Raw genomic sequence first — 72,089 nt, forward strand, 5'->3', positions numbered from 1 at the left:
GTCAAAGTATGTAGACTAAGCTAAACTAGACAAAAGGGTGTCCGATCACCGCTGCTGGGAGGAAGGATGGGGAAGCAGAGTGAGCAGCAACTACATACAAAAATCTACGTAGAGAATCCTGCACATGTGCAGAAACAGGTCGGAGAATAGTCTGATCTGCAGCCACAAGAAAGAAAAACAGGTTGGAGAATAGTCTGATCTGCAGCCACAAGAAGAAAAAACAGGTCAGAGAATAGTCTGATCTGCAGCCACACCGAATAAAATATTACTTGTTAAACAAAATCTATTTTTTAGCATACAACACAGCTCAGTATTTGTATTATTTATTTGATACAGTCTTTTTTGGTCATCGTCATCAAGGTTGCCAATCATTTTGGAGGTGACTGCATTTCTAAGCAGTAGGCAAGACAAGTTTCAGACACATAAGCTTTTTATTAATTGTGCTGTCAATGTTCACTTGAACCACGTGTAAAGGATGTCTGCTGAAACATATTACCCAGTCATGCCACCCAAAAGCTAGCATAAGTGGAGACACTAAAAGATCCTCATCTGCTACATTCACCCCCCCAAACTCACGGCACTGTGACCCCCTAGATAGCTCTCACACCACTGTGACCCCCTAGATAGCTCTTACACCACTGTGACCCCCTAGATATCTCTCACACCACTGTGACCTCCTAGATAGCTCTCACGCCACTGTGACCTCCTAGATAGCTCTCACGCCACTGTGCCCCCCTGGATAGCTCGCACGCCACTGTGACCCCCTAGATAGCTCTCACACCACTGTGACCCCCTAGATAGCTCTCACACCACTGTGACCACCTAGATAGCTCTCACACCACTGTGACCTCCTAGATAGCTCTCACGTCACTGTGACCCCCTAGATAGCTCTCACGTCACTGTGACCCCCTAGATAGCTCTCACACCACTGTGACCCCCTAGATTGCTCTCACACCACTGTGACCCCCTAGATAGCTCTCACGTCACTGTGACCCCCTAGATAGCTCTCACACCACTGTGACCACCTAGATAGCTCTCACACCACTGTGACCTCCTAGATAGCTCTCACGTCACTGTGACCCCCTAGATAGCTCTCACGTCACTGTGACCCCCTAGATAGCTCTCACAACACTGTGACCCCCTAGATAGCTCTCACACCACTGTGACCCCCTAGATAGCTCTCACGTCACTGTGACCTCCTAGATAGCTCTCACGCCACTGTGACCCCCTAGATAGCTCTCACGTCACTATGACCCCCTAGATTGCTCTCACGCCACTGTGACCCCCTAGATTGCTCTCACGCCACTTTGACCCCCTAGATAGCTCTCACGTCACTGTGACCCCCTAGATAGCGCTCACGCCACTGTGACCCCCTAGATTGCTCTCACGCCACTTTGACCCCCTAGATATCTCTCACACCACTGTGACCTCCTAGATAGCTCTTACGCCACTGTGACCCCCTAGATAGCTCTCACGCCACTGTGACCCCCTAGATTGCTCTCACGCCACTTTGACCCCCTAGATAGCTCTCACGCCACTGTGACCCCCTAGATAGCTCTCACGCCACTGTGACCCCCTAGAAAGCTTCGTCAGCATAGCAGAGGCTTCACACTTTTATGAGACGGCTATAAATAGAATCCACAGACTGTTTGGCCTTTAGGTTGGAATAAAGGCCAATCAGTTAGTCAAAACAGACTAGATACATGGTGGCAGATCCATGGTGTCAGATCCATGGTGTCAGATACGTGGTGTCAGATACGCGGTGCCAGATACATGGTACCAGATACATGGTGTCAGATACATGGTGTCAGATACATGGTGTCAGATACGCGGTGCCAGATACATGGTGCCAGATACATGGTGTCAGATACGTGGTGTCAGATAAGTGGTGTCAGATATATGGTGTCAGATACATGGTGTCAGATACATGGTGTTGGAGCGGTGAGCAGTTACCCAGTCTGCAAGATTACATTAAGTTGCAGGTTTTGTGACATCTGTGCTTCTTAAGCAAATAGCCACCCTCCATGCTGACTACATTGCAGACGCATGCCAGATCTCAGAACGCCTGGATTGATGTTTAGGATAGTTCACCCAAATGACATATTGGTTTCCTTACCTGTAAGCAGTCTATGGACAAGGTATGACAGCAATCCATGCTTGGGTTTAGTTACCCTGGCACTGTTTCCAAATGCTACCGTTTTAGCATTTGTGTCACAATTCCCGTTCAAGTCATGGGACCGATATTAGCATTTTTCGGGCATCATGTCCAAATAATTTGAAAGTATCAAAAGTGTATTGTGAAGCTCAACAAAGTCACTTATAGATGATTTGAACATGATGCGTGAAAAGTGTCTCAGGAAAACTCCTGTCTGTGGTAATAAACTACTTTGTGATCACAGACTGGGTCATTTAAAGCACCCTTAAAATGTACTGGATCAAGAGTTACTATCCGATCCTCCCAAGGCCCTGCCAAAATACGTCAAATATCTACAATGAGTTTTATAATGACAGTTTAACTGCTTAATAACATCAGGCCGTTATTAACAGTATATCAGGGGCCTTCAACTCCTGTTCTGGACAGCCCATCCACATGGTGTGCAGGCTTTTATTCCAGCCCAGCACTAACACAGCGGGTTCAGCTACTCTTCCTGGGGTCCTGCAACATTAAGGCAGTTACATACAATTTAAAATACATGACATTATATTTCATAACACTTTACCCAATACATTTAGTGTGTTCCCTCAGGCCACTACTCCACTATCACATATTTACAATACAACATCCATGTGTACGTGTGTGTAGAGTGAGTGTTTATATGTATGTGTGTATGTGCCTGTGTGTGTGTCTCTTCACAGTCCCTGCTGTTCCATAAGGTGTATTTTTACCTGTTTTTTAAATCTGATTCTACTGCTTGCATCAGTTACCTGATGTGGAATAGAGTTCCATGAAGTCATGGCTCTATGTAGGACTGTGCGCCTCCCATAGTCCGTTCTGGACTTGGGGACTGTGAAGAGACCTCTGGTGGCATGTCTTGTGGAGTATGCATGGGTGTCCGTACATTCAGCTCGTCGACACCTCTCACAAAAACAAGCAGTGATGAAGTCAATCTCATTCCACTCTGAGCCAGGAGAGACTGACATGCACGTCATCAATGTCAGCTCTCCATGTACTTTTAAGGGCCAGCCGTGCTGCCCTGTTCTGAGCCAACTGCATTTTTCCCAAGTCCCTCTTTGTGGCACCTGACCACACTACTGAACAGTAGTCTTGGTGCGACAAAACTAGGGCCTGTAGGACCTGCCTTGTTGATAGTGTTGTTAAGAAGGCAGAGCAGCGCTTAATTATGGACATAGTTCTCCCCATCTTAGCTACTGTTGTATCAATATGCTTTGACCATGACAGTCTATAATCCAGGGTTACTCCAAGCAGTTTAGTCACCTCAACTTGCTCAATTTCCACATTATTCATTACGAGATGTAGTTGAGGTTTAGGGTTTAGTGAATGACTTGACCGTATACTGTGGACCACAGAGAGATTCGATACAGGCCAGCACATTATTTTGACCTTATAAGTCGACCATGAGGTCCTCACATTGCTGACACCGTAATAGATTTATAGCGAGATATTTGACCTGGAAAATAAAATCTGAATTAGCCAAGCTTGGTTGTTATGTGGATCCTTGCCAAAGCATGCCCCCACCTCTCCATAGCATGTGACATTTCACATCCAGATTTAGATTTTGACTGGCTGTGACATGTTCATGGTTTGAATCATGTAGAAAAATGCTGACGTGAGCCAAGGCGCTGGGGTGTCTCAGCCAAACTCCTGTCTGTGGTGATAAAACTACTTTGTGAGCACAGACTGTCGTTTAAAGCACCCTTGAAATGTATTGGATCAAGAGTTACTATCCGATCCTCCCAAGGCCCTGCTAAAATACATCAAATATGTACAATGAGTTTTATAATTATAGTTTACTCAACTGCTTAATGACATCTGGCAGTTAATAACAGTATATCAGGGGCCTGCAACTCCTGTTCTGGACAGCCCATCTACATGGTGTGCAGGCTTTTATTCCACCCCAGCACTAACACAGCAGGTTCAGCGAAATCAAGTAATCATAATCTTCAATTTAGCCCTTAATTACTTGAAATCAGGTTCAGTATGTTAGGCTGCGTTTAGACAGGCAGCTTAATTCTGATCTTTTTTTCAATAAATGGTCTTTTGACCAATCAGATCAGCTTTTAAAAAGATCTGATGTGACTCATTCAAATATTTTGGGGTGGGGTTTGCACACAGTTGTTTTTGTGCATCCGTCAGTGAGTGTCATTCCTGTTCATCTAATCTCTTGTGTTATGCCACTACATGTTATATACGATTATAGCCAGTGACGGTGTCTTGTGAAAGACTCACGCATGGCCTTGTATCAATAGAGAACGGTTGACTAAGTCAGTGGTTCTCAATTCTCTCCCCCCTATGGCACTTTATTTTTGTATTTCTGACACACCTGTTTCTAAACATGACCATATTGGGCTTGTAAATGATCTGTTGCTTTGGTTTGCTTCTTGTAACTCTGACGTCGACTGTATGGGATCAAATTGGAGTTTCAAGAAACAGCTCAGCAGATGTGGTTTGATACCATCTCTATGACGGAGGGTCATAAAGCAAATCCCTAATGACTTCAGGCTGCATGTATTTCTGACACCTAGTTACACACGTTGGCCATGGCGAAGGTCAATGACAGGGTAAAACTGTTGACTACGTCTTGCAACTGACATTTATGCCATTTAGTATGTTTGTCCAAAGAAAAGTTGGTGAAAAACACAACAGCTCCCCATTTGATCCAAGTGTTCATCCTTGTAAATGCATTAGATTAATATTACATTTAGCCCTCCATTGACTTCACACTGCATGCTGAAAAGTGAAGACCTCATAACCTATCAGCAGCGGTGTGTGGGTAAAATCACTGGGAAATGTGTTGTGATAATTGATCTACAGCACGGTCAAGCAAGTTAATGTTTACGACATTTTCGGACTACTAAACAACTGTTGATTTAGAACCACAGAGATTTACACTTTTGTTTGGTGCGCCAGGACAATTCACAGTTGAGCTCACTCAGTTTAGCTCAACACTGATTGGCTACTATTGTATAAAAAATATATATCAAGGGAGGCCAAATGCTCGCTGGCTACCCTTGCATTCATTCCTACGGTTGACAACATGTCATACTCTTTTTGACCAGACAGCATCAGATAGATGGCCTACACATACAGAGACAGAGGGGCGCTGTTTCGCTCGCTTGGATGCTTTCTCCGGTGAGATACATTCAGCCTCTTGCGACTTGAAGGACAATTATGAAACACAGATAGACGAAAGATAAATAATGTACATTTTTTATTGGAATTTTTTTTGGGGGGGAAGCCTGGCTTCCCTTGGCTTCCATGAATACACGCCACTGGTGCCCATAGGGCTGGGGATCAGAAATGTCTGGAGCGAGAAAGGCAGGTTGAGGTTACCAGGGTTAATAGAGCAGAGGGTGTCGTTGATGTGGATTTTTACATTGATATGGATTTTTTAGATAGGTACAGCGCCGTTGCTAGGCAAGAACTTAATTAATTCCTATCACTAGGTTTGTGTGTGTGTAAAATGGGCATCTGACCTATCATCGGATCAAATTCTACAGATGTCTTATCTTATCAGCCTCTTGCAAACTGAAGGGAAATTATGAAACAGAGAGACAAAATATAAGTTATGTTATATGTTTATTTTTAATTGGTCAATTTTTTTGGGAAGCCTGGCTTCCCTTGGCATCCATGAATACACACCACTGTAACCTATGCTGTGGAATACAGAGAGATATAATACAGGCCAGCACATTATTTTGACCTTATTCGTTGACCATGAGGTCCTCACATTACTGACACCAAAATAGATTTACAGCGAGATATGAAACCTGGAAAATAAAATCTGAATTAGCCAAGCTAGGTTGTTATGTGGATCCATGCCAGAGCATGTGACATTTCACATCCAGATTTAGATTTTTACTGGCTGTGACATTTGAATGGATTGAATCATGTAAAGGAAATGCTGACGTGAGCCAAAGCGCTGGGGTGTCTCAGGCAAACTCCTGTCTGTGGTGATAAAACTACTTTGCGAGCACAGACTGAGTCATTTAAAGCACCCTTCAAATGTATTGGATCAAGAGGTGCTATCCTCCCAAGGCAAAGCCACAATATGTACAATAACAGTTTTATAATGACAGTTTACTCTACTGCATAATGACATCTGACAGTTAATAACAGTATATCAGGGGCCTGCAACTCCTGTTCTTGACAGCCCATCTACATGGTTTGCAGGCTTTTATTCCACCCCAGCACTAACACAATGGGTTCAGCTAAATCAAATAATTGTAATCTAAAATGTAGCCCTTAATTACTTAAAATCAGGTTCAGTATGTTAGGCTGCGTTTAGACAGGCAGCCCAATTCTGATCTCTTTTTCAATAATTGGTCTTTTGACCAATCAGATCAGCTTTTAAAAAGATCTGATGTGAAAATATCTGATGTGATTGGTCAAAATACCAGTGAGGGAGTTCTATTAATGTCCAGTGCATGCCCCAGGTGAAGCGGCTTAGTTTTGATTGCATTAGTTTTGGAACCAGGCTTCCTCCCGGGTGTGAGCTCGTCTCAAAACAAAAGTGAATTAATTAAGCACGTGGAGTGATGAGGACGATTCTGTGTTTTCACATACAAAAGTGATTACTTTTGATTAAAAGGCTTTATCTGCCTTCCCAATGAAAACTAGTTTGAAAATTCAAACATATATTTGATGGAAAAGAGATGTTGTATGTTTATGAATCACGTTGCCTTGTTGACAACATGACAGAGTGGCGCAGATTACCGTTAGATTTGAGAAGAGAGCCCCTCCTTCGCCGCTTTTGCCCGTTCGCATCACATCAGACTGTCGCTAAAATGAAACTTGGCTGCAATAAACAATAAAAACAAACATGTCTTTCTCTTGCTCACCTCTAACTCCCAACTGGCACTATTCAACAAACATTTAAACACCTGAGGTGCATTCAGTTCGCTTCAATGTTTGCTACGTTGTGGAAGGGTTTGTACTGAACGACACGTAGAGAAAATGTGGCTGTTTTAAAGCAGGTTTAGGCAATTCTACACATTTTGGGGCAGAGATCATTTTTTTGTTGTTGCACTTTTAAGCCTATTTCCTTCAATTCTACCCATTTTGCCTTGGAGTGGAGAGAAATGTTGGCAGTTTTTAAAGCAAATTTCTTCAATTCTACACGTTGCCATGACTTATGCCATGTTAATGATATCTGAGTGAGAGTGAATAACAAAATCAATGGGGGCCCCCCTGGAGTTCAGGGGTCCTCGGCATGTGCCTTACATGCCCGGTCGGTATTCGGCCATGATTACTACAAGTGTAGATAGCTGGCTAGACTACCTTACCAATCTAAAAATTGTTAGATGACATGGCTAATTGAGTGACTGTCAGTGACTGTGAAAAACAAGAGAAAAACTGCTGATGCACAACTAAATTTCGAACTTGCACCTTATTCCACCGTTCTAACTCTTAACAGTAAGTTGAGAATCCCGACTGAATCCCCATAGCGACCGCTGGGGCCCCGTAGCGACCGCTTATGTCACTTATGCTTGGAGCCAGCCCTGCAGGAGTACATATTACATTTTTTGCACATTAAAATAACTTAATGTCATAAACATTTAGTCTGCATGGTGTTAATGTTCTCTCCACCCACAAACACGGCAAGTAAATATCTGGTCTAATAACAGTGGCATCGGTGCCAGAATTAGGCTGTGTTGGCAGATATACCAAACAATAAACCTTGGCTGCAGTGAAGACGAGAGCACAGTCCAAGAAATGAAAAGGCCTTGATGGGGTCCTTCCAGATGGTCAGCCCCCTGCTCAACTACTGCATCCAGTAGCTCCACCCTATTGAGGGTCTTGTACTGATGTGCAGGGTGGACACTGAACCTGAACGAACAGGGAGTATTCAGGGAGTTGAAATGTTCTGAACATTGCTGATAGAAAGGTATTGAATAGAGCTGACATGATACCCTATTCTACCTGACAGTCATATCTGTTCTTCACAATATATTTTTGTCTGAATGTTCTGTAAGGTTTCACCCTATTGAACATTAATTTAGCTGCACCATATTTGACACAAATAACATTTAAACGTCTATTTGAATGCAGATGTTTGAAAACAGAAGTGATGTGTTTGACATTGAAGAATGTGAAATGCCTGACTTGAAAGACGAACTTGCTCAATTACATGTATTAAAAATAATGTGTTTCTGCAACTTCCTACAGCTGTCTTTTATAAAAGTTATCAAAATTGTAACGTAAAGGATTAATTCAAATATAATGTAAATGTAAAGGAATCTGTTACTTTATTGTAACTATTCCCTATTCATGTTACATCACTTTTATTGAAGCCAGTTCAGCTGCTAAGCGGTTTACTTCAGAGTGTAATAAAAGTCTGAGGCAGTTATATCGCTGTCAGCAATATGAGTGGATAAGATGATTGAAATACTGGTATGGTGTTATGTAAGTCATAAGAATCCTACTGGACTATATTAGCCAACTGAAATGTGAGACAAATAGAAGCTCCTTCAGCATCTTCAATAGATCATACTGTAGATAAAAACTACACATAACATTTAAAAGTTTTATAAGCTGTAATTGAAATTATAAATGTTTCTGTTCTAGCTTTTAAATATTAATTTAAATATGTTCTTGTTTTATTTAATATGGTTCTACCAGGGTGATAAATCAAACTAAGCAAGGCACGAGGTAACGGCCAACTCCGTAACAAGTATGAGGTGAGGAGACAGTTCAGATGTGTTTACAAGCTAAATAATAGAAATAATAGGTGAACATATATAAAGTTGTTGATGAGGATTAATGCCAATAAAGTTGAACTAAATAAGGCTAGATTAGGTTTCATGAAAACTATTTTAGTGGTAGTGGGGCAACATGGACTCACTCCATTACAGTATTTGAGGGTCAGTGGTAGTAACATTGGAATACATTTGATAAATCAAACTTCTGATATTGTTATAACTATTAGTAATGAAATCTCTCTTATGTAAATTCAGTGAAATTCAATTAATGGACAAATATGACATTAAAAGTCATGTAATGGGAGTGTGGTGGTCCTGGAAGTGGGAGGTGCTAGTTAGGGACAGACACACAGGTCTGGGGGGGAGGTCTCTCCTACAGTCCATGTCCTTCCCCAGAGTGGTCCATAATTAACTTCTGCTTGGTTGGCACTTCCAACCAGATATAAGGAGGCTGGGGCCCCAGCATCCATAAGTCAGATACCTTCTTCCTCTGTGGTAAGACCTCTCCACCTCCTTAGATTTGTACATTTGTCTCATCTTTGCACTCAGCATCTGAGGCAGTAGCTAACTGCACTGTTTGAATTGAGTTCTGCACGTCTCTTGTAAGATTTGACAATATGCAATCAAGTGGCAGTGGTTTACAGTGTAAAACAAATATATATATCCTTTACCGTCAAAAGCGGTGCTCCTGCACTTGTTTGTAAATTGAGGGGGTGGTCTAGAATGTAACTGGGTTATCAGGGGTATTCATTTTAATAAAAAAAATAAAAGAATGTATTAAAGTGAGTTGACACTAGGGAAATGAAAGTTATCAGTTACACCTGTAGTTGAATTGGACATGGCCGTAATTATTTAGTTAAATGTTTTCTAGTCCTTCGGGGGCTAAATGATAAGGCTTTACACCACAGGAGGTTGGTGGCACCTTAATCGGGGAGGACGGGCTCGTGGTAGTGACTGGAGCGGAATAGGTGGAATGGTATCAAATACATGAAAGACATGGTTTCCATGGTGGTGGTTTCCATGGTGGTGGTTTCCATGTGTCTGTATGCCATTCCATTTGCTACGCCCCAGCCATTATTATGGCACAGCAGCCTCCACTGCATTAGACTTGTGCGTTTTCACAACACTCACATGTTTCACAGGGTCCTCCAAGAAGTACACATTCATCTGTAGGAGGGGAAAAAAGAAGGTGAGACATGGTTTGAGTCTTCACATAAAAAGTGATGAGAATATTCTGAGAGATTCCGCTCATCTAACTCTGTTGACTGGGGAGGAAGTACCACAGAGTCAATCATGTTTCTTGTTTAATCTCTTTCCTCTTTCCTAGTGATCCGTCACCATGAGTACGGACGCTGAGATGCAAATCTACGGCAAGGCTGCCATATACCTACGTAAATCTGAGAAGGAGAGGATGGAGGCACAAGCCGCACCCTTTGATTCAAAAAACTCCTGCTATGTGGCAGACAAGGCGGAGCTGTACCTTAAGGGTCTGATCACTGCCAGGGCAGACGGGAAGTGTACTGTAACAGTCACCAAACCTGACGGCACTAAGGAGGTAAGCCTGATCTGAAAAGTTTTCAAGTTTGTGCAATTACTCAATTTCTTGAAAAATCTTCAAAATGATCAAAAATATTTCAATATAAAATATAAAATCTTTAACAAAATATATATTAAGAAGCATTTCTTTTTTTTGTAAGCAGAATATAACCTTCAAATACATCATCTTTAACGCAGCTATTTAAAAATGACATTGAATTTATTTTATTGACTAGTTAAGAATCACCAGTTATGTGTCAGTGGGTGATGACAAAGTAGTTGGATTGAATGTGGATATGCATTTTTTTAATGATTAAACTTGTATTTAATGAGCAAAAAACATTCAGTCATGTCCACTTTGATCTGTATATAATCTAGATTTCTAACTGTTTCAGGAAGGAAAAGAGTTCAAAGATGCAGACATCTACGAGATGAACCCCCCTAAGTATGACAAGATTGAGGACATGGCCATGATGACCTACCTGAATGAAGCCTCTGTGTTGTATAACCTCAAAGAGCGTTATGCAGCATGGATGATCTATGTAAGAAACCTGCACATATAAACACACACATACATGAACATAATAAATACACACATACAGTACTATACAGTAGACTCACATCAGTATACCAAAGTACACCCACATCCTCACATTATTCCAGGTAAAAGTCCATCTGACTTTACTAATCCCCTAATTTAATTTAATCACTTTCATCCAGACCTACTCTGGGCTCTTCTGTGCCACGGTGAACCCTTACAAGTGGCTCCCCGTGTACGATGCAGAGGTTGTCAACGCCTACAGAGGGAAGAAGAGGATGGAGGCTCCACCCCATATCTTCTCCGTCTCTGACAACGCCTTTCAGTTCATGCTGATTGGTACGAGCTTTCATGGATGGATGGATGGATGGACGGATGGATGGATGGATGGATGGATGGATGGATGGATGGATGGATGGATGGATGGATGGATGGATGGATGGATGGATGGATGGATGGATGGATGGATGGATGGATGGATGGATGGTTGGTTGGTTGGATGGATGGATGGATGGATGGATGGTTGGTTGGTTGGTTGATTGGATGGTTGGATGGATGTCCATAAGTCCGAAAGTGTTTATGGATGGATGAATGGAAGTTAAAATATGCTTTGGAGAGGTATCTACTGTTTTCTAGTCTAGGTTAGAACAGTTTGCTGGGAATATCCGATTTCTGATTTTGAATGGGAAATGTCCCAAAATGAAATTCATGCTATGAATGCAATAATGTACCCATAATGTTGCTTGAGTATGATAAGCAATATGTTTTTTGGTTCCAGATAAGGAGAACCAGTCCGTCCTGATTACGTAAGTTGTTTACTAAAATGTCACTTGAGAAAGTGTTTCTATTGTAATAAGTTGGGTCTCTTGGTGTGATGAAATACATGACATTATGAATGGATTAGAGCATTAGGCTATGTGTAATAATGAGTTGATAAATGGGAATATTAGAAAACAGGTCAACAGTGTATTTGTTTAAATCTTTCTTACAGATTAAACCAATCTGTCACTCAAACATGTAACTAAAACCCCTCTTTCTCTGTCATATAAACCAGTGGAGAATCCGGTGCAGGAAAGACTGTCAACACCAAGCGTGTCATCCAGTACTTCGCCACCATTGCAGTGTCTAGTGGCGAGAAGAAGAAGGAAGCAGACCCCAGCAAAATGCAGGTAGGTTGGGCTCATGTTTGCCTTTTTAACACATTCCAAGAAAAAATTACTTTACCAGTTTCTGAGCAACTTATGTTTGTCTCAATCAGGGGTCTCTTGAGGATCAGATCATTGCAGCTAACCCTCTGCTGGAGGCTTACGGTAATGCCAAGACAGTGAGGAACGACAATTCGTCTCGCTTTGTAAGTATGAAGGGTATTCTGTGGAAGTTACCTTATATTGCAAAAAAAGTATATCAGTAGTTCCCAATTGTTATATCAATAAATGTCCAACAAACTGTAACATTTAAAGGGGTCTATCCAATAACAAATGTTAGATTTATTTGTTGACCTATTTCTAACCCCCATGATCTACTATAGGGTAAATTCATCAGGATTCACTTCCAAGGTGGTAAACTGGCTAAAGCTGACATTGAAACCTGTGAGTTGGTTTTAATTGTTTCTCAATGCTTTCCTAAATTCACACAGATTCTTTGTTGGAGATGATATCATCAAATGTTATCTAATATTACAATCTCTCACTCACTCACTCACTCATCACTCACTCACTCACTCACTCACTCACTCACTCACTCACTCACTCACTCACTCACTCACTCACTCACTCAATCTTTCTCCCTCAGACCTGCTGGAGAAGTCCAGAGTGTCCTTCCAGCTGCCCGATGAGAGAGGCTACCACATCTTCTTCCAGATGATGACAGGCCACAAACCTGAGATAGTTGGTACGGCAAAGTAGAGGTTCATGGGAAATTATTCACACCCCCATCTGTGGAACTTATTAAAAATGTTCATAGTCTACACTAATAATACTATTACAATGAGTACATCCAAGGTAACAAGGCATCTAGACATGGGTCAGGTCTTTGGGAAAAATCTATCTAGTAATGCATTGTGATCACACTAGTCCACAAGTCTCAGTCCCCTCTTTTGATGCTATTTATTATATACTACATGTATCCTTGAGTCCATCTATTGAGTAAAGGAGGGAGAGATACTGTAAAGGTAGGACAGCAGAATTCTAAGAGATTTAACTGACAAGCTGTTCTCTGTCATCCACAGAAATGGCGCTCATCACCACCAACCCCTACGACTTCCCCATGTGCAGCCAGGGTCAGATCACTGTGGCCAGCATCAATGACAATGAAGAGCTGGATGCCACAGACGTGAGTCAAACAAAGGGTTAACCAAACTCTAGAAAGGGAATGGGTACGACATCCACAAGAGAGTGCCACTAAGTACCCTGTGGAACTGTGTAAAACTCCTTTTGTGCTGCCATCTACTAGTGTGTTGGCCAAGCGTTATCATTTGGAACAGAGAAGCCAGTCAAATCTATCCATCCCATTGTTCTGCAGTGAGCAGCGCAGAACTGTAGTGTAACTGAGCAAACTACCGTTCAGTTCATCACTGTTGTACTTCCTCTTTAATGCCAGGATGCCATTACAATCCTGGGCTTCACTAATGATGAGAAGGTTGGCATCTACAAGCTCACAGGAGCTGTAGTGCACCACGGCAACTTGAAATTCAAGCAGAAGCAGCGTGAGGAGCAGGCCGAGCCAGACGGCACAGAGGGTGAGTCCCACTCATAGATATACAATATGTAAAGCATTAGTCCCATTCCCAGTCCCACTCATAGATATACAATATGTAAAGCATTAGTCCCATTCCCAGTCCCAAACATAGAAATAGAACACGTAAGACAGACAGTGACACATGAAAGTCAGGCAGGAGATCATTTCTAGAGAACAAATTCCAACCTCCAGAAATTATTTTAAATTATGGATGTGGGTGAATCAAAACCTAACTCACAAAGAAGTAGACCAAACTATTTTGCCAGTTTGACATCAGAAACAAGCCATCTTGTGTTCCTGATTCTGTTGTTGTTGGTTCTCTCTCCAGTGGCTGATAAAATCGGCTACCTGCTTGGCCTGAACTCAGCTGAGATGTTGAAGGCTCTGTGCTACCCCAGAGTGAAGGTCGGCAACGAGTATGTGACCAAGGGACAGACTGTGCCTCAGGTAAGGCGGCCAAACACAGCATCTACCATTTTCTCTGTGGACCAGAATTATTTTGGGAAAGAGTGCATTGCTTTTTTTGAATAGTGTTGTTGTTTTCCCAAAATGATTATCACCTTATCACTGGACATGGTCAATATCTCATGTATTAATTTGAGGTATTATCATTGCAGGTTAATAACTCAGTCATGGCTCTGGCCAAGTCTATCTATGAGAGGATGTTCTTGTGGATGGTCATCCGTATCAACGAAATGTTGGACACCAAGCAGCCAAGGCAGTTCTATATCGGTGTGCTCGATATTGCCGGGTTTGAGATCTTTGATGTGAGTATGAGACCAGAACAAGATAATTCATTTTGATTGAGATGGATTACAGCCTTGTATGATGAAATTATCCCTTTTAAAACTCCATCAACAGTACAACAGCATGGAGCAGCTGTGCATCAACTTCACCAATGAGAAACTGCAACAGTTTTTCAACCACACCATGTTCGTCCTGGAGCAAGAGGAGTACAAGAAGGAGGGAATTGTCTGGGCCTTCATTGACTTCGGCATGGACTTGGCTGCCTGCATTGAGCTTATTGAGAAGGTAAACTGTCTGTGAGGATTATATTGGACCGCAACAGCAAAGCTCATAGGGAGCGCTGTGTGAGACATTATCACAGTTTTACACCGCATCTGACTGTTGAGAACTCAATATGTTTCCTATTATGTGCCTCTAAATCAATATAATCATATAATAGCATGTTTACTAAAGGAATGAATGTGATCCTAAATGTAAATATCACTAATTTGATATACATCTCTTTTCGTAAAGCCATTGGGCATCTTCTCCATCCTTGAAGAGGAGTGCATGTTCCCCAAGTCTTCAGACACTACCTTCAAGGACAAGCTGTACTCCCAACATCTTGGGAAAACAAAGGCGTTTGAGAAGCCCAAGCCTGCCAAAGGCAAGGCAGAGGCCCACTTCTCCCTGGTGCACTATGCCGGTACTGTGGACTACAACATCACTGGCTGGCTGGAGAAGAACAAGGACCCCCTGAACGACTCAGTTTGTCAGTTATATGGGAAGTCAGGAGTCAAAATTCTGGCTGCCCTGTATCCCGCTGCCCCACCAGAGGGTAAGGCTAGCAACACGTCAAAATATTTAATTAAGCACTAGCTACAACTCAGACCCACATTTCTTTAAAGTCTTTGAATATATAACAATTTCTCAGGGTTTATCACTGGGTTAATTTACTCATATAATAGGTGTTATTTTACATAATCTCCTTGGCAGCATTTGCCTCCAGATAAGTGTGAAATTAACCCGAGACTCTCTGGTTTATAATTAATGTGCTTGCTGGAGACAAGACCACTCTAGATTTCTTACATACTCTTATTATTATTCTATTTATTCCATTCTAGGAAATGTACTTTTCTAGTTATCTTGAACTTTTCCCCATTTTAACAGATACAAGCAAGAAAGGAGGCAAGAAGAAGGGTGGTTCCATGCAGACTGTGTCCTCCCAGTTCAGGGTGAGCTTTTGAAAGTTGCATATTCAGTCCTTCAAAAGTTGCATTGATTATCATAAATGATTTCTGAGAAAATGGTTTGTAACCCTCTTACAGGAGAACTTACATAAGCTGATGACCAACTTGAGGAGCACTCATCCTCACTTTGTGCGCTGCCTGATCCCCAACGAGTCAAAGACTCCAGGTACAAGAAATATTGAGTTAAATATGTCATCTTATCAGTACAGTATCAGTGACTTTAACAATCTCAATCTTTAACCTGTTTATGAGTATTAAAAGAGACTTGGTTTGTTTTACCAGGTCTGATGGAGAACTTCCTGGTTATCCACCAGCTCAGGTGTAATGGTGTACTGGAGGGTATCAGGATCTGCAGAAAGGGCTTCCCCAGCAGAATCATATATGCTGACTTCAAGCAGAGGTACACGCACACACACACAGAAAGATCTGCTCCAAGGGTTTTCCCAGCATCAGAATAGGCTTACCTTTATGAAATGTAACAAACATCTTACAACTTGACATGTGTTAAAAATGTCTACTCATTCAGGTACAAAGTACTGAATGCCAGTGTCATCCCTGAGGGCCAGTTCATGGACAACAAGAAGGCTTCTGAGAAGCTGCTTGGGTCCATTGATGTTAATCACGAAGATTACAAGTTTGGACACACCAAGGTCAGTCAAATACCCCCAGCAAAAGCTGACAACAAAACACTACTTCAATGATAATTTAAACCCTTACAATATAAAATCTCTGCAGTTGATCTATCCATCCTTTTGTTCTTTCTTCTTCATTTAACTAAAGGAAAAGGTGGAAAAACATTGTAGTGTTTTTTACTTCAACGTCATAGAAGTATAGAAGAGAAACTAAACTCATTATCATGTGCATTGTGTTAGAGTGGTATGGCTGCAGTTATCTGTATCTGTGGACATTATTAATCTACAACTGTACAATAACTAACAACATAGAAACATCCTATCCCATGGTTAGTTTGTAAGCATTTTCCTTTTTTATTAATTTGTAAAAATGTGTCTGAAAACATAATTCCACTTTGACATTATGGGGTATTGTGTGTAGGCCAGTGACACAAAATCTCAATGTAATCCATTTTAAATTCAGGCTGGAGGAAGTTTAGGGGTGTGAATACTTTTTGAAGGCACTGTAAAACTGTACAATAACTTACAACTTATAAACAACTTATCCCATGGTTTGTTTGTAAGTATTGCAAAGTTTGTAGTTGGAATCAATCTAGTGGAGTTGTTCCCCTCTTTTGATTCAACCCTTTCTATCTGTCACCATCTGTGGTTCCATTGACCATGCTAACCTGTGTTTCAGGTGTTCTTCAAAGCCGGTCTTCTGGGTGTCCTGGAGGAGATGAGAGATGAGAAGCTGGCCACTCTGGTCGGCATGGTCCAGGCTCTCAGCCGTGGATTCCTCATGAGGAGAGAGTTCACCAAGATGATGGAGAGGAGGTGAGGAATAGTGGACATCTTGGCTAAGCATACTGTCAACCACCTGTATCTAATGCATTATGATGACATGCTGTATATGCTGTGAGTTGTTCAGAATGAGAAAGTACGTCTTATAATGCTCTATTAAAGTTGCAGTTTGGGATGTGGCAAGCTGTTCAATTGGCATATACATTTGTGATATTAACCCGTTCATTTTTGAAAAATATAAAATGCCTCATGAGCTCAGCATCACCTGTCAGTCCTTGCATCTAGAGAGCTGTCTATGAGTTTCAGATGGGTTACATTTCCCTAGCCCTATTCCTCAGCTGTATACAAAAGGTGGCGCTGGTTTTGTTGTTCTTCGACTCCCAGAATGTAGCTTTATTAAGCATCCCAATAGGCAAAAACTCGTTGAATCATCGTTATATCCACATCATTTCAACCAAAACATTCAGTGTGATGACGTTGAATCAACGTGGATTTGAAATTTCAATTTTTTCACCCAACTTTTAACCTAAAAACAATAACATGGTGACATTTTTGGTTGATTTCTCACGTTGAATTCACGTTAGTTGACAACTCAACCAAATGTAAATCAAAACTAGATGTTGAACTGACATTTGCGCCCAGTGGGATATCACTCACCATGTAACTCTGTCCTTTCTGTCGACCAGAGATTCCATTTTCACCATCCAGTACAACGTCCGCTCATTCATGAATGTGAAAACCTGGCCATGGATGAAGTTGTACTTCAAGATCAAGCCCCTGCTGCAGAGCGCTGAGACTGAGAAGGAGCTGGCCAACATGAAGGAGAACTATGAGAAGATGACGGCAGACCTGGCCAAGGCTCTGGCCACGAAGAAGCAAATGGAGGAGAAGTTGGTGGCCCTGACGCAGGAGAAGAATGACCTGGCACTTCAAGTTGCATCTGTGAGTGAAAGACGACCATCATAAGGGCACATTTACACACACATGAATACACAGATGAACACACACACATATGAATTCTCTGTAAAGTATGTGGCTGTATTTATTAAAATATGCTGTATTTATTTCATGAATTTCTATTGATTTAATCTGACCTCTTTGACTAAAGTGTATATTTTGATACACAAAGTAAGGCCTCTGATTTGTCCTCGTGTTCTGAAACCAGGAAGGAGAGAGTCTGAACGATGCCGAGGAAAGGTGCGAGGGGCTCATCAAGAGCAAGATCCAGCTGGAGGCCAAACTCAAAGAGACGACCGAGAGGCTGGAGGATGAGGAGGAGATCAATGCCGAGTTGACTGCCAAGAAGAGGAAGCTGGAGGATGAGTGCTCTGAGCTGAAGAAGGACATCGATGACCTGGAGCTCACCCTGGCCAAAGTGGAGAAGGAGAAGCATGCCACCGAAAACAAGGTCTTGTGTTTTACCATAGACAGTCTAACCAAACAATAATCCAAACAATAATCAACTCAAAACATAGCTTAACAGAAATGGAATTCAAGTTGTATTGTGGGTGAATTTCAGTTGCGGCGTACTCCCCACATTCATTGCATGTTCTGTTCCCCACTCATTTATGACTTCCACTCAGTACACTGGCATGGTGTACACTACCATCTAGTGTTGAATCTATAGTACAGTACTTGTTGACACATTTCTAATTTAAATGAATGTAAAATATAACAAACTAAATCTCCCCTTTATGGTGAAGTATAATTATGTTGTGACCATTTTCAGGTTAAAAACCTGACAGAGGAGATGGCATCTATGGATGAGAGTGTTGCCAAGCTGACCAAGGAGAAGAAAGCCCTCCAAGAGGCCCACCAGCAGACACTGGACGACCTGCAGGCAGAGGAGGACAAAGTCAACACTCTGACCAAGGCCAAGACCAAGCTGGAACAGCAAGTGGACGACGTGAGTGGAGTTCGACATTTTAACCATGATAGAATGTAAGATGATATTATCTTCAGTTGTTTAGATTTTAATAATATATTTGTTTTTATCTTATAGCTTGAGGGTTCTCTGGAGCAAGAGAAGAAGCTCCGTATGGACCTAGAGAGATCCAAGAGAAAGCTGGAGGGAGATCTGAAACTCGCCCAGGAGTCCATAATGGACCTGGAGAATGACAAGCAGCAGGCTGATGAGAAAATCAAGAAGTAAACACAAACAAATCACAACAGTATTACTTGCTACCTGTTTTTGGCTAATTCTTGTAATTATGAATCAGCATATACATGTGATTCTTAAAGGGATACTTCAGGAAGCCCTTTATCTACTTCCCCAGACTGAGATGAACTCGTGGATACCATTTTTATGTCTCTGCATGCAGTTTGAAGTTGCTAACTAGTGTTAGCGGAATAACTGGAAGTCTATAGTAACTGCTAGCATGCTAGTAGATACCATATACTTCCAGTCATTGTGCTAATGCTAGTAAGCATTGGCTCGCAAAACTACTTCTAACTTCCTTCATACTAGATGCAGAGACATAAAAATGGTATCCACAAGTTCATCTGACTCTGTGGAAGTAGATTCCAAAATGCTGAAGTATCCCTTTAAAAGCAAAGTGAATGGTATGATACTCTCCCTTTACACTATCGAACCGAAACCAACTCTGCAATTGGCGTATTTGTGTTTCTTAGGAAGGAGTTTGAGACCACTCAGCTCCTCAGCAAGATTGAGGATGAGCAGTCTCTGGGAGCTCAGCTGCAGAAGAAGATCAAGGAACTCCAGGTACAGTACAGGATAAAAGCCCACAACTGAATCATTTCCTGAAAAACACTTTCTGGTAGCAGACAGTGTTCCTGGTGGCTTCTAATGGCTCAGTAGGTTGGAAGATGGTGTTTCTGGTTGGTGCTTCTTACCATTGTGGTTTTGGTTCCTGCATGGGACACTGTCTACTGAATATATTAGTGTATATTAGTACAGGATCTAAGCTCCAGTACAGGAAAGCACAGACTTGAATCATTTCTTGAAAAACATTATTCTGGTAGCACACATTTTTCCCGGTTGCTTCTGATGGCTCAGTTTGTTGGAAGATGGTGTTTCTTGCTAGTGCTTCTTACTGTTGTAAAGATGATGCTTCTTAATTGTGGTTTTGTGGCGCAGTGGTCTAAGGCACTGCATCGCAGTGCTAGCTGTGCCACTAGAGATCCTGTTTCGAATCCAGGCTCTGTCGTAGCCCATGGGGCGGCGCACAAGTCGTCCAGGGTAGGGGAGGGAATGGCTGGCAGGGATGTAGCTCAGTTGGTAGAGCATGGCATTTGCAACGCCAGGGTTGTGGGTTCGATTCCAGTATGAAAAATAAATAAATATGTATCCACTCACTAACTGTAAGTCGCTCTGGATAAGAGCGTCTGCTAAATGACTAAAATGTAAATGTAAATGTTTTGGTTCCCGCATTGGACACTGTCTACTGAATATATTAACTGTCTTTGCATTAACACATTTATGCAAAATATACCTACTATTATTATTTTTTTAGGTTCAATTGTTTCAACTATATTGTAGTGTTCATCCCCCCTGCTTCTGCCCCCTGTTCTAGGCCCGTATTGAGGAGCTGGAAGAGGAAATTGAGGCTGAGCGTGCTGCCAGGGCTAAGGTTGAGAAGCAGAGGGCCGATCTCTCCAGGGAACTTGAGGAGATCAGCGAGAGGCTAGAGGAGGCCGGAGGCGCCACTGCTGCTCAGATTGAGATGAACAAGAAGCGTGAGGCTGAGTTCCAGAAGCTGCGTCGTGATCTTGAAGAGTCCACCCTGCAGCACGAGGCCACAGCCGCCGCTCTGCGCAAGAAGCAGGCTGACAGTGTGGCTGAGCTCGGGGAGCAGATCGACAACCTGCAGCGCGTCAAGCAGAAGCTGGAGAAGGAGAAGAGCGAGTACAAGATGGAGATTGATGACCTCTCCAGCAACATGGAGGCCGTCGCCAAGGCTAAGGTGAGTAGTGATGTTTTGGTCAAGCAGTGTTGAGGAGGGCCAACTACATTACCATTCAACTGAACTGAGGTTGACAGGAGTCCCATATCTAAAGTAATTATGGAACATGTTTCACTAACAGGGCAATCTGGAGAAGATATGCCGTACTCTTGAGGACCAGCTGAGCGAGCTCAAGACTAAGAATGATGAGAATGTTCGCCAGGTCAACGACATCAGTGGACAGAGGGCCAGACTCCTGACAGAAAATGGTACCATCAACAATGAACAACAAACTAATGCTTTACTTCAGTAGAACACAATAAACTGTGTTGTGGATTTATGTCCATAGTCCACATCAGTGGCGGCCGGTGATGTTTAAGATGAAGGAGGATGATGCATTTTTTTAGGAGCATGGCCTTATTTCTATTACAGCATATTGGATGACTCATTCATATTTGATTCACCCAGCTCAATGTAACATCGATAGGTTTAGGCTACTACATGATACTAACATTTTCCCTATACCCATCATGAGGTTTCTACAACCTAGCCTATGAATGAAAGTTTACAATGTAGGTGCACAGGTTGAGAGAAAAATTAGAGTAATCGAGGTGAGAGACAGTGACACATTCAATACCGCCTTGCACACTCTTACCTGAATCTAGCTGATCTAGGTTGTAATCATTAGTCCAACAGTTGCAAACGAGAGTTTCTATTGGACAAATTCAGGTATGTTTATCCTCATTTTGTTCCATTTGCTTCCGTTTAAGAAACATTTTCCAACAGAATCGGCGGAATGAATACATCCCTGATCACACGCAAACACAGTTCACTTTCATAGAAGCCACATACAAAAAGCATGATCATTTTGCTCGTTGTATAATTCCTTCTCGCATCTACGCGCTCTCCTCCTCTCACCTTTTCCCTTGACATCTGGACTTCAGTGCAAAACACATCAGCTGTCTGTGATCAGGCGAAAAAAAACTTTCCAATCCAAACCTTCATATCATAACCACTAACTGCTACACACAGCCTACAGTTTTGTCACCATAGCTAGTCAACATAGCTACTAGAACTAACACGTTAGTAAACCCGCTACAATCATGCAGTACAGTCAGCAAGCAGTTTAGCAGTTACACCGGCAATAAATTAATAAAACCAAAAGCTTGCCTTGACTTGGAAGAGTTCCAGTGTTGAATAGCCATAGCCAGCTAACTAACATAGCATTTGAGCCGGGTGTTTGAGTAGGCTAAACTAGCAAGCTGCATTCGCTAGCTAAGTGAAAGTGAGAAAAAAAACATGTCCGTTCATGCTGCAAGAGCTATGATAGGTTGCAGTACATTGTCATTATTACTGTGTAAGTCTATGGAAGGGGGTGAGAACCAAGTCAATGTACCAAGAGGAGGACGGAAACTAGCTGTCCTCCGGCTAAACAATGGTGCTACCCTACAGAGTGCTGTGAAGGCTACTGTAGACCTTCATTTCGCAACAATGTGTTTTAATCAATTATTTGGTGACGTGAATATATTTAGCGTAGTTTTATCTAAAAAGGATAACTTTTTAAATGTTTCACTATTTTTATTTTTAATGAATTTCACTGAGGAGGATGGTCCTCTCCTTCCTCTTCTGAGGAGCCTCCACTGGTCCTGGTATACTATTCACCACCTAACATTGCCCTACAATACCTCAAACTCCATTTTCAATCTTGGAGAACATAGACCTCATTAACAAGATGTCCCTCTATCCCTGCAGGTGAGTTTGGCCGCCAGCTGGAGGAGAAGGAAGCCCTGGTGTCTCAGCTGACCAGAGGCAAACAGGCCTTCACTCAGCAGGTGGAGGAGCTGAAGAGGCAGATTGAGGAAGAGGTCAAGGTAAGGAACCCAAAATGGACTCCACCGACCACAGAGTTTAGAGCAGGGATCATCAACTAGATTCAGCCGTGTGCTGATTTTTTTCTTGAGCGGATGGTCAGGGGGCCGGAACATAATTACAAATAATTTGTAGACTGCAAATTGAACGCAAGAAGCACAAACAGATATACAGTGGGGAAAAAAAGTATTTAGTCAGCCACCAATTGTGCAAGTTCTCCCACTTAAAAAGATGAGAGAGGCCTGTAATTTTCATCATAGGTACACGTCAACTATGACAGACAAATTTAGAAAAGAAATCCAGAAAATCACATTGTAGGATTTTTAATGAATTTATTTGCAAATTATGGTGGAAAATAAGTATTTGGTCACCTACAAACAAGCAAGATTTCTGGCTCTCACAGACCTGTAACTTCTTCTTTAAGAGGCTCCTCTGTCCTCCACTCGTTACCTGTATTAATGGCACCTGTTTGAACTTGTTATCAGTATAAAAGACACCTGTCCACAACCTCAAACAGTCACACTCCAAACTCCACTATGGCCAAGACCAAAGAGCTGTCAAAGGACACCATAAACAAAATTGTAGACCTGCACCAGGCTGGGAAGACTGAATCTGCAATAGGTAAGCAGCTTGGTTTGAAGAAATCAACTGTGGGAGCAATTATTAGGAAATGGAAGACATACAAGACCACTGATAATCTCCCTCGATCTGGGGCTCCACGCAAGATCTCACCCCGTGGGGTCAAAATGATCACAAGAACGGTGAGAAAAAATCCCAGAACCACACGGGGGGACCTAGTGAATGGGACCAGGACGACTGATCCGTGTAAAGGAAAGAATGAATGGGGCCATGTATCGTGAGATTTTGAGTGAAAACCTCCTTCCATCAGCAAGGGCATTGAAGATGAAACGTGGCTGGGTCTTTCAACATGACAATGATCCCAAACACACCGCCCGGGCAACGGAGGAGTGACTTCGTAAGAAGCATTTCAAGGTCCTGGAGTGGCCTAGCCAGTCTCCAGATCTCAACCCCATAGAAAATCTTTGGAGGGAGTTGAAAGTCCGTGTTGCCCAGCGACAGCCCCAAAACATCACTGCTCTAGAGGAGATCTGCATGGAGGAATGGGCCAAAATACCAGCAACAGTGTGTGAAAACCTTGTGAAGACTTACAGAAAACGTTTGACCTGTGTCATTGCCAACAAAGGGTATATAACAAAGTATTGAGAAACTTTTGTTATTGACCAAATACTTATTTTCCACCATAATTTGCAAATAAATTCATTAAAAATCCTACAATGTGATTTTCTGGATTTTTCTTTCTCATTTTGTCTGTCATAGTTGACGTGTACCTATGATGAAAATTACAGGCCTCTCTCATCTTTGTAAGTGGGAGAACATGCACAATTGGTGGCTGACTAAATACCTTTTTTCCCCACTGTAATATTTGACTAAAACATTATTATTTCAAACCTTGCTTACATTTCTATACGATCACATACATGGGCGTCATGCACCCCAAAATAAAAATCGAAGGGGTCACAAAGTACGTGAGGATGGCTGGGGGTGCGGTCCTGAGGGGGGGGTAGGCCCCCTGTCCTGAAGAATACTTTGGAACAGATTTCCCCAAAAATGTTTTTACTGTCTTTTATAGTCCCCCACCCCCGAAAACTTGAGGGGCCAAATATTATTGTGGCCCGCCAGTTGGACAACCCTGTTTTAGAGCCATATCTTCATATAGATGGTGACTACGCCACCCTCAGAGACTTCTACTATAATTTGTTTGACTATCTCTCAAATCTCTCTTTGTCTTTCTCTCTCACAGGCTAAAAACGCACTGGCCCACGGTGTCCAGTCTGCCCGCCATGACTGTGACCTCCTGAGGGAGCAGTTTGAGGAGGAGCAGGAGGCCAAGGCAGAGCTGCAACGCGGCATGTCAAAGGCCAACAGTGAGGTGGCTCAGTGGAGGACTAAGTATGAAACTGATGCCATCCAGCGCACAGAGGAGCTGGAGGAGGCCAAGTGAGTCACACGCAACAGAAAAAACTCAAATATATGGTGTGGATGGTGAGGGTGGTAGGGGGCTTTGAGAAAATGCTACATCAACATGAATTGTAACATTTGTTTCAGCCCCTAAAACCTCCCTCTGTTGTCCAACAGGAAGAAGCTGGCCCAGCGTCTGCAGGAGGCTGAGGAGACCATTGAGGCGACCAACTCCAAGTGTGCCTCCCTGGAGAAGACCAAGCAGAGGCTGCAGGGAGAGGTGGAGGACCTCATGATTGACGTTGAGAGAGCCAATGCATTGGCCGCCAACCTCGACAAGAAGCAGAGGAACTTTGACAAGGTCAAAAGAAAGAAACCTCACACTTGGGTGATATTTACTGTCTGCAATATGATCAATTGTAGTATAATTGTAGCATATTTATGAATCAATACTCTTCATCTATGACTTTTAATGAAAATCCCATGTATTTCCCTAGGTTCTGGCAGAGTGGAAGCAGAAGTATGAGGAGGGTCAGGCTGAGCTGGAAGGAGCTCAGAAGGAGGCTCGCTCTATGAGCACTGAACTCTTCAAGATGAAGAACTCCTACGAGGAGGCTCTGGATCATCTGGAGACCCTGAAGAGAGAGAACAAGAACCTGCAACGTGAGCATTTGACAGCAGTTCTATTTGGCTCATGTTTTACTAGTGTTTTGAAAATGGAGGGAACTGTAATCATCCAAATTACTATTACACCATTTCAGAGTTTTCATGTTCAGTTCAAAATATATATATATTTTTAAACTTGTGATCGCTATTCCTTTGATCAACCCAAGGATGTGGAGGGCAATTAGATTTGCAAGACCGCATGAAGTGCTGTTAATTAATTAACTGTTATTATGATTCAATGTCAACTTCAGTACATTGGTGATATCCACTGAAAATCTCCCAAGTCTAAACTGCTCCTGTGTGTGTGTGCAGAGGAGATCTCTGACCTGACTGAGCAGATCGGAGAGACTGGCAAGAGCATCCATGAGCTGGAGAAGGCCAAGAAGACCGTGGAGACAGAGAAGTCTGAGATCCAGACCGCTCTGGAGGAGGCTGAGGTACAAACTACAGCTGTTTGATGGGAAAAGCAGTGTTACACTAGCAATGCCAACTACAGTCTAATGCTCCCTGTATTGGAGTTTATTGTAGTCATATGTGTACAAAACATTCAGGACACCTGCTCTTTCCATGACATAGACTGACCAGGTGAATCCAGGTGAAAGCTATAATCCTGCATTGATGTTACTTGTTAAATCCACTTCAATCAGTGTAGATAAGGAATTTTAAGCCTTGAAACAATTGAAACATGGATTGTGTATGTGTGCCATTCAGAGGGTGAATGAGACAAAATATTTAATTGCCTTTAAACGGGGTATGGTAGTAGGTGCCAGGCGTACATGTTTAAATGTGTCAAGAACTGCAAAGCTGCTGGGTTTTTCACGCTCAACAGTTCCCATTTGTATCAAGAATGGTCCACCACCCAAAGGACATCCAGCCAACTTGACTCAACTGTGGGAGGCATTGTAGTCAACATGGGCCAGCATCCCTGTGGAATGCTTTCAACACCTTGTAAAGTCCATACCCGAACGAATTGAGGCTGTTCTGAGGGAAAAATAGCAATTCAATATTAGGAAGGTGTTCTTAATGTTTGGTACACTCAGGGTATATTCAATTCCTATATCCAAATGTATTGAACACAATTCGCCTGACTGCTTCTGTTTGTCCAGGGCACACTGGAGCACGAGGAATCCAAGATTCTGCGTGTGCAACTGGAGCTGAACCAGATCAAGGGTGAGGTGGACAGGAAGATTGCTGAGAAGGATGAGGAGATGGAGCAGATCAAGAGGAACAGCCAGAGGGTGGTTGACTCCATGCAGAGCACCCTGGACTCTGAGGTCAGGAGCAGGAATGATGCCCTGAGGGTGAAGAAGAAGATGGAGGGAGACCTGAACGAGATGGAGATCCAGCTGAGCCACTCCAACAGGCAGGCCGCTGAGGCCCAGAAACAGCTGAGGAACGTCCAGGGACAGCTCAAGGTAAAGGGACTGGGACATCAGGTTCAAAACCTAAACATGGCTAGGGATTTGTTTGTAAATCTGTAGAAAGTGGTTTATGTTCTAAATGTAACGATACTGGAGAAATTCGTACCAATTTACATTTCTGTCACTGATCGATCCTATCGCCCCTACTTCCACAAGTCCTAATGAACCTATGTCATTGTAAACCCCAGGATGCCCAATTGCATCTTGATGATGCCGTCCGCGCTGCAGAGGACATGAAGGAGCAGGCAGCCATGGTGGAGCGCAGAAACGGTCTGATGGTGGCTGAAATCGAGGAGCTGAGAGTTGCTCTGGAGCAGACAGAGAGAGGCCGCAAAGTGGCTGAGACTGAGCTGGTAGACGCCAGCGAGCGTGTTGGACTGCTGCACTCCCAGGTATGGGTCAAAAGCCATTTCCAATGGAACTCAACCAAGCATACCGTTTAAACACATCTGGAATTTGACAGCTTTTAGAATTCCAGAATTTCAGCCTTGTGAATCGTAGAGAGCCAGTTCTCTTGAGAGCCAAACAAATCATATTGTTTCCTCCTATAGAACACCAGCCTTCTGAACACCAAGAAGAAGCTGGAGACTGACCTGGTGCAGGTGCAGGGAGAGGTGGACGACATCGTCCAGGAGGCCAGGAATGCAGAGGAGAAGGCCAAGAAGGCCATCACTGATGTGAGTCCTTGAATTACATCGACTTGATTTGTCCCCAAGGGCCAATGGTAGCTGGGCTGGTTAACCACAATAAAGATGTCAAAGAGACGTTATGATTGGTGCCAATTGGTGCATGAATTAAACAAACTACTTTTCCAGGCGGCCATGATGGCTGAGGAGCTGAAGAAGGAGCAGGACACCAGCTCTCACCTGGAGAGGATGAAGAAGAACCTGGAGGTCACAGTCAAGGACCTGCAGCACCGCCTGGATGAGGCTGAGAATCTGGCCATGAAGGGAGGCAAGAAGCAGCTCCAGAAACTGGAGTCCAGGGTGAGTTAACAGCAGAGTGTATTAGGGTGGATTGAAAGACCGATTGCTGGAAATGTATTTGATCATATATAAAAATACACAGGAGACACTTTCTCTCAATAAAAGTCCAAATTAGGGTTAAGTGCCTTGCACATCAACACATTGTTCATGTTAAAGGCTCCGGGATTTGAACCAGCAACGTTGAACTGCTAGGATACCTGCCACCCTAAACCACCTATATCAAGGGTTCACAAACTTTTAGCCTCGGGACCCCTTTTGTGATAGCGAATTCATCAGGGACCCCCTCATCATATCAGAAGACAATTCCTACTTTAGAGTGCGATAAAAATAGCATCCAAGTAATTTCACCATGGAGTTTCTAAACCCAGAGGTGCAACATTGCAAGACTTCTGGGAACCCTTACGAAGCGGACTTGGCAGACTTGGCAGACCAGACTGGGGTGTGGGGTTTGAGATGTTTATGGGAGAAGTGTAAAATTCATCCTTGGATGTTAATTTTCTTGAAATCTAAAGGCAAGACCTTACTACAACCTAGTGAAAGTAACAAACGGACACGTTTCCATTTTCATCAAAAACAACTTTCTACCGAAGGAGAAGCTTTTGATTTGACTGCACATGTGCAGTTCAGCACAACCGTTAGACCTGATGATGTGTTTCTGCGCATGAGATTAGCTAGTGATGGTCGCCATGGCATTGTCCACAAGTCTTCATCTTTGGTTTTACTATGACTTCTGCAGTGCATGGCCGGACTAATCAAGCCGGACAAATCAAGTCTCGGCCCCTGGGAAATAACATTTTTAAAGTCACCTCTTGGCATCAGAAACAACATTTTGCAGTTTTAAAACGAATTTTCTGCAGTTCTACAATTTTTTTGCCTTTGGAAAGAGAGAACATTTTGTAATTTTACAGCTAATTTCTTGCAATTCTACACATTTTGCCATGGGGCGGAGAGATAATCATAATCAACATTTTGAGGAATATGTTACACTTATTTCATAAGTTCATAAAAACGTGAAAATACAACATAACTTAAATCTTTAAAAAACATATAAATCTTAAAAAACATATATACATACTCCAGAAACATTACCGTCTCGAATATAGTGCTTTTCCAGTCGCTTACCTTCAAAATAAAGATATAACAATGTATTTATGTCGGTGCTTCTGTCTTGCTGTTCTACACATTTTGCCATGGAGCGGAGAGAAAATGTAGCGGTTTTAAAAGCTTAAATCAGGAAGCATTTATGTTCAAAATCAACATTTTGAGGAATATGTTACACTTATTTCATAAGTTCATAAAAACGTGAAAATACAACATAACTTAAATCTTAAAAAAACATATTAATCTTAAAAAACATATACACATACTCCAGAAACATTAATATAGTGCTTTCCCAGTCGCTTACCTTCAAAATAAAGATATACCAATGTATTTATGTCGGTGCTTCTTTCTTGCTGTTGGCTCACTTGGCAAACTTCTCTCAACTGTCATAGCGCGAGCCTCATAATAGAAGAAATCTCATAACATTAAAACATGCGAGTGGCGTCCTCTAGTGGCCATACTGCTACTGAAATAAATACATGCCAAAATTGATCAATGGTAATATACAGTATATTACAAATACCAGAAGAATTGGGTTGAAAACATATATAATTGATGGAGTACTGTGGATACCAATATCACTGTGAGCCTCCCTCTTGTGCATCTAAGGGTTAATTATATTGTCGGAGCTAGAAACACAAGCATTTCGCTACACCCGCAAAAACAACACATTTTGATTTGATTTGTATTGTATTGCACCCATTTTCCACAGATCCCTGTTAGTTTAATCTGTTGTTGCTATCAATATTCATAAAAAATTTAATGTCAATTCCACTTTGGGAACCATTGACCTAGATAATGAAAGGTTGTTATTATTACAGACCCCTTCAATAAAAATTGTGAAAAGTACATAGGAACATACAACAATTGTGCCTCCTTGACTAGGTAGAAGACTATACCTCTGTTTTACAAAGATTTGTTACATCGGATTTCACCACAAACAAATGCCTACGTTTATTTTTTCCACAAAGGTGCGTGAGCTTGAGACTGAGGTGGACGCCGAGCAGAGAAGAGGTGTAGACGCAGTCAAGGGAGTCCGCAAGTATGAGCGCAGAGTCAAGGAGCTCACTTACCAGGTAAGAGAAAGTGCATTCTTCACACACTTGACAGTAACACAGACAGGTTTGTTTATAGAACTATACTGAATTTGATTCTTTGATCTTCTCCCACAGACTGAGGAGGATAAGAAGAACGTTAGCAGACTTCAGGACCTGGTAGATAAGCTGCAGTTGAAAGTGAAGGCCTACAAGAGGCAGGCTGAGGAAGCGGTGAGTCACACACTTAGTCAAATACTCTGAAAGCATACATAAAAAAAAAAAAAAAAAAAAAAAAAATCCCTAGTAGACGTTACAAAACGTAATATCCGTATAGTTAAGTTGAAGTAAGTGTTGCTACAGTCAACAATGAATTATGCAAATTATGCAAAAGGAGACGGGGTTTAATATTAATTTGCTGGTATAGTGGTATTGCTGGAGGCAACGATTTGATCCCCTGTTCCTCCACTCACTTTCTCTGCTGTATCATCCATCTCCCTATATACATTGCTGTCCTAAATCTGCCAATATTTGTTTGATTGAAAATACCTTTAAAAATGTATATTTTAATTTGCTACCTGAAGCATCAAACTTTAAATGCTGATGTTTCGCTCTCCATCTCTTTTCCTCACCCAGGAGGAAGCAGCAAACCAGCACATGTCTAAGTTCAGGAAGGTTCAGCATGAGCTGGAGGAGGCTGAGGAGCGTGCTGACATCGCTGAGACTCAGGTCAACAAGCTCAGAGCCAAGACCCGTGACACTGGAAAGGTACAGAACTGCTGCTAAACCTATACCTGACTCATGTTCAAATATGACCACATCAACACCACCTATGATTCATTCTTCAGAGGTCAATACTGACCTTTTACACTCACTCAACTGTATTTAAGACCGTTAAGAAGCATATTTCAGGTAGGGCAAAATAATCTAATAAAATGAATTCAGTTGGTACTTCAAATTTGAAAATCCAAGCTGAGCACTGTGCCTTAAATGCTTGATCCATTATATTCTATCCAAGTCTATCCATATATTCATCATGTTCATTATTATTACTGATCCATTATATTCTATCCAAGTCTATCCATATATTTATCATGTTCATTATTATTACTGATCCATTATATTCTATCCATATATTTATCATGTTCATTATTATTACTGATCCATTATATTCTATCCAAGTCTATCCATATATTTATCATGTTCATTATTATTACTGATCCATTATATTCTATCCATATATTTATCATGTTCATTATTATTACTGATCCATTATATTCTTTCTTTCTTCTTACAGGGCAAAGAAGTTGCTGAATAAACAGGACCAAGTCTTATCATTTTCCTGTGTTGCATAAAATATGATTTTCATGGTGAAATGTTGAGCATTGATTAAAAACATGTTGACCTACATACACTTCCTTTGTGACTGTGGACTTATTATTCAGCAAACAGCTTTTTCATACCATACAAATATTGTACTTTAATTAAAGGAGCAATCTGGGATTCCAACATCAACAAAGCAGACACCCCAACAAAGCGGTAACTTTCTTTGGTAAACATCTGAGGGATTAGGCTGGAGAAATGTAACCACTCTCAAATTCTCAGACTGAGCTATGGATGTAAGGACTGACCATCCATAACATCAAAATGATAGTTTTAATTCTTTACACTCGGTGGAATTGTGGGGATATTCTCAGCACAAAGTTCTCAGAAAACAACAAACCAGATTTTTTGCATTTGAATTTTGTCACAGATTATGCATAAATAAGTATTTAGTGGACAGACTACGTAAACATAAATGGTTATTGAGCATCTGACCAAATTACTCAATATTTTGGTTCTGGGTTTTACTGATATTATTTTTTTACATTTACATTTTAGTCAGTTAGCAGATGCTCTTATCCAGAGCGACTTACAGTTAGTGAGTGCATACATTTTTCATACTGGCCCCCCGTGGGGAACGAACCCACAACCCTGACGTTGCAAGCGCCCTGCTCTACCAACTGATCTACAGGGGACTAACGTGCATATAAATGGGAAAAGAAATGACAAATAATGATTTATCATTAACCAATTAGCATTTCTAATAGATTTTCGGCAGATATACACTTCTGTAATGATTAGAGTTCTTATGGTAATACAATGTCTATATAATTTCTTATGAAAATTATGGTAATACACATTATAAACACAATAATGAACTTTATAAAAACGGTTTTACACATTATAAACACAATAATACACATTATAACCATAGTAATACACATTATAAACATGGTAATATACATTATAAACACGGTAATACACGGTAATACACATTATAAACACGGTGATACACATTATAAACACGGTAATACACATTATAAATACGTAATACACATTATAAACACAGTAATACACATTGTAAACACGGTAATACACATTATAAACACGGTAATACACATTATAAATACGGTAATACACATTATAAACACGGTAATACACATTATAAATACGGTAATAGACATTATAAACACGGTAATACACATTATAAGCACAGTAATACACATAAACATGCAATAGTCTTTTGCAAGGTTCCGATGGATAAATGTACCTTTCATGAGGAAAATACTCTGTTAAAGTGACGTCGTCCTACATCATACTTCAGGGTCATTTCCCCTAATATTTTGAATGGGCTTGACAATTATATCATCATATTTGTTAAAACGCAGTCATTTAAGATATATTCTGAACAAAATTATAAACGCAACATGAAACAATTTCAAAGATTTTACTGAGTTACAGTTCATATAAGGAAATCAGTCAATTGAAATACATTCATTAGGCTCTAATCTATGGATTTCACATGACTGTTAATACAGATTTGCATCTGTTGGTCACAGATACCTTTAAAACAAAGGTTGTGGCGTGGATCAGAAAACCAGTCAGTATCTGGTGTGACCACCATTTTCCAGCATTTTCCTCATGCAGCGCGACACAACTCCTTCGCATAGAGTTGATCAGGCTGTATATTGTGGCCTGTGGAATGTTGTCCCACTCCTCTGCAATGTCTGTGCGAAGTTGCTGGATATTGGCGGGAACTAGAACACGCTGTCATACACATCGATCCAGAGCATCCCAAACATGCTCAACTGGTGACATGTCTAGTGAGTATGCAGGCCATGGAAGAACTGGGACATTATCAGCTTCCAGGAATTGTGTACAGATCCTTGCCAAATGGAGCCATGCATTATCATGCTGAAACATGAGGTGATGGCAGCAGATGAATGGCACGACAAACTGCACATTTTTGAGTGGCCTTTTATTGTCCCCAGCACAAGGTGCACCTGTGTAATGATCATGCTGTTTAATCAGCTTCTTGATATGCCACACCTGTAAAGTGGAATGATTATCTTGGCAAAGGAGAAATGTTCACTAACAAGGATGTAAACTAAATTTGTGCACCAAATTTGAGAGAAATTAGCTTTTTGTGTGTGAGGGAAAATTGTATGTTTGTGTGTGTCAGATCGTACACGGATCGTATGTTTAGCATAAATGCTGCTTTTCTAATAACCAACTCTTTTAGGTTCATGCGAGTGACTGATTGTACACACTGATTGATTGTGCATGGGAGGAATCCTCACTATCACTGTATAAGCAATTTGGCAGTACGCCCAGAACCTTTCTCTGGGAACCAAGAGGAGTATCTCAGTTTCAAGGTCTCAGCTTTGATAAAAGAAACCTAGTGAGGTATCGGTCAGTCACATGCAGGAACCAACGTTAATAATTAATAATGTAAATCATGCTTATTTGACTTGTTTGCATAGCAGTATATGAGGACTGAGAGGGAATGCCCTTGTCAGAGTTTTCATCAAGCTTGGATTGAGTTTGTGAACCTCTCCGGCCTGTGATAATAAAGATGAATAATTAACATTGAGTTTGAGTCCTTAGTGGTGAATTTCCACGACATGTGCATATGGGACATTTCTGGGATCTTTTATTTCAGCTTATGAAACATGGGACCAACACTTTACTTGTTGCATTTATATTTTTGTAATATATACACTGCTCAAAAAAATAAAGGGAACACTAAAATAACACATCCCAGATCTGAATGAATGAAATAATCTTATTAAATACTTTTTTCTTTACATAGTTGAATGTGCTGACAACAAAATCACACAAAAATTATCAATGGAAATCAAATTTATCAACCCATGGAGGTCTGGATTTGGAGTCACCCTCAAAATTTAAGTGGAAAACCACACTACAGGCTGATCCAACTTTGATGTAATGTCCTTAAAACAAGTCAAAATTAGGCTCAGTAGTGTGTGAGGCCTCCACGTGCCTGTATGACCTCCCTACAACGCCTGGGCATGCTCCTGATGAGGTGGCGGATGGTCTCCTGAGGGATCTCCTCCCAGACCTGGACTAAAGCATCCGCCAACTCCTGGACAGTCTGTGGTGCAACGTGGCGTTGGTGGATGGAGTGAGACATGATGTCCCAGATGTGCTAAATTGGATTCAGGTCTGGGGAATGGGCGGGCCAGTCCATAGCATCAATGCCTTCCTCTTGCAGGAACTGCTGACACACTCCAGCCACATGAGGTCTATCATTGTCTTGCATTAGGAGGAACCCAGGGCCAACCGCACCAGCATATGGTCTCACAAGGGGTCTGAGGATCTCATCTCGGTACCTAATGGCAGTCAGGCTACCTCTGGCGAGCACATGGAGGGCTGTGCGGCCCCCCAAAGAAATGCCACCCCACACCATGACTGACCCACCACCAAACCGGTCATGCTGGAGGATGTTGCAGGCAGCAGAACGCAAATGCCAAACGTCCTGCACGGTGTTGGGCTGTAAGCACAACCCCCACCTGTGGACGTCGGGCCCTCATACCACCCTCATGGAGTCTGTTTCTGACCGTTTGAGCAGACACATGCACATTTGTGGCCTGCTGGAGGTCATTTTGCAGGGCTCTGGCAGTGCTCCTCCTGCTCCTCCTTGCACAAAGGCGGAGGTAGCAGTCCTGCTGCTGTGTTGTTGCCCTCCTACGGCCTCCTCCACGTCTCCTGATGTACTGGCCTGTCTCCTGGTAGCGCCTCCATGCTCTGGACACTACGCTGACAGACACAGCAAACCTTCTTGCCACAGCTCGCATTGATGTGCCATCCTGGATGAGCTGCACTACCTGAGCCACTTGTGTGGGTTGTAGACTCCGTCTCATGCTACCACTAGAGTGAAAGCACCGCCAGCATTCAAAAGTGACCAAAACATCAGCCAGGAAGCATAGGAACTGAGAAGTGGTCTGTGGTCACCACCTGCAAAACCAGTCCTTTATTGGGGGTGTCTTGCTAATTGCCTATAATTTCCACCTGTTGTCTATCCATTTGCACAACAGTATGTGAAATGTATTGTCAATCAGTGTTGCTTCCTAAGTGGACAGTTTGATTTCACAGAAGTGTGATTGACTTGGAGTTACATTGTGTTGTTTAAGTGTTCCCTTTATTTTTTTGAGCAGTGTATAATTATAATTATATTAGTGTTGGTGGATGAATTTACTTCTGGTAGATGCCTTTTATTTAGTTTTTGCACTGAAGACCATTGCTCTATGTTTTTACCTATTCAAAAAGCCTAAACATATTCATATACTACAAGGCTACTTCCTGGAAAAAGTTCATAAACTACAAGGCTACTTCTTGGAAAATGTTCATAAACTACAAGGCTACTTCATGGAAAATGTTCATAAACTACAAGGCTACTTCCTGGAAAATGTTCATAAACTACAAGGCTACTTCCTGAAAAAAGTTCATAAACTACAAGGCTACTTCCTGAAAAAAGTTCATAAACTACAAGGCTACTTCCTGGAAAATGTTCATAAACTACAAGGCTACTTCCTGAAAAATTTCATAAACTACAAGGCTACTTCCTGAAAAACTTTCATAAACTACAAGGCTACTTCCTGAAAAAAGTTCATAAACTACAAGGCTACTTCTGTCGTAGAAATATTTGACTCAAAAGTAGTCAACTCAAAAATATCTCTCAAGAGACTGGAGCTTGTGAATCCAAAAATTAGACTTTATTATTTGCATAACAAAGCCGAGCCACTCCATGGAACGACTCTCTCTCTTTGGCTTAGAGCTCCCTTTTATACACACAAATGCATAATCATGTTACATAGCATATACAGTCCCTCCCCTTAGGGCAAATGATTAACTTATTTTAGTGCCACTCTACCCTTATCTTTCAACGTCCAGATGTCACATGTGGTTTACTCCAAAAGGCCATGGGCGCTTTTCCATATGATGCCTCTCTCCCTTATCTCATTATATTGGTGGCAGACCCTTTCTTTACAAATAATACACGTACATACATTAAGGCATGGCTACACACCACATTGGCTATATTCCTTATTTGAGCATGCATCTGGATTACAAAGTATAAACCATGTTTACTATATTTTACCTTTTAGCACTTCCCAACATTTGCCTTAATGATACATAAAATATTACCATACTTCCTGAAAAATGTTCATAAACTACAAGGCTACTTCCTGAAAAAAGTTCATAAACCACAAGGCTACTTCCTGGAAAATGTTCATAAACTACAAGGCTACTTCCTGATACTTCCTGAAAAAAGTTCATAAACTACAAGGCTAGTTCCTGAAAAATGATGTGTCACTTTCAAAGGGTATAGAATAGTTTGATTAGTCCTCGTGAATACAAAACAATTACAAAACAATTAACTCGGAATTCCAAGTTGGAAACTCTGGCATATTTCTACAGCGCTGACTTTCCGACCTGAAGATCACTGACGTCATGATTTGACTTAGTTTATTTTTCCCCAGTTGAAGGCCACAGAAGTCCTCACGAAATCACAAAAAAATTAAACAATTATCTAGCTCATGTGTGTATTCCACACATAAACCTTTTGCTTTTGTGGAACACTTCCTGTATCATTTTCATTGACACGATGAGGCCAATCTTTAGCTGTCTAGTGAAGTAAGACTGTATCTGGGGATGGGTAGTTTCTGGTGGGGTTATGGGGTCGATGTAGAAGAAAACGGGCATTTGTAGCTCAGTTGGCAGAGCATGGCGCTTGCAACGCCAGGGTTGTAGGTTATTTTCCCACGGGGGGCCAGTATGAAAAATAATTAAAATAATGTATGCACTCACTAACTGTAAGTCGCTCTGGATAAGAGCGTCTGCTAAATGACTAAAATGTAAATGTAATGAAATCCAGCCCTTCAACATATTTTGGGCCCCGTGTAGCTCAGTTGGTAGAGCATGGCGCTTGCAACGCCAGGGTTGGGGGGTCGATTCCCACGGGGAGCCAGAATGAAAAATAATTAAAATAATGTATGCACTCACTAACTGTAAGTCGCTCTGGATAAGAGTGTCTGCTAAATGACAAAAAAAATAAAAAAAAGTCCACTTTGTCTTAAGGGTTCAACTGCTGCAGAAACTACCCCTCCCCGGATACAGTCCGACTTCGCTACACAGCTAAAGAGTGGTCTCGTCGTGTCAGCCATTTTAAACACTGTTTACTTTTCTCCTCAGAGCTGCTGAGGTCCAATATATACAGCCGGTGTTCAATCCATATATTGGATCTAATGCTGAGACACATTTCATCACTACAGGAAGTGTTCCACAAAAGCAACAGGTAAATGTGTGGAATACACACATGACTGCTGCAGTATCAGACATCCCTGAATGACAGAATGCAGAGATTATAGAGTGGTGAGGAGGAGGAGTCTACCGTGTCTGGAAGCGACTTCACCTTTAATTCTCTGGATTCGGATTCACTTAAGCATCATTTTAAGCTTTGTTTCACTTGACAGTTAGAGATGATTTCGGGATTGTATATCGATTCGATCTCCTTTAATATTTGGCATCTGATGTATTCGTTTCGCCACCAGCTTCTGATAACAGGGCATAGAAACTACAATCTGTGTCCTGAATTAGCGTAGTGCGCATGTGCGCCCAGCTATATCCTGTCCCGAGCTTGTTTTCCCCGTTTTTCCCACGCTAAACTAGCTGCCTAGCTGAACTATGCTAGTTTTTGTCCTCAAAGCCAAACTTCATAAATACTGGACCCTCAACATCAAAACTCCTTTGCTAGCTATACAATCATGTAACTTAAGAAATTTGCTGGAAATAAACTAGAAAATTATTTATTGTTTTGTTGAATAGTCATGACTAGTTCAAGCTAACTGTCGTTTCGTGAGAAAAGGGTGGCGAAGGATTCCAAAAACAGTATTATATGTGGAATACACACAGATGATGACTTTGCTTTAATATCAGTCATCAATGAATTACAGACCGCAAAGATAATATATAAAAATAATAATATACAGAGAAGAGAGATTATGAAGTTTATTTTGTGAAAATGTTGTCCATGATTATAGAGTGGTGAGGAGGAGGAGTCTACTGTGTCTGGAAGTGACTTCACCATTCATTTTCTGGATTCAGGATCACTTAAACGTTGTTTAAAGCTTTGTTTTACTTGACAGTTACAGATTAATTATAATGTACAGAGAAGAGAGGTTCTGAAGTTTATTTTGTGAAAATGTTGTCCATGTATAGTTCAGTTATCATCAAGTGACTTTAAGACTACAGTGTTCTTAAATCAAATAAATTAAGATTGATGAGATATCTAATTATTTTATTTTCATGATTTCGTGAGGGTTTATGGTGCTTTCAACTGGGAACTTGAGAAAAAAAACTTGGTCAAATCATGACGTCAGTGATCTTCAGGTCGGAAAGTGGGAGCTGTAGAAAGATGCCAGAGTTTCCGACTTGGAATTCCGAGTTGGATGACCGTTCAAATCGGAGCTCGTTTTTTCCCCCATAGTTCCCAGTGGTCTTGAATGCACTGAAGTTGGAGATTTACGAGTTCCCAGTTGTTTTGAGCGCAGCATAATCAGACTATTCTATAGCCTATGAAAGATACATTTTCCAGGAATGAGGAGCTATAGAAGGACAGGCTCATTGTAATGGCTAGAATGGAATAAATGGAACGGTATCAAACCTATGGAAACAACATGTTTGATGCCGTTCCATTTATCCCATTCCAGACATTACAATGAGCCCGTCCTCCTATGGCTCCTCCCACTAGCCTCCTCTGGTTTACATCATATTGGTTAAACCCAGAACTAAAATCTCACGTAATTTGGTCAGATGCTCGATCACCAGTTATATTTACGTAGTGTGTCCACAATAGATTCATGTGTGCATAATCTGTGACAAAATTCAAATACAGAAATCTGGTCCATCTCCAAAGCGTTCCCTTTCAATTGCTACCATGCTTATGCGTATGCTTCTCGTATATGTTTCTTTCAGAAACATTTTAATTTGGGCCTGTCCATATAGGCCAATTCCCCTGAGTGTAAAGGGTTAAAACTATAATTTTGACGTTTAACTGGTCAGTCCTTACATCCATAGCTCAGTCTATGAATTTGAGTGGTTCCATTTCTCCAGCCTCATCCCTCAGCTGATGTGAACACTTTGTCAGGGTGACCACTTTGAAGTTGTTGGAATCCCAGATTGCTCCATTATTTAAAGTACAATATTTTTTATGGTATGAAAAAGCTGTTTGCTAAGAAATAAGTCCACAGTCACAAAGTAAGTGTATGTAGGTCTACATGTTTTTAATCAATGCTCAACATTTCACCATGAAAATCATATTTTATGCAACACAGGAAAATGATAAGACTTTGTCTTGTTTATTCAGCAACTTCTTTGCCCTGTAAGAAGAAAGAAAGAATATAATGGATCAGTAATAATAATGAACATGACAAATACATGGATAGAATATAATGGATCAAGCATTTCATGCTCAGCGCTCAGCGCTCAGCTTGGATTTTCAATGTTGAAGTACCAACTGAATTAATTTTATTAGATTATGTTGCCCTACCTGAAATATGCTTCTTAGAGGTCTTAAATACAGTTGAGTGAGTGTAACAGGTGAAGGTTTTGCAGCAGTTCTGTACCTTTCCAGTGTCACGGGTCTTGGCTCTGAGCTTGTTGACCTGAGTCTCAGCGATGTCAGCACGCTCCTCAGCCTCCTCCAGCTCATGCTGAACCTTCCTGAACTTAGACATATGGCTATTGGCTGCTTCCTCCTGGGTGAAGAAAAGAGATGGAGAGCGGAACATCAGCATTTAAAGTTTGATACTTCAGTTAGCAAATAAATGTTTTTAAAGGTATTTTCAACATAACAAAAATATTGACAGATACAGGATAGCAATGTATATAGGGAGATAGATGATACAGCAGAGAAAGTGAGTGGAGGAACAGGGGATCAAACCGCTGCCTCCAGAACTATCACTAGACCAGCCCCCAGTACAGCAATGTGAAGTAGCAACACTTACTTCAATTAAACTGTATGGACATGAAGTTTTGTAGGGGGGAAAAATGTTTTCGAATTTATGCTTTCAGAGTATTTGACTAAGTCTGTGACTCACCGCTTCCTCAGCCTGCCTCTTGTAGGCCTTCACTTTCAACTGCAGCTTATCTACCAGGTCCTGAAGTCTGCTAACATTCTTCTTATCCTCCTCAGTCTGTGGGAGAAGATCAAAGAATCAATGTCCCATAGTTGTATACACAAACCTGTCTGTGTTACTGTCAAGTGTGTGAAGAAGGCACTTTCTCTTACCTGGTAAGTGAGCTCCTTGACTCTGCGCTCATACTTGCGGACTCCCTTGACTGCGTCTACACCTCTTCTCTGCTCGGCCTCCACCTCAGTCTCGAGCTCACGCACCTTTGTGGAAGAAATAAACGTAGGCATTTGTTTGAGGTGGTGAAATCAGACGTAACAAATCTTTATAAAACAGAGGTATAGTCTTCTACCCAGTCAAGGAGGCACAATTGTTGTCTGTCCCTATGTACTTTTACAAGTGGTTCCCAAAGTGCAATTTCCAATTTCAATTTGTTCATGAATATTGCTAGCAACAACAGATTCAACTACCAGGGATCTGTGGAACAAGTTTAAAGGGTCCAATCCAATACAGCGTAATGTTATTCATCCACTATTTATGTTCTTAACCCTTAGATGCACAACATGGGTGGGGCGCCTCACAGGGATATTGGTATGCGCAGTATTCCGACAACGATCAATTGTTTCAACTAAATTCATCTTGTATTTATAATATATATAGACTTTTTTTTATCCATTGTGGCATGTATTTAGCAGCGTATGATGCTGTGCCAGTATGACCACTAGAGGCCACCACTCGCCTGTATTCATGTTGTGAGCAGGGTTTGCCATTTTGCAGTTCTCCCACAAAATGGGGCTACTTAGAAAACGATGTCGGGTTTTTTTTGGGTTACTTCTAAATTACACCACGGCCGCCATGGCATTTTTATAAAAAAATATATAGATGTAAACATATGTTTCCCATGCCAATAAAGCCCTTTGAATTTAATTTAATTGAGTGGTGGGGAGGTGGAGGGCCAGAGGAGTGTGTGTGTGTGTGTGTGTGTGTGTGTGTGTGTGTGTGTGTGTGTGTGTGTGTGTGTGTGTGTGTGTGTGTGTGTGTGTGTGTGTGTGTGTGTGTTGACTGACGAGTCACGTGAGCAGTGTTGCTAACTCCTCAGTAAGGAAATTAGCTATTGGCTGTCCTAAAAGTCACTAGAAGTCACTAAATGATGTCATCACCTAATTTGCATAATTGGCCATGTGCATGTAATTGTGATGGACGCTGTAGGAGAGAGGAAGAACGTCCTGGGAGAGACAAAAAGTGAGTAAAAAACACCCTAAATATATTTAGAACTAAAAATGAATTTTCTTCTGTCGATTCTTGTTTTTTTTTATGTCACAATTCCAACCCTCCTCCTATATCCGGGCTTGGGACCGGCAAAAGTGACCCTCTGGCGGAGTTACTTTTTTTTTTTGCATGCTTCCCGCATGCGCGATTCATTTGCAGTCTGGACGCGGAGGGGTGAACATCTCCTGCTCTGACTGCAGCTGGGAGGGACTGCTGCGCGAGGACTGGACCGCCTGTGAGTGCTTTGGGACAGGGGTGGGGCCCCACGGCAGCACCCGCTGCTCGTTGAGAAGAGTAAGAACGATACGTGCTTTCACGTCAGAGTCTCCAAAAGTCTCCAATAACACCAGAAAAAGTCGCTAGATTTGTCGCTAGTCGCTTTTTTGAAAATGTGTCGCTAGAGGGGTATGAATGCTCGCTAAATATAGCGACTAGGTCGCTAAGTGGCAACACTGCACGTGAGTGAGAGGAGCTAGAGAAGCACCCGCGCACGTCATGTCAACTTCTTACCGGTTGTATGTAGGCTATTTAGATTGTCATTATGGAGACACCTATTTCCATGCCTTTTCCAGAAAACATATTAACGCGCTAGAACTGATGTGCATCAAGAAATAAGGCCACAAAGCACAGTAAAATGACTTTAGACGCTCTAGAGCGCATTAGATATATTAGCTCGGAGGTGGTTTAAACATCATTCTAATGTCGACTTTGCTTATATCAAGCAAAAGCTTTTTTGCATGTGCAGTTCTTGGGTCACGAGTGTTGCGCGAGTGGACATTTTAAAATGAAGTTATGGAACTCCCTCGCGTGCTTCTGTTATGGGGAAAAGTCCACAATGAAACTGACATTAAATGTGGCCATCAAGTAGCCTTTTCATTTATATGCCTATGTAGGCTACTGTAGCCTACCATTTGATACAATAAATATGTTGAAATTACGATAACACTGGAGTCATTGCAAATCAATTTGTGCCACTTGTGTAGCCTACCTGCTGCTTGCAAACAGATGTAATAAATAGCCTTTAACTTCTGCTTATTGTTGTTGTAGCCTTGTGTTCGAATGAAATTATTAATGACAATGTTTATTTACTGAAATGGTAAGTTATAAATTGTGATCATGGTCACAGTTCTATAGCTGTTGTTAGAATGCATTAGATTGAAGGTAACAATAAGTCAGATTAGGCTACAGGTAAAAACAAAACAAAAAAATCACTGGCTGTTGTTGACAAGCATAGGCCTATTCAGTTCATATCCATATTATTAATATATGATTCAGTGATTTAAATTACGACCCCATCCTCAGTAGCCCGTTCCAGCAGGCTTTTGGGCAACAGAAGCACTTCTTACCTCGAAATCGCCTCGCTATTCATGTTAAATAAATTAGTCTGTTCATTTGAACTAAGCAAGCTGCTAAATCGTTGCCTAGGCTACTGTAGTCTATCAGGGGCTATAGGCTACCTGCATCTAGCTAACCAAACCACGGCAAAGTTGAATTACAATCATAAACCCAGAGTTTAATCAGTAGACCTAGCCTATACCTATTGAAATGACAAGTCAATCTCCCAAATAGGCCATTTATAACGCTTTGTAGTCATAACATCTGGCACATAATAACTGCACAATTGCCAGATAATAGCCTAACATTAGTTTTTTTAAAGTTTGTCCAAGTGTTTCTTGCACAGAGATTTCTAGATCCTCTGTCCAACTTTCATCCCTAAGTACATATGTTTGTTAAGATGTTATGTTATGTTTTCATGTTTTTATGAACTTATGAAAATCCTCTAGCCTACAAGCTAATTTAGCCGTTAGCCTGCTTGCTGGTAACCCCGCAAAGCAACTCTAGCTTCCCTAGTAACGGCCCTTTTGCAGCAGAGTGAATGAGACATGTAGCTAGTGATCTAGAGAGAGAAAGAAATGAAAGATATCTAACTAGATGTAAATAAAAATTACTATGAGATGAATTGGATGGATGTGTGTTTATGTATTGTGAATTTGTATTATTATTATTATTATTATTATTATTATTATTATTATTATTATTATTATTATTATTACTGAATCTATGACTGAAATGGCAGTTTAGAAGAACTGTACAAGCCTAAACGAACAACTAGATAAACCCATTCTTATATCTTGACTTTATTTGAAAGCTCCAATTCTTCTCAACTCTACTACATAAGTGTAACATATTCCCAATGTTTTTGTTTTCAACATAATTGCACTGTAATTTAAGCTTTAAAATTGCAAAATGTGTAGAATTGCAGGAAATTAGCTTTAAAACGGCAAAATATTCCCTCTGATGCCAAGAAAGGGGACTTTCAAATGTTGTTTCCCAGGGGCCAAGACTTGATTAGTCTGACCATGTATTGCTAAAGCCATAGTAAAACTGTGTGGATGCTATTTCTATCGCACTCTAAAGTAGGAGTTGTGTTCTGATATTATGAGGCGGTCCCTGATGAATTCGCTATCACAAAAGGGGTCCCCTATGCGAAGAAGTTTGGGAACCCCTGATCTATGTGGGTTATTGAGAGAAAAGTCATTACACAATGCTCCTGAGTATTTTTATGATCAAATACATTTCCATCAATCTGTCTTTCAATCCACCCTAATCCACCCTGCTGTTAACTCACCCTGGACTCCAGTTTCTGGAGCTGCTTCTTGCCTCCCTTCATGGCCAGATTCTCAGCCTCATCCAGGCGGTGCTGCAGGTCCTTGACTGTGACCTCCAGGTTCTTCTTCATCCTCTCCAAGTGAGAGCTGGTGTCCTGCTCCTTCTTCAACTCCTCAGCCATCATGGCCGCCTGGAAAAGTAGTTTGTTTAATTTATGGTTCAATTTGCACCAATCATAACGTCCCTCTGAGATCTTTGTTGTTCTTAACCAGCCCAGCTACCATTGGCCCTTAGGGACAAATGAAGTTGATGTTATTCAAGGACTCACATCCGTGATGGCCTTCTTGGCCTTCTCCTCTGCATTCCTGGCCTCCTGGACGATGTCGTCCACCTCTCCCTGCACCTGCACCAGATCAGTCTCTAGCTTCTTCTTGGTGTTCAGAAGGCTGGTGTTCTGAAGGAGGAAAAAATACGATTTGTTTGGCTCTCAAGAGAACTTACAAGGATGAAATTCAGAAAATCTAAAAGCAAGCATTGTCGAATTCCAGGTGTGTTTAAACGGTATGTTTGGTTGAGTTTCATTAGAAATGGCTTTTGACCCATACCTGGGAGTGCAGCAGGCCAACACGCTCGCTGGCGTCTACCAGCTCAGTCTCAGCCACTTTGCGGCCTCTCTCTGTCTGCTCCAGAGCAACTCTCAGCTCCTCGATTTCAGCCACCATCAAACCGTTTCTGCGCTCCACCATGGCTGCCTGCTCCTTCATGTCCTCTGCGGCACGGACGGCATCATCAAGGTGTAATTGGGCATCCTGGGGTCCACAATGACATAGGTTCGTTAGGACTTGTGGAAGTAGGGGTGATAAGATGGGTGATGGAATTGTTCATTGGTAAGAATTTCCCCAATATCCCTACCTTTCTACAGTACATAGTCCACTCTATTCAATTCCTCTGTTCTATTCTTTTCTACAGATTTACAAACAAATCCCTCTCCATGTTCAGATTTTTAAGCTTGATGTCCCAATCCCTTTACCTTGAGCTGTCCCTGGACATTCCTCAGCTGTTTCTGGGCCTCAGCGGCCTGCCTGTTGGAGTGGCTCAGCTGGATCTCCATCTCGTTCAGGTCTCCCTCCATCTTCTTCTTCACCCTCAGGGCGTCATTCCTGCTCCTGACCTCAGAGTCCAGGGTGCTCTGCATGGAGTCAACCACCCTCTGGCTGTTCCTCTTGATCTGCTCCATCTCCTCATCCTTCTCAGCGATCTTCCTGTCCACCTCACCCTTGATCTGGTTGAGCTCCAGCTGCACACGCAGAATCTTGGATTCCTCGTGCTCCAGTGTGCCCTGGACAAACAGAAGCAGTCAGGCCAATTGTGTTCAGTACATTTGGATGTAGGAATTAAATATATATGACTACAATAAACACCAATACAGAGAGCATTTCACTGTAGCTGGCATTGGCTAGTGTAACACTGCTTTTCCTATCAAACAGCTGTAGTTTGTACCTCAGCCTCCTCCAGAGCGGTCTGGATCTCAGACTTCTCTGTCTCCACGGTCTTCTTGGCCTTCTCCAGCTCATGGATGCTCTTGCCAGTCTCTCCGATCTGCTCAGTCAGGTCAGAGATCTCCTCTGCACACACACACACACACACCGGTGCAGTTTAGACTTGGGAGATTTTCAATGAATATCGCCAATGCACTGAATTTGACATTAAATCATATTAACAGTTAATTAATTAACAGCACTTCACACGGTCTTGCAAATCTAATCGCCTTCCACTTCTTTGGGATATTCAAAGGAATACCGACTACAAGTAAAAAAAAAAAAAAAGCATGCACTCATTCACTAACTGTAAGTCGCTCTGGATAAGAGCGTCTGCTAAATGACTAAAAATGTAAATGTAAATGTAAGAAAAAAATACATATATATATGTATGTCATATGAAAAAGTTTGGGCACCCCTCTGAGGCTGCATAATAATTTACTCTGTCATCACAGAAAATGATCATAGTGGCATGCCATTCATTTTCTAATAAAAGCTGAGTACTGGGGTATTGTCCAGACAAAGATTTTTAGTGTAGCAATATTAAGTTGTATGAAATTAAATCAGATGTGAAAAATAGGCTATGAAAAATGTTGGGCACCCTTGTCATTCTGTTGATTTGAATACCTGTAACTACTTAGCACTGATTAATTGGAACACACAATTGGTTTGGTGAGCTCATTTAAGCCTTGAACTTCATAGACAAGTGCATCCAATCATGAGAAAAGGTATTTAAGGTGGCCAATTGCAAGTTGTTGTTCTCTTTGACTCTCCTCTGAAGAGTGACAACATGGGGGCCTCAAAACAACTCTCAAATGACCTGAAAACAAAGATTGTTCAACATTATGGTTTAGGGGAAGGCTACAAAAAGCTATCGCAGAGATGTAAGCTGTCAGTGTCCACTGTGAGGAACATAGTGAGGAAATGGAAGACCACAGGCACAGTTCTTGTTAAGGCCAGAAGTGGCAGGCCAAGTAAACTATCGGAGAGGCAAAGGCGAAGGATGGTGAGAATGGTCAAAAAGAGCCCACAGACCACCTCCAAAGACGTACAACATCATCTTGCTGCAGATGGTGTCACTGTGCATCGTTCAACAATTCAGCGCACTTTGCATAAGGAGAAGCTGTACGGGAGAGTGATGCGGAAGAAGCCTTTTCTGCACACACGCCACAAACAGAGTCGCTTGAGGTATGCAAACGCACATTTGGACAAGCCAGCTTAATTTTGGAATAAGGTGCTGTGGACTGATGAAACAAAGATTGAGTTATTTGGTCATAACAAGGGGCGTTATGCATGGCGGTAAAAGAACACAGCGTTCCAAGAAAAACACTTGCTACCCACAGTACAATTTGGTGGGGGTTCCATCATGCTGTGGGGCTGTGTGGCCAGTGCCGGTACTGGGAATATTGTTAAAGTTGAGGGTTGCATGGATTCCACTCAATATCAGAAGATTCTTGGGAATAATGTTGAAGAATCAGTCACAAAGTTGAAGTTACGCCGGGGCTGGATATTTCAACAAGACAATGACCCAAAACACTGCTCAAAATCTACCCGGGCATTTATGCAGAGGAACAAGTACAATGTTCTGGAATGGCCATCCCAGTCCCCAGACCTGAATATCAGTGAGAATCTGTGGGATGATTTGAAGCGGGCTGTCCATGCTCGGCTAACATCAAACCTAACTGAAGTGGAGATGTTTTGTAAGGAGGAATGGTCCAACATACCTTCATCCAGAATCCAGACACTCATTAGAGGCTATAGGAAGTGTCTAGAGGCTGTTATTTTAGCAAAAGGAGGCTCTACTAAATATTGATGTGATTTTTCTGTTGGAGTGCCCAAATGTATGCACCTGTCTAATTTCGTTTTGATGCATATTGCACATTTTCTGTTAATCCAATTAACCTAATTTCACTACTGAAATATTACTGTGTCCATCAGTTATTTGATAGATCAAATTGAAATTGCTGATCCAAACACCCAATTATTTATAAATGGAAATCATGGAATTGTCAGGGGTGCCAAAACTTTTTCATACGACTGTATATACTGTACATGAAAATTCTGAAATGATGTAATATTAATGTTGATGATTACAGTTCCCTCCATTTTCAAAACACTAGTCAAACATTAGCCACATAGAATTGCTGTCAAACGCTCACGTTGCAGGTTCTTGTTCTCTCTCTTTAGAGTCTCCAGATGATCCAGAGCCTCCTCGTAGGAGTTCTTCATCTTGAAGAGTTCAGTGCTCATAGAGCGAGCCTCCTTCTGAGCTCCTTCCAGCTCAGCCTGACCCTCCTCATACTTCTGCTTCCACTCTGCCAGAACCTAGGGAAATACATGGGATTTTCATTAGAAGACATTGATGAAGAGTTTTTAAATTAGAAATATGCTACAATTGTACAATTGATCAAAAATACAGGTTTATTATTTTTCACCTTGTCAAAGTTCCTCTGCTTCTTGTCGAGGTTGGCGGCCAATGCGTTGGCTCTCTCAACATCAATCATGAGGTCCTCCACCTCTCCCTGCAGCCTCTGCTTGGTCTTCTCCAGGGAGGCGCACTTGGAGTTGGTCGCCTCGATGGTCTCCTCAGCCTCCTGCAGACGTTGGGCCAGCTTCTTCCTGTTGGACAACAGAGGATGGTTTTTCAGTTTGAAACATATGTTACAATATATATTGACGTAACATTTTCTCAGAGCCCCCTACCCTCCTCATCATCCACACCCTATATCTGAGTTGTTGCTGTTGCGTGCGACTCACTTGGCCTCCTCCAGTTCCTCTGTGCGCTGGATGGCATCAGTTTCATACTTAGTCCTCCACTGAGCCACCTCACTGTTGGCCTTGGACATACCGCGTTGCAGCTCTGCCTTGGCCTCCTGCTCCTCCTCAAACTGCTCCCTCAGGAGGTCACAGTCATGGCGGGCAGACTGGACACCGTGGGCCAGTGCGTTTTTAGCCTGTGAGAGAGAAAGAGACAAAGAGAGATTAGAGAGATAGTTAAACAAAATACGGTAAGTCTCTGAGGGTGGCGTAGTCACCGTCTATGTGAAGATATGGCTCTAAACTCTCCATTTTGGGTCCCTTACCTTGACCTCCTCCTCAATAGCCCTCTTCAGCTCCTCCACCTGCTGGGTGAAGGCCTGTTTTCCTCTGGTCAGCTGAGACACCAGGGCTTCCTTCTCCTCCAGCTGGCGGCCAAACTCACCTGCAGGGATAGAGGGATATCTAGTTAATAGGGTCTCTGTTCTCTAAGATTGAAAATGTATTTGGAGATATCATAGGGCATTGTTAAGTGGAGAATAGTACAGTAGAAATTATGTGGATACAGCCCCCAACACGTTATTGTGTTCTACTGAAGGAAAGCATTGAATTGTTGTTCATTGTTGACGGTACCATTTTCTGTCAGGAGTCTGGCCTTCTGTCCGCTGATGTCGTTGACCTGGCGAACATTCTCATCATTCTTAGTCTTCAGCTCGCTCAGCTGGTCCTCAAGAGTACGGCACATCTTCTCCAGATTGCCCTGTTAGTGAAACATTTACCATAATTTATTTATATTTGGGACTCCTGTCAACTTCAGTTCAGTTGAATGGTAATGTAGTTGACCCTCCTCAACACTGCTTGACCAAAACATCACTACTCACCTTAGCCTTGGCGACGGCCTCCATGTTGCTGGAGAGGTCATCAATCTCCATCTTGTATTCGCTCTTCTCCTTCTCCAGCTTCTGCTTGACGCGCTGCAGGTTGTCGATCTGCTCCCCGAGCTCAGCCACACTGTCAGCCTGCTTCTTGCGCAGAGCGGCAGCTGTGGCCTCATGCTGCAGGGTGGACTCTTCAAGATCACGACGCAGCTTCTGGAACTCAGCCTCACGCTTCTTGTTCATCTCAATCTGAGCAGCAGTGGCGCCTCCGGCCTCCTCCAGCCTCTCGCTGATCTCCTCAAGTTCCCTGGAGAGATCGGCCCTCTGCTTTTCAACCTTAGCCCTGGCAGCACGCTCAGCCTCAATTTCCTCCTCCAGCTCCTCAATACGGGCCTAGAACAGGGGGCAGGAGCAGGGAGGATGAACACTACAATACAGTTGAAACAGTTGAATCTCACAAAATAATAATAGTATGTATATTTTGCATAAATGTCTTAATACAAGGACAGTTACACTAATATATTGAGTTGACAGTGTCCCATGCAGGAAGCAAACCCACAATGGTAAGAAGCACCAGCAAGAAACACCATCTTCCAGCCTACTCAGCCATCAGAAGCCACCGGGAAACATGTATGCTAACAGAACAATTTTTACAGGAAATGATTCAGATGTGTGCTTTTCTGTACTGGAACGTATATCCTGTACTGTACCTGGAGTTCCTTGATCTTCTTCTGCAGCTGAGCTCCCAGAGACTGCTCATCCTCAACCTTGCTGAGGAGCTGAGTGGTCTCAAACTCCTTCCTAAAAAACACAAACACGTTGATTGCAGAGTTGGTTTAGGTTTGATAGTGTAAAGGGAGTATAATACCATTCACATTGCTTTTAAGAATGACATGCAAATGCTAATTCATAAGTAATCAAGAACAACCATTATAGCAGCTGATACTGTAGTCATTTGTTTGTGTTTACTTCTTGATTTTCTCATCAGCTTGCTGCTTGTCATTCTCCAGGTCCATTATGGACTCCTGGGCCAGTTTCAGATCTCCCTCCAGCTTTCTCTTGGATCTCTCTAGGTCCATACGGAGCTTCTTCTCTTGCTCCAGAGAACCCTCAAGCTATAAGATAAAAACACATATATTGTTCAAATCTAAACAACTGAAGATAATATCATCTTACATTCTATCATGGCCAAAATTTCAAACTCCACTCACGTCGTCCACTTGCTGTTCCAGCTTGGTCTTGGCCTTGGTCAGAGTGTTGACTTTGTCCTCCTCTGCCTGCAGGTCGTCCAGTGTCTGCTGGTGGGCCTCTTGGAGGGCTTTCTTCTCCTTGGTCAGCTTGGCAACACTCTCATCCATAGATGCCATCTCCTCTGTCAGGTTTTTAACCTGAAAATGGTCATAATTATTAACATAATTATACTTCACCATAAAGGGGAGATTTAGTTTGTTATATATTGCATTCATTTCAATTAGAAATGTGTCAACAAGTACTGTACTATAGATTCAACACTAGATGGCAGTGTACACCATGCCAGTGTACTGAATGGAAGTCATAAATGAGTAGGGAGCAGAACATGCAATGAATGTGGGGAGTACCCCGCAACTGAAATTCAACTATTTTGTGTCTTATTTTTTCCAGCACCAAAAATAAAACTTGAATTCCCTTTCTGTTAAGCTATGTTTTGAGTTGATTATTGTTTGGTTAGACTGTCTATGGTAAGACACTAGACCTTGTTTTCGGTGGCATGCTTCTCCTTCTCCACTTTGGCCAGGGTGAGCTCCAGGTCATCAATGTCCTTCTTCAGCTCAGAGCACTCATCCTCCAGCTTCCTCTTCTTGGCAGTCAACTCAGCATTGATCTCCTCCTCATCCTCCAGCCTCTCGGTCGTCTCTTTGAGTTTGGCCTCCAGCTGGATCTTGCTCTTGATGAGCCCCTCGCACCTTTCCTCAGCATCATTCAGACTCTCTCCTTCCTAGTTTCAGAGCAGGATAAAAAAATCATAGGCCTGACTTTGTGTTTCAAAATATACACTTTAGTCAAGGAGATCAGAGCAAATCAGTAGAAATTCATTAAATATATAACATGGGCAATAAAAATGTGTGAGTTAGCCACATACTTCACAGTGTGTTCATATGTATGTGTTCATGTGTGTGTAAATGTGCCCATATTAGGGTTGTTTTTCACTCACAGATGCAACTTGAAGTGCCAGGTCATTCTTCTCCTGCGTCAGGGACACCAACTTCTCCTCCATTTGCTTCTTCGTGGCCAGAGCCTTGGCCAGGTCTGTCTGCATCTTCTCATAGTTCTCCTTCATGTTGGCCAGCTCCTTCTCAGTCTCTGCGCTCTGCAGCAGGGGCTTGATCTTGAAGTACAACTTCATCCATGGCCAGGTTTTCACATTCATGAATGAGCGGATGTTGTACTGGATGGCGTAAATGGATTCTCTGGTCGACAGAAAGGATAGGGTGGCATGGTGAGTGACATGCTTAAAGCTACATTCTGGGATTCAAAGAACAACAAAACAGAACACCCCCGCCACTGTTTGTTTACAGCTGAGGAATGGGGCTAGGGAAGTGTAACCCCTCTTAAATTCACAGACAGCGGTCTAGATGCAACGACTGACGGTCATGCTAAGCTCATGATTCATTTTATATTCTTCAAGAATGAATGGTTAAATACCACAAATTTAAATGACAATTGAACAGCCAAACCCCAAACTGAAGCTATAAAAATCTTTAGTTGCTACATCAATCTTTTGACTTTATAAATGAATTAACCCAAAAGCTTTAATAGAGCATTATAAGATGTACTTTCTCATTCTGAACAACTCACAGCATATACAGCATGTTATCATAATGCATTAGATACAGGTGGTTGACAGAAAGCTTTGCCAAGATGTCCATTATTCCTCACCTCCTCTCCATCATCTTGCTAAACTCTCTCCTCATGAGGAATCCACGGCTGAGAGCCTGGACCATGCCGACCAGAGTGGCCAGCTTCTCATCTCTCATCTCCTCCAGGACACCCAGAAGACCGGCTTTGAAGAACACCTGAAACATGATCGATGGAACCACAGATGGTGACAGATACACAGAGTTGAATCAAAAGAGGGGAACAACACCATTATATTGATTTGAACAACATACACTTTGCAATGCTTACAAACAAACCATGTGATAGGTTGTTTTATAAGTTGTATGTTATTGTACAGTTGTACAGTGCCTTCAGAAAGTATTCACAGCCCTCAACTTTTTCCAACCTGAATTTAAAATTACATTGAGATTTTGTGTCACTGGCCTACACACAATACCCCATAATGTCAAAGTGGAATTATGTTTTTAGACACATTTTTACTAATTAATGAATGTGAAATGAAAAGCTGAAATGTCTTCAGTCAATAAGTATTCAACCCCTTTGTTATGGCAAGCCTAAATAAGTTCAGGAGTAAAAATGTGCTTAACAAGTCACATAATAAGTTGCATGGACTCACTCTGTGTGCAATAATAGTGTTTAACATGATTTTTGAATGCCTAACTCATCTCTGTACCCCACACATACAATTACCCTTAGTCGAGCAGTGAATTTCAAACAGATTCAACCACAGGGAGGTTTTTCAATGCCTCGCAAAGAAAGGCACCTATTGGTAGATGGGTAAAATAAATAAATCAGACATTGACTATCCCTTTGAGCAGGGTAAAGTTCTTGATTAGACTTTGGATGGTGTATCAATACACCCAGTCACTACAAAGATACAGGCGTCCTTCCTAACTCAGTTGCCGGAGAGGAAGGAAACCGCTCAGGGATTTCACCATGAGGTCAATGGTGACTTTAAAACAGTTACAGAATTTAATGGCTGTGATAGCAGAAAACTGAGGATGGATCAACAAAATTGTAGTTATTCCACAACACTAACGTAAATGACAGAGTGAAAAAAATGAAAGCCTATATAGATGTATATTCCACAACATGCATCCTGTTTGCAATAAGGCAATAAAGTAAAACTGCAAAAAAATGTTGCAAAGAAATTAACTTTATGTTCTGAATAGAACGCGTTATGTTTGGGGCTAATCCAACACAAGGATGTTGGATGTTGGTGGCTGCATCATGTTATGGGTATGCTTTTCATTGGCAAAAACTGGGGAGTTTTTTTACGATAAAAAGAAACGGAGTAGAGCTAAGCGCAGGCAAATATCCTAGAGGAAAACCTGGTTCAGTCTGCTTTCCAACAGACACTGGGAGACAAATGCACCTTTCAGCAGGACAATGACCCAAAGCACAAGGCCAAATCTACACTGGAGTTGTTACCAAGACGACATTGAATGTTCCTGAGTGGCCAAGTTACAGTTTTGACTTGAAAATGGCTGTCTAACAATGATGAACAACCAGCTTGACAGAGCTTGAAGAATTTTTTTAAGAACATTTTTCAAATATTGTACAATCCAGGTGTGGAAAGCTCTTAGAGACTTACCCAGAAAGGCTCACAGCTGTAATCGCTGCCAAAAGTCATTCTAACATGTATTGGCTCAGGGGGCTGAATATTTATGTAATCAAGATATATTAGTGTTTTATTTTTCATAATTGTTTTTATAAATGTTAGAATTTTTCTTCCAATTTGACATTATAATAGTTTGTGTAGATCATTGACAATAAATCACAATTACATCCATATAAATCTCAACTTTTCACACAACAAAATGTAGAAAAAGTCAAGGGGTGTGAATACTTTCTGATGGCACTGTAGATAAATAATAATGGATACAGATACCTGCAGCCATACCACTCTAACACAATACAAATGATAATGAGTTTAGTTTCTCTTCTATACTTGTATGACTTTGAAGACAAAAACACTACAATGTTTTTCCACCTTTTCCATTAGTTAAATGAAGAAGAAATAACAAGCATGGCGCTTACAACGCCAGGGTTGTGGGGTTTGTTTCCCACGGGGGGCCAGTATGAAAATGTATGCACTCACTAACTGTAAGTCGCTCTGGATAAGAGCGTCTGCTAAATTACTAAAATGTAAATGTAAATGTATTTTGTTGTCAGCTTTTGCTGGGGGTATTTGACTGACCTTGGTGTGTCCAAACTTGTAATCCTCGTGATTCACATCAATGGAACCAAGCAGCTTCTCAGAAGCCTTCTTGTTGTCCATGAACTGGCCCTCGGGGATGACACTGGCATTCAGTACTTTGTACCTGAATGAGGAGTCAGTTTTAAAGTATGTCAAGTTGTAACAGGTTGGTTATATTACGTAAAAGGTAAGCCTATTCTGATGCTGGGGAATCCCTTGGAGCAGATCTTTCTCTCTGTGTGTGTTTGTGTGTGTGTGTGTGTGTGTGTGTGTGTGTGTGTGTGTGTGTGTGTGTGTGTGTGTGTGTGTGTGTGTGTGTGTGTGTGTGTGTGTACCTCTGCTTGAAGTCAGCATAGATGATTCTGCTGGGGAAGCCCTTTCTGCAGATCCTGATACCCTCCAGTACACCATTACACCTAAGCTGGTGGATAACCAGGAAGTTCTCCATCAGACCTGGTAAAACAAACCAAGTCTCTTTTAATACACATAAACAGATTAAAGAATGGGCTTGTTAAAGTGACTGATACTTTACTGATAAGATGACATATTTAACTCAATATTTATGGTACCTGGAGTCTTTGACTCGTTGGGGATCAGGCAGCGCACAAAGTGAGGATGAGTGCTCCTCAAGTTGGTCATCAGCTTATGTAAGTTCTCCTGTAAGAGGGTTACAAACCATTTTCTCAGACATCATTTATGATAATCAAGGCACCTTTTGAAGGACTGAATATACACGTTTCAAAAGCTCACCCTGAACTGGGAGGACACAGTCTGCATGGAACCACCCTTTTTCTTGCCTCCTTTCTTGGCTTTATCTGTTAAAATGGGGAAAAGTGAAAGATAACTAGAAAAGTACATTTCCTAGAGCAGGTGGAATAAATAGAATAATAATAAGAGTATGTAAGAAAATCTAGAGTGGTCTTGTCTTCAGCAAGCATACCAATTATAAACCAGAGAATCTCTGGTTAACTTCACACTTATCTAGAGGCAAATGCTGCCAATGAGATTATGTAAAATAGCACTTATTGTATGATTGAATTAACCGAGTGTATTAATAAATTAACCCGGTGAAAACACCCTGAGAAATTGTGATACATTCAAAGACTTTAAAGAAAATGTGGGTCTGAGTTGTAGCTAGTGCTTAATTAAATATTTTGACGTGTTGCCTTACCCTCTGGTGGGGCAGCGGGATACAGGGCAGCCAGAATTTTGACTCCAGACTTCCCATATAACTGACAAACTGAGTCGTTCAGGGGGTCCTTGTTCTTCTCCAGCCAGCCAGTGATGTTGTAGTCCACAGTACCAGCGTAGTGCACCAGGGAGAAGTGGGCCTCTGCCTTGCCTTTGGCAGGCTTGGGCTTCTCAAACGCCTGTGTTTTCCCAAGATGCTGGGAGTACAGCTTGTCCTTGAAGGTAGTGTCTGAAGACTTGGGGAACATGCACTCCTCTTCAAGGATGGAGAAGATGCCCAATGGCTTTATGAAAAGAGATGTATATCAAGTTAGTGATATTTACATTTAGGATCACATTTATTAGTTTAGTAAAAAATGCTATTATAGGATTATATTCATTTAGAGGCACATAATAGGAAACATATTGAGTTCTCAACAGTCAGATACGTTGTACCACTGAGATAATATGTCATACATCGATCCCTATGAGCTTTGCTGTTGTGGTCCAATATAATCCTCACAGACAGTTTACCTTCTCAATAAGCTCAATGCAGGCAGCCAAGTCCATGCCGAAGTCAATGAAGGCCCAGACGATTCCCTCCTTCTTGTACTCCTCTTGCTCCAGGACGAACATGGTGTGGTTGAAAAACTGTTGCAGTTTCTCATTGGTGAAGTTGATGCACAGCTGTTCCATGCTGTTGTACTGTTGATGGAATTTTAAAAGGGATACTTTCATCATACAATTCTGTAATCCATCTCAATCACAACTAATTGTCTTGTTCTGGTCTCATACTCACATCAAAGATCTCAAACCCGGCAATATCGAGCACACCGATATAGAACTGCCTTGGATTCTTGGTGTCCAACATCTCGTTGATACGGATGACCATCCACAAGAACATCCTCTCATAGATAGACTTGGCCAGAGCACTGACTGAGTTATTAACCTGTAATAATAATACCTCAAATTAATACATGAGATATTGACCATGTCTACTGATAAGGTGATAAGAGCTTGGGAAGAACAACATCACTATTCAAAAAAAGCAAAGCACTCGTCCCCACGAACATTCCAGTGCTCAGAAAATGGTAGATGCTGTGTTTGGCCGCCTTACCTGAGCCACAGTCTGTCCCTTGGTCACATACTCGTTGCCGACCTTCACTCTGGGGTAGCACAGAGCCTTCAACATCTCAGCTGAGTTCAGGCCCAGCAGGTAGGCGATTTTATCAGCCACTGGAGAGAGAACCAACAACAACAGACTCAGGCACACAACATCACTTGTTTCTGATGTCACACTGACAAAATAGTTTGGCTACCTTCTTTGTGAGTTAGGTTTTGATTCACCCACATCCATCATTTCTGGAGGTTGGAATTTGTTCTCTAGAAATGGTCTCCTGCCTGACTTTCATGTGGCACTGTCTGTCTTACATGTTCTATTTCTATGTTTGGGACTGGGAATGGGACTAATGCTTTACATATTGTATATCTATGAGTGGGACTCACCCTCTGTGCCGTCTGGCTCGGCCTGCTCCTCACGCTGCTTCTGCCTGAATTTCATGTTGCCATGGTGCACTACAGCTCCTGTCAGCTTATAGATGCCAAGCTTCTCATCATTAGTGAAGCCCAGGATTGTAATGGCATCCTGGCATTAAAGAGGAAGTACAACAGTGATGAACTGAACTGTAGTTTGCTCAGTTACACTACAGTTCTGTGCTGCTCCTTCCAGAATGAATGGGATGGATAGATTTGACTCTTGACCATCACACTAGTAGATGGCAGCACAAAAGGAGTTTTACACAGTTCCACAGGGTACTTAGTGGCGCTCTCTCTTGTGGATGTCGTACATGTTTGTGCCTCAAGGCTAAGTGTGAAGTCATGAAGATTGCCTTGAGGCACATGCCTAACTAACACAAGGCATTTAGAATCAAACCAACAAATACATGCAGTCAGCGTGTATGGTGGTCCTATAAATTCCATATCTAGAGTTTGGTTAACCCTTTGTTGGACTCACATCTGTGGCATCCAGCTCTTCCTTGTCGTTGATGCTGGCCACAGCGATCTGACCCTGGCTGCACATGGGGAAGTCGTAGGGGTTGGTGGTGATGAGCGCCATTTCTGTGGACAACAGAGAACAGCTTGTCAGTTAAATCTCTTAGAATTCTGTTGTCCTACCTTTACAGTATCTCTCCCTCCTTTACTCAATAGATGGACTCAAGGATACATGTAGTATTTAATAAATAGCATCAAAAGAGGGGACTGAGACTTGTGGACTAGTGCATCATAGTGCATTACTTGATATATATTTCTCAAAGACCTGACCCATGTCTAGATGCCTTGTTACCTTGGATGTACTCATTGTAATAGTATTATTAGTGTAGACTATGAATAGTTTTAATAAGTTCCATAGATGGGGGTGGGAAGAATTTCCCATGAACCTCTTCTTTTCGTACCAACTATCTCAGGTTTGTGGCCTGTCATCATCTGGAAGAAGATGTGGTAGCCTCTCTCATCGGGCAGCTGGAAGGACACTCTGGACTTCTCCAGCAGGTCTGAGGGAGAAAGAGTGAGTGAGTGAGTGAGTGAGTGAGTGAGTGAGTGAGTGAGTGAGTGAGTGAGTGAGTGAGTGAGTGAGTGAGTGAGTGAGTGAGTGAGTGAGTGAGTGAGTGAGTGAATGAGAGAAAGAGTGAGAGACAAAGTGAGAGACATAGTGAGAGAGAGAGAGAGAGAGAGAGAGAGAGAGAGAGAGAGAGAGAGAGAGAATCTGTGTGAATTTAGGAAAGCATTGAGAAACAATCAAAACCAACTCACAGGTCTCAATGTCAGCTTTAGCCAGTTTACCACCTTGGAAGTGAATCCTGATGAATTTACCCTATAGTAGTGCATGGGGGTTATAAATAGGTCAACAAATACATCTAACATCTAACAGAGTGATCAAAATAAGATCCTACATCTGCATAACAGTAGGGAACTACTGAATTACATTTTTCCAATATAAGGTCACTTCCACAGTATGCCCTTCATACTTACAAAGCGAGACGAGTTGTCGTTCCTCACTGTCTTGGCATTACCGTAAGCCTCCAGCAGAGGGTTAGCTGCAATGATCTGATCCTCAAGAGACCCCTGATTGAGACAAACACAAATTGCTCAGAAGCTGGTAAGGTGGTAAAATTAGTTTTTCTCGATTGCTTGAACACTTTTCTTGAAACATGATTCACCACTGGAATTTATTGTTCCACATAAAACCAAACTGAAATGTGTTAAAAAGCCCATCATGAGCACAACCTACCTGCATTTTGTTGGGGTCTACTTCCTTCTTGGCACCAGACACTGCAATGGTGGCAAAGTACTGGATGACACGCTTGGTGTTGACAGTCTTTCCTGCACCGGATTCTCCACTGGTTTATATGACAGGGGTTTTAGTTACATGTTTGAGTGACAGATTGGTTTCATTAAGAAATACCATTGAAAATACACTGTTGACCTGTTTTCTAACATAAGAAAATAATTAACAAATATTCCCACTCATCGACTCATTATTACACATAGCCTAATGCTCTAATCCATTCATAATGTCATATATTTCATCACACGAAGAGACCCAACATATTACAATACAAACACTTTCTCAAGTGACATTTTAGTAAACAACTTACGTAATCAGGACAGACTGGTTCTCCTTATCTGGAACCAAAAAACATATTGGTTATCATACTCAAGCAACATTATGGGGACATTATTTAATTAATAGCATCATCATGAATTTCATTTTAGAACATTATCTATCTATCTATCCATCCATCCATCCATCCATCCATCCATCCATCCATCCATCCATCCATCCATCCATCCATCCATCCATCCATCCATCCATCCATCCATCCATCCATCCATCCATCCATCCATCCATCCATCCATCCATCCATCCATCCATCCATCCATCCATCCATCAGCACTTATGTAAACTTTTATGGATTGGTCTGTCTAGCCATGTGAGAGACACTGACTCGGTCTTGACCGTTAAATCTTTACTGAAAACTAGGGCCAGTCTGTCTTATCTGGTGTCTTGTGTGGACTGAAGTATTCTCTCTCTCTCTCTCTCTCTCTCTCTCTCTCTCTGTCTACCGCACCTGCTGTCTCGACCTCTGAATGCTCGGCTATGAAAAGCCAACTGACATTTACTCCTGAGGTGCCGACCTGTTGCACCCTCCTCTACAACCACTGTGATTATTATTTGACCCTGCTGGTCATCTACGAACATTTGAACATCTTGAAGAACGATCTGGCCTTAAGCCAGAAGAGGACTGGCCACCCGTCAGAGCCTGGTTTCTCTCTAGGATTCTTCATTGGTTCCTGCCTTTCTAGGGAGTTTTTCCTAGCAACCGTGCTTCTACATCTGCATTGCTTGCTGTTTGGGGTTTTAGGCTGGGTTTTTGTATAAGCATTTTGTGACATCTGCTGATTTAAAAAGGGCTTTATAAATAAATGAGATTGACTGATCCAACCATCCATCTCTGTGAGCTCGTACCAATCATCATGAACTGAAAGGCGTTGTCAGAGACGGAGAAGATATGGGGTGGAGCCTCCATTCTCTTCTTCCCTCTGTAGGCGTTGACAACATCTTCATCGTACACAGGGAGCCACTTGTAGGGGTTCACCGTGGCACAGAAGAGCCCAGAGTAGGTCTGGATGAAAGTGATTAAATTAAATTAGGGGATTAATAAAGTCAGATGGACTTTTATCTGGATTAATGTGAGTGTACTTTGGTATATTTACATTTTAATCATTTAGCAGACGCTCTTATCCAGAGTGACTTACAGTTAGTGAGTGCATACATTATCTTTTTTCATACTGGCCCCCCGTGGGAATGGAACCCACAACCCTGCCGTTGCAAACAACATGCTCTACATCCCTGCCGGCCATTCCCTCCCCTACCCTGGACGAATTGTGCACCGCCCCATGGGTCTCCCGGTCGCGACAGAGCCTGGATTCGAACCAGGATCTCTAGTGGCACAGCTAGCACTGCGATGCAGTGCCTTAGACCACTGCACCAATCGGGAACTGATGTGGGTCTACAGTATCGATATGTTTTGGGTTCTATCATTAATTTATGTGTAGTACTGTATGTGTGAATTTATTATGTTCATGTATGTGTGTGTTTGTATGTGCAGGTTTCTTACATAGATCATCCATGCTGCATAACGCTCTTTGAGGTTATACAACACAGAGGCTTCATTCAGGTAGGTCATCATGGCCATGTCCTCAATCTTGTCATACTTAGGGGGGTTCATCTCGTAGATGTCTGCATCTTTGAACTCTTTTCCTTCCTGAAACAGTCAGAAATCTAGATTACACACAGATCAAAGTGGACATGACTGAATGCTTTTTGCTCATTAAATACAAGTTGAATCATTTAAAAAATGCATATCCACATTTAATCCAACTACTTTATCACCCACTGACAAATAACTGGTGATTTTTGACTAGTCAATAACAAAAAATCAATGCCATTTTTAAATAACAGCGATAAAAATGATGTGCTTGAAGGTTGTGTTCTACTTACAACAAACATTTGTATTTTTTCATTGTTGCATTTAGTACATTTTTCAAGAATTAGTGTAATGAAATAGAGTAATTGCACAAACTTGAATTTGAATACTTTTCAGATCAGGCTTACCTCCTTAGTGCCGTCAGGTTTGGTGACTGTTACAGTACACTTCCCATCGGCCCTGGCAGTGATCAGACCCTTAAGGTACAGCTCCGCCTTGTCTGCCACATAGCAGGAGTTCTTTGAATCAAAGGGCGTGGCTTGTGCCTCCATCCGCTCCTTCTCAGATTTACGGAGGTATATGGCAGCCTTGCCGTAGATTTGCATCTCAGCGTCCGTACTCATGGTGACGGATCACTAGGAAAGAGATGAAACAAGAAACATGATTGACTCTGTGGTACTTCCTCTCCAGTCAACAGAGTTAGATGAGCGGTATCTCTCAGAATATTCTCATCACTTTTTATGTGAAGACTCAAACCATGTCTCACCTTCTTTTTTACCTTCTACAGATGAATGTGTACTTCTTGGAGGACCCTGTGAAACATTAGGGTGTTGTGAAAACACACAAGTCTAAAGCCTTATCATTTAGCCCCCGAAGGGCTAGAAAACATTCAACTAAATCATTACAGCAAATTCAACTACAGGTGCAACTGATAACTTTCATTTCCCTAGTGGCAACTCACTTTAATACACATTCTGTCAGGAATTCAAATAAATAACCCTAAAAACCCAGTTACGTTCTAGACCACCCTTTCAAGTGCAGGAGCACCACTTTTGACTGTAAATGAAAGTTACAGATTTGAAATAAAACACATTTAAAGTAAAACACATAATACAACAACTATATCTTTTTTAATAAAATCTTACAAGAGACATGCAGAAGTCAATTCAAACAGTGCAGTTAGCTACTGCCTCAGATGCTGAGTGCAAAGATGAGACAAATGTAAAAATCTAAGGAGGTGGAGAGGTCTTACCACAGAGGAAGAAGGTATCTGACTTATGGATGCTGGGGCCCCAGCCTCCTTATATCTGGTTGGAAGTGCTAACCAAGCAGAAGTTAATTATGGACCACTCTGGGGAAGGACATGAATTGGATGAGAGACCTCCCCCAGACTTGTGTGTCTGTCTCTCACTAGAACCTCCCACTTCCAGGAGCTACACACTCCCATTACATTACTTTTTAATGTCATATTTGTCTCCGACTTGATTTTCACTGAATTTACGTAAATTAAAGATGTCATTACTAATATTTATGACAATATCAAAAATGTTTGATTTATCAAATGTATTCCAATGTTACTACCACTGACCCTCAAATACTGTAATGGAGTGAGTCCATGTTGCCCCACTACCACTAAAATAGTTTTCATGAAATTTAATCTAGCCTTATTTAGTTCAACTTTAGTAGCATTCATCTTTAACAACATCTTCATATATACAGTACCAGTCAAAAGTTTGGACACACCTACTCATTCAAGGGTTTTTCTATATTTTTCCTATTTTCTACATTGTAGAATAATAGTGAAGACATCAAAACTATGAAATAACACATATGGAATCATCTATTAACAAAAAAAAGTGTTAAACAAATCAAAATATATTTTAGATTTTAGATTCTTCAAAGTAGCCACCCTTTGCCTTTATGACAGCTTTGCACATTCTTGGCATTCTCTCAACCAGCTTCATGAGGTAGTCACCTGGAATGCATTTCAATTAACAGGTGTGCCTTGCTACAAGTTAATTTGTGGAATTTATTTCCTTCTTAATGCGTTTGAGCCAATCAGTTGTGTTGTGACAAGGTAGGGGAGGTATACAGAAGATAGCCCTATTTGGTAAAATACCAAGTTCATTTTAAGGCAAGAACAGCTCAAATAAGCAAAGAGAAACGACAGTCCATCATTACTTTAAGACATGAAGGTAGTTCAATCTGGAAAATTTCAAGAACTTTTAAATTTTCTTCAAGTGCAGTCGCAAAACCCTCAAGCGTTATGATGAAACTGGCTCTCATGAGGACCGCCACAGGAAAGGAAGACCCAGAGTTAACAATGCTGCAGAGGATAAGTTTATTAGAGTTACCAGCCTCAATAAATGTTTCACGGAGTTCAAGTAACAGACACATCTCAACATCAACTTTTCAGAGGAGACTGCGTGAATCAATCAATCAATCAATCAATTTTATTTTATATAGCCCTTCTTACATCAGCTAATATCTCGAAGTGCTGTACAGAAACCCAGCCTAAAACCCCAAACAGCTAGTAATGCAGGTGTAGAAGCACGGTGGCTAGGAAAAACTCCCTAGAAAGGCAAAACCTAGGAAGAAACCTAGAGAGGAACCAGGCTATGAGGGGTGGCCAGTCCTCTTCTGGCTGTGCCGGGTGGAGATTATAACAGAACCATGCCAAGATGTTCAAAAATGTTCATAAGTGACAAGCATGGTCAAATAATAATCAGGAATAAATCTCAGTTGGCTTTTCATAGCCGATCATTAGAGTTTAAAACAGCAGGTCTGGGACAGGTAGGGGTTCCATAACCGCAGGCAGAACAGTTTAAACTGGAATAGCAGCAAGGCCAGGCGGACTGGGGATAGCAAGGAGTCACCACGGCCGGTAGTCCCGACGTATGGTCCTAGGGCTCAGGTCTCTCAGTTGGCTTTTCATAGCCGATCATTTAGAGTTGAAAACAGCAGGTCTGGGACAGGTAGGGGTTTCGTAGCCGCAGGCAGAACAGTTGAAACTGGAATAGCAGCAAGGCCAGGCGGACTGGGGGCAGCAGGGTGTCATCATGCCCGGTAGTCCTGACGTATGGTCCTAGGGCTCAGGTTCTCAGAGAGAAAGAGAGAACGAGAGAATTAGAGAGAGCATACTTAAATTCACACAGGACACTGGATAAGACAGGAGAAGTACTCCAGGTATAACCAACTAACCCCAGCCCCCCGACACATAAACTACTGCAGCATAAATACTGGAGGCTGAGACAGGAGCGGTCCGGAGACACTGTGGCCCCATCCGAAGAAACCCCCGGACAGGGCCAAACAGGAAGGATATAACCCCACCCACTCCGCCAAAGCACAGCCCCCGCACCACTAGAGGGATATCCCCAACCACCAACTTACAATCCTGAGACAAGGCCGAGTATAGCCCACAGAGGTCTCCACCACAGCACAAACCAAGGGGGGGGGGGGTCGCCAACCCAGACAGGAAGATCACGTCAGTAACTCAACCCACTCAATTGACGTACCCCTCCCAGGGACGGCATGAAAGAGCACCAGCAGGCCAGTGACTCAGCCCCTGCAACAGGGTTAGAGGCAGAGAACCCCAGTGGAGAGGGGAACCGGCCTGGCAGAGACAGCAAGGGCTGTTCGTTGCTCCAGCCTTTCCGTTCACCTTCACACTCCTGGGCCAGACTACACTCAATCATATGACCTACTGAAGAGATAAGTCTTCAGTAAAGACTTAAAGGTTGAGACCGAGTCTGCGTCTCTCACATGGGTAGGCAGACTGTTCCATAAAAATGGAGATCTATAGGAGAAAGCCCTGCCTCCCGCTGTTTGCTTAGAAATTCTAGGGACAATTAGGAGGCCTGCGTCTTGTGACCGTAGCGTACGTATTGGTATGTACGGCAGGACCAACTCGGAAAGATAGGTAGGAGCAAGCCCATGTAACGCTTTATAGGTTAACAGTAAAACCTTGAAATCAGCCCTTGCCTTAACAGGAAGCCAGTGTAGGGAAGCTAGCACTGGAGTAATATGATCAAATTTCTTGGTTCTAGTCAGGATTCTAGCAGCCGTATTTAGCACTAACTGAAGTTTATTTAGTGCTTTATCCGGGTAGCCGGAAAATAGAGCATTGCAGTAGTCTAATCTAGAAGTAACAAATGCATGGATTAATTTTTCTGCATCATTTTTGGACAGAAAATTTCTGATTTTTGCAATGTTACGTAGATGGAAAAAAGCTGTCCTTGAAACAGTCTTGATATGTTCGTCAAAAGAGAGATCAGGGTCAAGAGTAACGCCTAGGTCCTTCACAGTTTTATTTGAGACGACTTTACAACCATCAAGATGAATTGTCAGATTTAACAGAAGATCTCTTTGTTTCTTGGGACCTAGAACAAGCATCTCTGTTTTGTCCGAGTTTAAAAGTAAAAAGTTTTCAGCCATCCACTTCCTTATGTCTGAAACACAGGCTTCTAGCGAGGGCAATTTTGGGGCTTCACCATGCTTCATTGAAATGTACAGCTGTGTGTCATCCGCATAGCAGTGAAAGTTAACATTATGTTTTCGAATAACATCCCCAAGAGGTAAAATATATAGTGAAAACAATAGTGGTCCTAAAACGGAACCTTGAGGAACACCGAAATGTACAGTTGATTTGTCGGAGGACAGACCATTCACAGAGACAAACTGATATCTTTCCGACAGGTAGGATCTAAACCAGGCCAGAACTTGTCCGTGTAGACCAATTTGGGTTTCCAGTCTCTCCAAAAGAATGTGGTGATCGATGGTGTCAAAGGCAGCACTAAGGTCTAGTAGCACGAGGACAGATGCAGAGCCTCGGTCTGACGCCATTAAAAGGTCATTTACCACCTTCACAAGTGCAGTCTCAGTGCTATGATGGGGTCTAAAACCAGACTGAAGCATTTCGTATACATTGTTTGTCTTCAGAAAGGCAGTGAGTTGCTGCGCAACAGCTTTTTCTAAAATTTTTGAGAGGAATGGAAGATTCGATATTGGCCGATAGTTTTTTATATTTTCCGGGTCAAGGTTTGGCTTTTTCAAGAGAGGCTTTATCACTGCCACTTTTAGTGAGTTTGGTACACATCCGGTGGATAGAGAGCTGTTTATTATGTTCAACATAGGAGGGCCAAGCACAGGAAGCAGCTCCTTCAGCAGTTTAGTAGGAATAGGATCCAGTATGCAGCTTGAAGGTTTAGAGGCCATGATTATTTTCATCATTGTGTCAAGAGATATAGTACTAAAACACTTAAGTGTCTCTCCCGATCCCAGGCCCTCGCAGAGCTGTGCAGATCCAGGACAGCTAAGCCCTGGAGGAATACGCAGATTCAAAGAGGAGTCCGTAATTTGCTTTCTAATGGTCATGATCTTTTCCTCAAAGAAGTTCATGAATTTATCACTGCTGAAGTGAAAACCATCCTCTCTTGGGGAATGCTGCTTTTTAGTTAGCTTTGCAACAGTATCAAAAAGAAATTTTGGATTGTTCTTATTTTCCTCGATTAATTTGGAAAAGTAGGATGATCGAGCAGCAGTGAGGGCTCTTCGGTACTGCACGGTACTGTCTTTCCAAGCTAGTCGGAAGACTTCCAGTTTGGTGTGGCGCCATTTCCGTTCCAATTTCCTGGAAGCTTGCTTCAAAGCTCGGGTATTTTCTGTATACCAGGGAGCTAGTTTCTTATGACAAATGTTTTTCGTTTTTAGGGGTGCAACTGCATCTAGGGTATTGTGCAAGGTTAAATTTAGTTCCTCAGTTAAGTGGTTAACTGATTTTTGTCCTCTGACGTCCTTGGGTAGGCAGAAGGGGTCTGGAAGGGCATCAATGAATTTTTGTGTTGTCTGAGAATTTATAGCACGACTTTTGATGCTCCTTGGTTGGGGTCTGAGCAGATTATTTGTTGCGATTGCAAACGTAATAAAATGGTGGTCCGATAGTCCAGGATTTTGTGGAAAAACATTAAGATCTACAACATTTATTCCATGGGACAAAACTAGGTCCAGAGTATGACTGTGGCAGTGAGTAGGTCCAGAGACATGTTGGACAAAACCCACTGAGTCGATAATGGCTCCGAAGGACTTTTGGAGTGGGTCTGTGGACTTCTCCATGTGAATATTAAAATCACCAAAAATTAGAATATGATCTGCTATGACTACAAGGTCTGATAGGAATTCAGGAAACTCAGAGAGGAACGCTGTATATGGCCCAGGAGGCCTGTAAACAGTAGCTATAAAAAGTGATTGAGTAGGCTGCATAGATTTCATGACTAGAAGCTCGAAAGATGAAAACGTCATTTTTTTTTTTGTAAATTGAAATTTGCTATCGTAAATGTTAGCAACACCTCCGCCTTTGCGGGATGCACGGGGAATATGGTCACTAGTGTAACCAGGAGGTGAGGCCTCATTTAACACAGCAAATTCATCAGGCTTAAGCCATGTTTCAGTCAGGCCAATCACATCAAGATTATGATCAGTGATTAGTTCATTGACTATGACTGCCTTTGAAGTGAGGGATCTAACATTAAGTAACCCTATTTTGAGATGTGAGGTATCACGATCTCTTTCAATAATGGCAGGAATGGAGGAGGTCTTTATCCTAATAAGATTGCTAGGGTGGACACCACCATGTTTAGTTTTGCCCAACCTAGGTCGAGGCACAGACACAGTCTCAATGGGTATGGCTGAGCTGACTACACTGACTATACTATTGGCAGACTCCACTAAGCTGGCAGGTTGGCTAACAGCCTGCTGCCTGGCCTGCACCCTATTTCACTGTGGGGCTAAAGGAGTTAGAGCCCTATCTATGTTGGTAGATAAGAGGAGAGCACCCCTCCAGCTAGGATGGAGTCCGTCACTCCTCAGCAGGTCAGGCTTGATCCTGTTTGTGGGTGAGTCCCAGAAAGAGGGCCAATTATCCACAAATGTTATCTTTTGGGAGGGGCAGAAAACAGTTTTCAACCAGCGATTAAGTGCTGAGACTCTGCTGTAGAGCTCGTCACTTCCCCTAACTGGGAGGGGGCCAGAGACAATTACTCGATGCCGACACATCTTTCTAGCTGATTTACACGCTGAAGCTATGTTGCACTTGGTGACCTCTGACTGTTTCATCCTAACATCGTTGGTGCCGACGTGGATAACAATATCTCTATACTCTCTACACTCGCCAGTTTTAGCTTTAGCCAGCACCATCTTTAGATTAGCCTTAACGTCGGTAGCCCTGCCCCCTGGTAAACAGTGTATGATCGCTGGGTGATTCGTTTTAAGTCTAATACTGCGGGTAATGGAGTCGCCAATGACTAGGGTTTTCAATTTGTCAGAGCTAATGGTGGGAGCCTTCGGCGTCTCAGACCCCGTAACGGGAGGAGTAGAGACTAGAGAAGACTCAGACTCAGACTCCGACTCGCTACATAATGGGGAAAACCGGTTGAAGGTTTCTGTCGGCTGAATGAGCGACACCGGTTGAGCATTCCAACAGTATTTCCCTCCAGAAGCCATGAGAAAGTTGTCCGGCTGCAGGGACTGTGCGGGGGGAGTTATACTAACGTTACTGTCTGTACTTACTGGTGGCACAGACGCTGTTTCTTCCTTTCCTACAGTGAATCAGGCCTTCATGGTCGAATTGCTGCAAAGACACCACTACTAAAGGACACCAATAAGAAGAAGAGACTTGCTTGGGCCAAGAAACACGAGCAATGGACATTAGACCAGTTGAAATCTGTCCTTTGGTCTGATGAGTCCAAATTTGAGAGTTTTAGATCCAGCCATCGTGCATTTGTGAGACGCAGAGTAGGTGAACGGATGACCTTCGTATGTGTGGTTCCCACCGTGAAGCATGGAGGAGGAGGTGTGATGGTGTGGGGGTGCTTTGCTGGTGACACTGTCAGTGATTTATTTAGAATTCAAGGCACACTTAACCAGCATGGCTACCACAGCATTCTGCAGCGATACGCCATCCCATCTGGTTTGCACTTAATGGGACTATCATTTGTTTTTCAACAGGACAATGACCCAACACACCTCCAGGAAGTGTAAGGGCTATTTGACCAAGAAGCAGAGTGATGGAGTGCTGCATCAGGACCTGGCCTCCACAATCACCCGACTTCAACCCAATTTAGATGGTTTGGGATGAGTTGGACCGCAGAGTGAAGGAAAAGCAGCCAACAAGTGCTCAGCATATGTGGGAACTCCTTCAAGACTGTTGGAAAGGCATTCCAGGTGAAGCTGGTTGAGAGAATGCCAAGAGTGTGCAAAGCTGTCATTAAGGCAAAGGGTGGCTACTTTGAAGAATCTCAAATATAAAATATGTATCGATTTGTTTAACTGTTTTTTAGTAACTACATGATTCAAAATGTGTTATTTCATAGTTTTGATGTCTCCACTATTATTCTACAATGTAAAACATAAAGAAAAACCCTTGAATGAGTAGGTGTGTCCAAACTTTTGACTGGTACTGTAAGTAATCAGAACCTTGAATCAGTACTTTGTTGAAGCACCTTTGGCAGCGATTACAGCCTTGAAACTTCTTGGGTATGACACTACATGGTTGGCACACCTGTATTTGGGGAGTTTCTCCCATTCCCCTCAAGCTCTGTCATGTTGGATGGGGAGCGTCGCTGCACAGCTATTTTCAGGTCTCTCCAGAGATGTTCGATCGGGTTCAAGTCCGGGCTCTGGCTGGGCCACTGTCCCGAAGCCTCTCCTGCGTTGTCTTGGCTGTGTGCTTAGGGTCGTTGTCCTGTTTGAAGGTTAACCTTGGCCCCAGTCTGAGGTCCTGAGTGCTCTGGAGCAGGTTTTCATCAAGGATCTCTCTGTACTTTGCTCCGTTCATCTTTCCCTCAATCCGGATCAGTCTCCCAGTCCCTGCCGCTAAAAAACATCCCCACAGCATGATGCTGCCACCACCATGCTTCACCGTAGGGATGGTGCCAGGTTTCCTCCAGACGTCATGCTTGGCATTCAGGCTAAAGAGTTCAATTTTGGTTTCATAAGACCAGAGAATCTTATTCCTCATGGTCTGAGAGTCCTTTAGGTGCCTTTTGGCAAACAAAGCGGGCTGTCATGTGCCTTTTACTGAGGAGTGGCTTCCGTCTGGCCACTCTACCATAAAGGCCTGATTGGTGGAGTGCTGCAGAGATGGTTGTCCTTCTGGAAGGTTCTCCCATCTCCACAGAGGAACTCTGGAGCTCTGTCAGAGTGACGATCGGGTTCTTAGTCACCTCCCTGATTGCTCAGTTTGGCTGGGTGGTTCCAAACTTGTTCCATTTAAGAATGATGGAGGCCGCTGTGTTTTTGGGGACCTTCAATGCTGCAGAAATTTTTTGGTACCCTTCCCCAGATCTCGACACAATCTTGTCTCGGAGCTCTACGGACAATTCCATTGACCTGATGGCTTGGTTTTTGCTCTGACATGCACTGTCAACTGAGGGACCTTATATAGACAGGTGTGTGCCTTTCCAAATCATGTCTAATCAATTGAATTTACCACAGGTGGACTCCATTCAAGTTGTAGAAACATCTGAAGGATGATCAATGGAAACAGGGTGCACCGGAGCTCAATTTCAAGTCTCATAGCAAAGGGTCTGAATACTTATGTAAAAAGGCATTTCTGTTTTCTATTTATAATACATTTGCAAACATTTCTAAAAAACTGTTTTCTTTTTGTCATTATGGGGTATTGCGTGTATATTGATGAGGATTTTAAAAAATGTAATCAATTTTAGAATAAGGCTTAAACGTAACAAAATGTGGAAAAGGGGAAGGGGTCTGAATACCTTCCGAATGCACTGTATATACAGAAGTATGTGGACACCCCTTCAAATTAGTGGATTCAGCTATTTAAGCCACACCCGTTGCTGACAGGGGTATAAAATTGAGCACACAGCATTGCAATCTCCATAGACACACATTGGCAGTAGAATGGCCTTACTGAAGAGCTCAGTGACTTTCAACGTGGCACCCTCATAGGAATCTACCTTTCCAACAAGTCAGTTCGTCAAATTTCTGCCCTGCTAGAGTTGCCCCGGTCAACTGTAAGGGCTGTTATTGTGAAGTGGAAACGTCTAGAAGCAACAACGGCTCAGCCGCAAAGTGGTAGGCCACACAAGCTCACAGAACGTGACCGCCGAGTGCTGAAGCGCGTAGCGCGTAAAAATCGTCTGTCCTCGGTTGCAACACTCACTACCGAGTTCCAAACTGTCTCTGGAAGCAACGTCAGCACAATAACTGTTTGTCGGGAGCTTCATGAAATGGGTTTCCATGGCAGAGCAGTCACACACAAGCCTAAGATCACCATGCCTAATGCCAAGCGTCGGCTGGAATGGTCTAAAGCTCACCACGATTGGACTCTGGAGCATTGGAAACGCGTTCTTTGGAGTGATGAATCACGCTTCACCATCTGGTAGTCCGACGGACAAATCTGGGTTTGGCGGAACGCTACCTGCCCGAATACATAGTGGCAACTGTAAAGTTTGGTGTAGGAGGAATGATGGTCTGGGGCTCTTTTTCATGGTTCGGCTAGGCCCCTTAGTTCCAGTGTAGGGACATCTTAACGCTACAGCATACAATGACATTTTATATGATTCTGTGCTTCCAACTTTCTGGTAACAGTTTGGGGAAGGCCCTTTCCTGTTTCAGCATGACAATGCCCCCGTGCACAAAGCAAGGTTCATACAGAAATGGTTTATTGAGATTGGTGTGGAAGAACTTGACTGGCCTTCACAGAACCCTGACCTCAACCCCATCAAACACCTGATGAATTGGAACTCCGACTGCAAGCCAGGGCTAATCGCCCAACATCAGTGCCCGACCTCAGTAATGCTCTTGTGGCTGAATGGAAGCAAGTCCCCTCAGCAATGTTCCAACATCTAGTGGAAAGCCTTCCCATATGGGTTTCCACTGGGATAAGGGATCGGCTGTTGACCTGGGCGCACACAACTGTTGTCGCTGGACATCCAGGTATCACCCGCACTATTCAATCCATCTCTGTAAAGTACTGTTGGCC

The 72,089-nt window shown here is 42.2% G+C and overlaps 1 protein-coding gene and 1 pseudogene across 2 annotated transcripts; one reads left to right on the forward strand and one right to left on the reverse strand.

Annotated features, from left to right (window-relative positions):
- Positions 1-10,219: 10,219 nt before the first annotated feature.
- Positions 10,220-31,358, forward strand: LOC311124713 (myosin heavy chain, fast skeletal muscle-like; the record flags this gene model as incomplete). Its single annotated transcript, XM_084198818.1, has 39 exons — positions 10,220-10,435; positions 10,812-10,958; positions 11,137-11,293; positions 11,733-11,760; positions 12,009-12,123; positions 12,213-12,305; positions 12,483-12,543; positions 12,746-12,844; positions 13,182-13,285; positions 13,553-13,691; positions 14,019-14,137; positions 14,308-14,457; positions 14,552-14,722; positions 14,951-15,254; positions 15,587-15,651; positions 15,745-15,832; positions 15,949-16,066; positions 16,193-16,316; positions 16,978-17,114; positions 17,768-18,023; positions 18,247-18,489; positions 18,811-18,987; positions 19,084-19,229; positions 19,713-19,803; positions 20,615-21,004; positions 21,126-21,252; positions 22,736-22,854; positions 24,675-24,871; positions 25,010-25,193; positions 25,330-25,495; positions 25,811-25,935; positions 26,605-26,913; positions 27,108-27,311; positions 27,471-27,596; positions 27,735-27,905; positions 29,978-30,082; positions 30,179-30,274; positions 30,677-30,808; positions 31,338-31,358. 39 exons carry the CDS (start codon positions 10,220-10,222, stop codon positions 31,356-31,358), a joined length of 5,820 nt encoding a protein of 1,939 aa, XP_084054944.1.
- Positions 31,359-45,543: 14,185 nt separating this feature from the next.
- Positions 45,544-61,710, reverse strand: LOC311124717 (myosin heavy chain, fast skeletal muscle-like; annotated as a pseudogene). Its single transcript has 32 exons — positions 61,495-61,710; positions 60,998-61,144; positions 60,346-60,502; positions 59,474-59,501; positions 59,107-59,215; positions 58,848-58,940; positions 58,629-58,689; positions 58,271-58,369; positions 57,832-57,935; positions 57,324-57,462; positions 56,935-57,053; positions 56,617-56,766; positions 56,352-56,522; positions 55,819-56,122; positions 55,398-55,462; positions 55,217-55,304; positions 54,983-55,100; positions 54,648-54,771; positions 52,487-52,623; positions 51,762-52,017; positions 51,303-51,545; positions 50,782-50,958; positions 50,540-50,685; positions 50,281-50,371; positions 49,574-49,963; positions 49,326-49,452; positions 49,019-49,137; positions 48,693-48,889; positions 48,371-48,554; positions 48,095-48,260; positions 45,898-46,022; positions 45,544-45,736 (listed from the first exon to the last, which is right to left on the reverse strand). The product of its transcript is annotated as a myosin heavy chain, fast skeletal muscle-like (transcript).
- Positions 61,711-72,089: the final 10,379 nt, after the last annotated feature.

The sequence above is a fragment of the Coregonus lavaretus genome, assembly GCF_964263955.1.
Source record: "Coregonus lavaretus genome assembly, contig: HAP1_SCAFFOLD_79, whole genome shotgun sequence".
Classification (NCBI taxonomy): domain Eukaryota; kingdom Metazoa; phylum Chordata; class Actinopteri; order Salmoniformes; family Salmonidae; genus Coregonus; species Coregonus lavaretus.